General features: G+C 42.1%; 1 protein-coding gene across 1 annotated transcript; it reads right to left on the bottom strand.

Annotated features, from left to right (window-relative positions):
* Positions 1 to 59,181: 59,181 nt before the first annotated feature.
* LOC117368958 (E3 SUMO-protein ligase KIAA1586-like) lies at positions 59,182 to 61,772 on the bottom strand. Its single transcript, XM_033962774.1, has 2 exons — positions 61,764 to 61,772; positions 59,182 to 61,601 (listed from the first exon to the last, which is right to left on the bottom strand). The coding sequence occupies exon 2, from the start codon at positions 61,566 to 61,568 to the stop codon at positions 59,544 to 59,546; it is 2,025 nt and encodes a 674-aa protein (XP_033818665.1). The 5' UTR covers positions 61,569 to 61,601; positions 61,764 to 61,772; the 3' UTR covers positions 59,182 to 59,543.
* Positions 61,773 to 72,089: the final 10,317 nt, after the last annotated feature.

The raw sequence follows: 72,089 nt of genomic DNA, 5'->3' as shown, positions 1-72,089 counted from the left end.
TGGCTCACTCACTTGTTGTCCTTGGGTAAGATGGAGAGGGCTGTGGCTTAGCGCCGTGCACCTTGTGGGTCTCAGGATTTTACTTGGAAAAAACTGGAGGATATATTAGATGATATTTCAATGTTATAAGTTGTTCTCCGGTTGGGCTCCTTAACCAAGGCGGGGATTGGTGTGGGGGGGGGGGTTGCTGGGACTTATGGGACTTGACTCTGCTGTCTTGGGGGGAGGGGGTATTGGGGAGGTGTTTATCAGATTATTGTTATCATGCTTGTTTTTCTGACAACTGCTGTTGGCTGATCTGTGTATTATTGTTGTTTTGTGTCAGTAGCTGTGTTGATGTCTGTTTATAATTGAAAATTAATAAAAATTTTGAAACTAAAAAAAAATAAAAAAAAATAGCCGACATCAATGCTACAATAAAACCATGAAATATTAGACAAACAACACATAAACATAAAATCAACTTCATTTTGGGACTGTACTACTAATTACGAATTAAACTGAATAGTATTGCTCAAACAATGCTGTTGTTTTTTGCAATTCTTTATTTATAACATAGAACAATACACATATACATCATTGCAACGGTAAAGTAATACAAGCCATAATAACCCCCAATTTCAATGATGAACCAAGACATTTCACAACACTCAGCAAGTTATCCTCCTCTAGTAACAACCAGCCCAAAGCTGTCGTAATCAATTTCCTGAAGCTTAATAAGATTGGAGCTCAGTGTACTTCAAATGCAAGGTCATGCATTTGGGCTGCAAAAACTTAGGGAACAGTACAGTTTAGAGGATGAAGAACTTTTGTGCATGAATGAGGAGCGAGACTTGGGTGTGACAGTAGGTGATGATTTCAAAGTGGCCAAACAGGTTGAAAAAGTGACGGCGAAAACTAGAAGGATGCTTGAGTGCATAGGGAGAGGAATGGCCAGTAGGAAAAAGGACTGTATAAGACTTTGGTGAGACCTCATTTAGAATATTGTGTACAATTATGGAGACTGCACTTTCAAAGTGATATAAACTGGATGGAGTTGGTCCAGAATTCAGACAATCTCTGTCTCCACCACCTCTTTTCGGAGACTGTTCCACGCATCTACCACCCTTTCTGTAAAAAAGATTACTCCGGAGCCTATCACCTCTTAACTTCATCCTATTATGCCCTCTCATTCCAGAGTTTCCTTTCAAATGAAAGAGACTCAACTCATGTGCATTTACATTGCATAGGTATTTAAACGTCTCTATCATATCTCCCCTCTCTCACCTTTCCTCCAAAGTATACAGATTGAGATCTTTAAGTTTGTCCCCCTAGGCCTTATGACAAATTTAGCAGCCTTCCTCTGGACCGACTCCATCCTTTTTCTATCTTTTTGAAGGTGCGACCTCCAGAATTGTATACAATATTCTAAATTAGGTCTCACCAAAATCTTATACAGGGGCATCAATACCTCCTTTTTCCTACTAGCCATACCTATCCCTATGCAACTTAGCATCCTTCTAGCTTTCGCCGTCACCTTTTCAACCTGTTTGGCCGCCTTAAGATCATCACATACAATCATATCCAAGTCCCGCTCTTCCATCGTGCACAAAAGTTCTTCACCCCCTAAATTGTACCGTTCCCTCGGGTTTTTGCAGCCCAAACACATGACCTCGCATTTCATAGCATTAAATTTTAGTGGCCAAATTTCAGACCATTCTTCAAGCTTCGCCAGGTCTTCATGTTATTCACACCATCCAGGGTGTCTTCAAGTTCTTTAGCTTTTACATTTGGGTGGAATAATTGTTTGAGTTATAACGTTGGATGGGTCCACTGGTTTCCTGCATTGCATCTAACGCACCTGACCACGCCTCCTTTTTGAGTTGCACGCTATGAAATTTAGATGCCCATGTTATAGAATAAATGTCCATAGAATCAGTATTCGACTGAATGGTCTGGATTCAATAATATTAATGGTGATTGTATGATATTGAAAAGGACGCCTCAGCCCCACCACTCCACCGCAAAAAAATCGCTCAAATCGCGGGAAGCATAGTGTGGTGCTTCATCATTGGCTGTCACTTCACACTTGTTATTAACTCAATACTTTTTATTTGTTTTTCTATAGTTTTACTACTTGTCATAAATATATTATAGTTATAATGCATATGTTGCTGATAAACCAACTTAACATGGTACTTATCTCAGCCAACCCTGGGGAGTCAGACCCGACATGTTTCGCACAAGAATTGTGCTTTTTCAAGGGTCTCCCTAGAAAAATATGTAAAAAAACGGAGTCATAAACGTACAATTGCGTATAGTCTCCATCCTATCACAGATTATAACATTAAAACCTAAATTGATCAAAGAATACCTCACCGAGGTCGCCGCCGTCATCCGACTCCAAAACTTCAAAGAGCATAAGATGGCGCCGGCGTCCTCGGAACTAAATTTAAATACTTCCCTCTCCCTTCAAAGTTCACGCCCCCCTGCAGCTTATTGGCCGAACTATTAAGGAGTTCATGACACCGAACTCCATTCGATCATGTTGTTTAACCCTTTGGGTTCCACTGTGTCTACCTTAAAAATATACCTCTGCTCCTCTTCATTTAACTGTCTCACATCCCCCTCACCCCCAATCCCACTACTCTTATAAATAATCCGCCATTTCAAGTCCTCCACGGAATGGTTTTGTTTTGCCCAGTGCTCAACTAAAGGAGCCTGGGCTATTCTGTTTATAATACGGGACTTGTGCTCATTAAGACGTAACTTGATCTTACGATTAGTACAGCCGATGTACACCAGATCGCAGGGGCAAATTATTGCATAGACCACCCCCTGAGAATTACAATCTGTATCCGTTCTAGATCTCAAAATCAGATCTCTCCCCGGGACCTGCCAACTGTCACCCTGAATGGTGAGAGGGCACCACTGGCACCTACCAAAACTGCCGTGGCGACCCCCCATCATTAACTGTCTCTTCCCATATCTTTGAAAACTACAGCGTTAACCCAATGATCTCCCCCGAGAATAGGCGACTAAGGGGAAATTTTCCAAAGATTTATGGCCCTGGAGTATATACCAATATTTCTTTAAAATGCCTACCAGGGTTGAGGTTACCCTGGAAAAAGGCAAAACACAGGTAAGTTGGTTATACTCTCCCTGGGGAGTGTCTCTCGGTTGTAACAAAAGAAGATCCCTCTGTGCGTACCTCGCTCTTATGTATGCCTGTCTAATTGAACTGTCAGGGTAACCCCTCACCCGTAGCCTGTCCCCTAATTTTCTAGCTTCAAGTTTGTACTGAATGATCGAAGAGCAAATCCTGCGAATCCGCAAGAAATGCCCAATAGGCAAGTTGTATTTTAATTTATACGGGTGGAAGCTACTATAGTGTAATATAGTGTTCTTTGTCACCGGCTTTCTATAGAGTGATGTGGAAATCGAACCCTCATAGACCTGTACAGAAATGTCCAAAAAATCAATACTGGTTTGATGACATACCATGGTGAATTGGATGTTGGTGTCAACGGAATTCAAATATTGATAAAAAACTTCCAATTCCTGTCTCGTATTATCCCAAATGAAAAAAATATCATCTAGAAATCGGCCCCAAAATAGTATCTTGGGGTACCATATAGAGGTGTATACCCAATTCTCCTCAAATTTTGCCATAAATAGGGCAGCAACCGAGGCCATTAAGTATTTAATGTTATGACAAGTATTTAATATTTATGACAAGTAGTAAAACTATAGAAAAACAAATAAAAAGTATTGAGTTAATAACAAGTGTGAAGTGACAGCCAATGATGAAGCACCACACTATGCTTCCCGCGATTTGAGTGATTTTTTTGCGGTGGAGTGGTGGGGCTGAGGCGTCCTTTTCAATATCATACAATCACCATTAATATTATTAAATCCAGACCATTCAGTCGAATACTGATTCTATGGACATTTATAGTAGCTGGATTATCATTATATGACAAGTGGCCAATTTATGAGTAGCATGTTATAGAATAAGGCATAGGAAAGATGCATGTGCAACATTTATTTATTTATTTAATTCATTTTCTATCCCTTTCTCCCCAATGAGCTCAAAAAGGGTTACAGGTTAACATACATAATATACAGTTAACTGGTTACAATTTGCCATAGCCACATTACAAGTTTTTCCAATAAAGGTTTTTATCCTAACTCGACACATAATAGGGATCTAATACCAATATACATAATATACAGTATACAGGTTACCATTTGCCCTAGTTACAGTGCAAGATTTTTAAGACATAATTGAACAGACACACCTTAACATTAAAATATTACACATGCCACATTGCCACACTTAAACTTTCTCAAAGTAAACAATCTTACAGCCCAACAAAGGACCTAATTACTCATCAAATTCTTCAAAACATATGAATAAATAATTAATATAACAAATAATGGCAGAAACCCAAAGAAAGATACCGCAGAAATGATGTACTTGATGACAATTCTTTGTTTGAATCAATCAACGTTGTGTAAATGTGGTCCACCGATATGGAACAGGGAACCAACACAGTCTGTGTTTCGACTAACACATCTTCCTCAGGGGTCCAATAAGAATCTGAGCGGGCCACAAACACGTTCAAAAAAGAGAACTTGTGGTGAAACTTGAGTACCTAGAATAGCTGCCTCACAGCCTATTAGCCATCCGCTGTTTCTGCAGTATCTTTCTTTGGCTTTCTGTGATTCGGCGTTTACTGCAGTCTTGTTGGATTGTTTTTGTGCTGCAATAATGGCAGAATTTGAAAAGCCTTCTGAAAGAAGCAAGCCTTGCCAGAAAAGTCAAAAAAGAAGGAATTTGACAGTTTTCTGGAAGAGCGTTCCATAGCTAGGGACCCACCACAGCAAAAACCCTGGAACCAGTGGCGTAGTAAGGGGGAAATGCAGGAGGTGTGGCTAACTCCAGGCGCCATGAAAATGAGGGCACTGGCACCTCTCTGCCCCATCCCACCATACCACGCCACGCTCACGCCTTTCCTCCCCCCATTCTGTACCTCTGTAGATCTTCGCTAGCGCAAGCAACTTCTACCCGTTGCTCGTGCCGGCCTGATTCCCCTCTGAATCACTTCCGGGTGACGGAGCCAGGAAGTGACATCAGAGGGAAATCCAGCGCTGGTACGAAGAGCATGCTGCAGAAGCCACTCGCGCTGACAAAGATTTAGAGGTATGGGATGGGGGAGGGAGAGTGCGAGTGTGGAGTGGGGGTAGCAGGAAGGAGTGGGGCATGGAAAGGAGGGCTCTGGGGAGGCGCCACTGCCCCAGGCACTTCCTACCTTTACTAGGCTACTGCCTGGAACGAATAGTTGCCTTAACCATGGACTGTATAGATGGCACAATCATCAATTGCCCGAGATTATGAATGCAAAGATTGTAATGACATATAAAAAGCGAGCAAAGTAGCCACTACTATTGCCAACTAAACCCCCCCCCCAAAAAAATAAAATAAAATAAAATTGATGGCTGTCGCTTAATTAACTAATTAGTTTTCGCGGGCATCTGTGATCTGCACCCAAATTTAGACACCCAACTTTGGGGGACCCTTTATAGAATGTCTATATTCTAATTAGAAATACTGTAACTCACCATGTTTAAAAGGCAATTCTTGATAAAGATCTGTTAGAAGAGGATGTACATTGTAAAATACTCCTCCTCACTTTTAAAACAAAAAACTCTAACTAACCGGCGTTCATAGATAAACTTTTGATCTCTTATTCATCATCCAGGACCCTCCGATCAAATAATCAAAATTTACTCTCCATACCATCAATACGGGAACTATTTTACGATACTACTCGTAAATCCATCTTTTCAGTTACCGCCCCCTCTCTGTGGAATGCCCTCCCATTAGACGTTCGATTAGAGAACTCGCTTGAAAAATTCAAAGCCAAACTTAAAACCTTCCTCTTTAAAGATACCTTTGTTCTTTAGTATTAGCTTCAGCCTCTTGATTCCTTGATTCATGTGAAGCTTTGAAACGTCTAATACTTCTTTTGAAATGATGCCGCTCTCCATTTACCGTCCTTTTTTATTAATTTTACTTTGATGTATTTTAAACAACCTTTCCCTCCCCTACTTTCCTTCCATTTCATGTACATTAAACTGAATTCATCTAGTATTTTTAATATTTGATAAAATATTGCTTTTATTTACCTATTTTAACTGCCCCTTACAATCTTTTTTACATTGTACACCGTCTAGACACTTGTTTTGATAGACGGTATATCAGAAATAAAGAAAGTTGAACTTGAAACTTGAAATGTTCAGAACATTATTTCCAGCTTTCATTTGTTTTATGCTCCCCAAACGACATGGGTTTATTCCATCAGGACATTGCCCATCTTAAATTAATCTATAACATTTGGTTTCAATACTATGGATTATGTACTGTTTCAGGAACTGTACGGGACATGAACCCGGGAAACATGTTGAGGCAATTTCCAAGCAGTGCCTTGTGCAACTCAGCAGAAGTAGTTGGCTCCTTTCTTTGAGATGTGCCAAACATCGTGTCATTGCAGCATACTAGTGGTTAATAGCATCAGACAAAATGCCTATAAAATACTGAGTGTGAATGGAAAGGGTAGATGTGAATCTCTTATTCACTATTTTCCAAAAATGCTAGGACTAGGGGGGCATGCGATGAAGCTACCGAGAAGTAGATTTTAAACAAACCAGAGAAAATATTGCTTCACACAACGTGTAATTAAACTCTGGAATTCGTTGCTGGAGAATGTGGCGAAATCAGTTAGCTCAGTGGGGTTTAAAAAAAGGTTTGGATAATTTCCTAAAAGAGAAGTCCATAGGCCATTATTGAGATGGCTTGGGGAAATCCACTGCCTATGCCTAGGATAAGCAGCATAAAATCTGTTTTACTACTTGGGATCTAGCTAGGTGCAAGGGACCTGTTGGCCACTGTTGGAAACAGGAATCTGGACTTGGAAATTTGATTGGTCCCTGTACGGCAACGCTTATGTTCTTATGTGAGCCAATTATAGGATAATGAAGCCATTGTGACATCACTGATGAGTTTGGCTCTTAGGCATTGGTGGAATGAAGCATTATAACATCACAATCTCAGCTCTTGAATGTTGCTACTCTGGGTTTCTGCCAGGTACTTGGGACCTGGGTTGGCCACTGTTGGAAACAGGATATTAGGCTTGATGGAACTTTGGTCTGTCCCAGTATGACAATTCTTATATACAGCAACTGGTAGCCACAAATAAAGCAGCATTGTAGCTTTAATCTTTTGGCTTTCTGCAATGGTAATTGCCTATTGTGATAGGTAAGAAACTTGGGGGACCTCTTCATTGGCTAATGAGATCTTTTTTTCAGAATTTTCCTCCTGCTTCTTACTGTTAGCCTTCATTCATAATTACTAGGGTCCATCTCACATCTTGCCCAGCCATTGCAGTGATGGTCTTTGGCTGTGTTCCACAGACTGCATCTCTCCATGGAATCCTTTATACATGCTGGCCACTAGGTGCCACTGTTGCATGATGGGTAACATTTCCTCCCTCCAGGCGCAATGGTATCCCCGACTCTGGCTAACCTGGGAATAGATCCCAGGGCTCCCATTTGTGCACTGTCATTGAGCCACCAGGCTTCCAAACAGGCTTCTAGTGAATGGTGTACACAATGCTACCAGTAGCATGGTTTCAGTTCTTTATTGAGGGAAGCCTTGGAAAGGATTATTTCTGTATTTTCTAGAAACAGAAAGTCTTTTATAGCTGACTAAGGGAAAGGCAGGTTAATGTGATTTAGTGCATTTAAGGAGTCTTATTACAAACTTGTAGAATGTGGCCTTAGCATCCCTTGCAGAGTTCTAAGGCCATTATAATGGCAGCTAGAAAAAGGCTAATTTTCACATTTCCAAATTAATGGCCCTGTGCTAATGTTTGAGAATTTTCCCGTTTTTGTGGTGATTCACGTGCTAATGTTGCCATTAGCATATGGCCATTATTAAAAATTAGCATGAGAGCCCCTACAGCACCAACCCCCCCCAATTCTATAAAATCTGCCTAAAGTTAGGCACCTACGTTGGCGCATCCAGCTGTTGTAGGCACCTAACTTAATTGATTAATAGGCTTGATCGGTGCCGATAATTGGCATTTAACGTCTCATAATTGCCATTAATTGGACTTAATTGAAAAAAACATGATTCTATAAAAAGTAGGCTAGGCCTAGTCCAAGGTAAAAGTGGACGTGGTTAGGGGCAGATTATAGGTTTTTTGAGTTAGGCATCTGTGTTTGACTTAGCTGCCATTCTGTGAACCAACAAAACTCCTTCAGATACAAATGCCCCAGTGACAGGTGCTATTTCAATTGCTATTTTGAGAGCATTTGAACGGTTTTCCTTTTATATGCTCTTGCTTGATATAGATCAGTGGTTCCCAAACCTGTCCTAGGGGATCCCCAGCCAGTCAGGTTTTCAAGATATCCCTAATGAACATGCATGAGAGAGATTTGCATACCTGTCACTTCCATTATATGCAAATCTCTCTCATGCATATTCATTAGGGATATCTTGAAAAACTGACTGGCTGGGGTCCCCCAGGACAGGTTTGGGAACCATTGATGTAGATCTTTATGCTGTTGTGTTTTGTTGTTGGTGAATTCACTCATCATCAGTAACACATGTCATCAGTAACGTGGCAGAGTGAGTTCATGGGCGGACAAGGCCGAAGCAGCCTGTTTAGAGTGCTGCCAGCCCGATGCTGCTTAGGGAGGTATGTAGAGCTCGCTCACGGTCAGCGGGGTTTTGATGGGAGGGAGGGAAGGATGGAGGTTCAGCTGCGCTGCAGGTGCTCGGGGGGGGGGGGAAGGCGGTGCTTGCTCAAGGGTTCTGCTGCACAAGGGATGGGAGGCAGGGAAGGGAAACTGCCGGCAAATCCCGGGACTAGGGCTTATGTGTGGGGTAGGGCTTATATTAAGACCTACCCCGAAAATCCTGCTAGGGCTTATTTTCAGGGAAACACCGGTAGTATTTTCACAAGTAACATCTGCGCCCTCATTCCTGGAGACACTTATCTCTAAGAATTTTCTGTTCTGAAATCGATGACCAGCAGTCATCATTGCACTGATGGTTACAAAATGTGCACTGAGTAAAGAAGAGGCAATTCCTGTTCTGTTTCGGGCATGCTGAGCAGATCAGCGTTGTGCAACTCATTCACACAAACCTAGATTCAGCATGATATGAGTCAACTCACCATGTGACGAAGAGGGTATAAAGTTCAGAGGACAGACAGCTAGCTGGCAATCAAATGACTCTTTCTCTGCTCTATGCAAGCCATAGAATCTGGCTGTGTAGGAGGGCCCCAAAATCTTGCCTTTCTGCAGTGATAGTTCCTAACTAATTTTCCAGCAAATTAGGTGGGCCTATATTTAAAATGATTTAAATGACCATGCCGTTTAAATCACCTCTCCAGGGCTAACCAGATATATTCAGCAGCCCCTTAACTGGATAATGCAGCTATCAAAGCCATCACTAACTAGTTCTACGAAATATACTACTATAGTAGATGACGGCAGATAAAGACCCGAATGGTCCATCTAGTCTGCCCAACCTGATTCAATCTAAAAATTTGTTGGGTTTTTTGGGGTTTTTTTTTCTTCTTAACTATTTCTGGGCAAGAATCTAAAGCTCTGCCTGGTACTGTTCTTAGGTTCCAACTTCTGAGGTCTCTGTCAAAGCTCAAAAACTACCCTCTTCTCTTGGAGCAGTATCAACCCTACTCCTTAGCTGAGACTGGAACCCTCAGCCTCCTGTTTCAAACCCAGCACACAATCCTTGAGCCAGCCAGGCTTTCACTCCGCTGTTAAAGAAAGACTATTGGCTTCCAATCTCGCACAGAATAACATATAAAATTGCCCTGCTAATTTTCAAAACTCATAAAACCAAAGAACTAGCCTTCATCGACAAACTACTCGTTCCACCATGATCCGCCCAGAGTCCTGTATCCGCAACTCAACATTTATTCTGCATACTTTCAATAAAGATTATTAGTACTCACTGTAAGACAACGTTCTTAGTAACCGCCCCCACGATCTGGAATTCCTTGCCATTACACATTAGAGAAGAAAAAAAATCTAGATAGATTTTAAAGGGGCATTGAAATGTTTATCTTCAAAGATGCTTGTGAACACTGATTTTCCCCCCTTTTTTCTAACCTTTTTTCTTCTTTTCTTTTTCCTGCCTAAGGTACACAGCGGTAATGAAACTAAACCCCTCCATTCCTATCGTTCTCCCCTGTATTGTTCTCTTTCCTGGACTTCATTGTAGTTCTTCCATCTTCCCTCTCGTTTAATTGAATGTTATGTCTACATATTTTGTCTGTACACTTCTCCCTCCATTTTCGCTGTGATAGGGGATTAACAGACCCGCGAATACAGAAAAACTGCAAATAACTTTTTCATATGTTATTCGCTGTTTTCTATTAAAAACCATCGTGAATATGGTGAAACTGCGAATAACATGGTGGGAGACCTGGCCTCTTCCTGAAGGAGAGGCAAAACACGGTGAAGAAAGTGCCGGGAATCGGCGATTTTCTCTGTAAACACTTGGAATCAGCGATTTCTTTATGCAAGCTGATGTAATTTGGGGGAGGAGCCAGCAAGCTAAAAATTGTGAATAATCGAAACCGCGATTGCTAAAACCGCAAATACGGAGGGAGACGTTATGTCTTTGTTTTAATTTTTGTACTCCCTCTTTTTTATTATTGGTGGACGACAGAATATCCTGACATAAAACATTTGCTGCTTCACGATGTCCTTTCTCAACCGTTAAAATTTTTTTTATGTGGTCCACACATTGTAACATGTTCAGATTTTTTTTTATAGTAAATTATTTGCGTTGCCTTTCCCAGACCGCCATCTGGGACATACTAGCTGTATTGCTTATCTGTATTATTGTTTCTATAGTGTTATTCCCTTTTGGCTTGGTTGCTGATTGTATCTCTTGTGATTTGTTCCTACAATAAAAATATATTAAAAAAAAAAAAAAATTATTTGCCATGAGTTCTAGCAGAGCCGAATACTTTGCAATTAACTCCATGTGTACTATTAGGAAATATTTTGATTTTATATCATTTAAAATCCTGGTCCAATCTTCAGTCCTTTCAATATTGGATTATTGTAATGTTATTTATCTGGGATCGTACAAAATAACTACTAGTCAATTAAAAATCATACAAAATACAGTTATTCGTTTTGATTTTTAAGTTGAAAAAACACGATCATATCAGTGTATATTATCAAAAGCTTCACTGGCTTCCGTTTGAGGCTAGAGTGTTATTTAAATTTGGATGCATTTGTTTTAAAGTTTTATTCGGCTTAGCACCGGCTTACCTTGTTTCTCATTTTAGTTTTTTTATTTTTAAGAAAAATATCTGTAGATCTGTTTGGTTTTATTTTCCTTCAACAAATGCATGTCGTTACAAAAATTTTTTAGATACGACCTTAGCATTCCAAGCAGGATTAACGAATTCATGTTTGAATCTTCTTGTTTCTCCATTTCTTACTTACTATCAATTTCGAAAAGATCTTAAAACCCATTTATTTAAATAATATAATATACATTATTGATTTTCATATTATCATGTAGTTATAATGTACTTTTTATCATTTTATCTGTACTTATTTTAGTCGATATTATGTTATCCTTATTCATTAATTTTAATGCTTGTATTAGTTACTCTGATTTTATTATGTATGATGTTATTATTATGTTGTATGCTGAGTACCTAATTGTGTAAACCACTATGAACTGCTTGTTAGGCGTATATAAAAATAAATTATTATTATTACTTGTGTCTAAATTTTCTTTTCAATTGGATAGCATCTTCTGAAAAAATTGTAATTTACATCAGGTGCCCAACATTTTAATATTTCCATATTTAAACCTGTGGTTATTAGTGACGAATGCCCTACCCATCTTCCCAAATCAAGGTCACAGCATTACTACATGATGACATCAATGGATGCGTGGATTGATCTAGAGTGTTAGAAGAAGCACCTGTCTTCATATCTTCTTCACTCTCGCCTTCACCACTGCTTTTTCTATTTTCTTCCTCTTCATAGTAACAAAGTAAGTTTCTATCAGTTGACTGGACTCAAATGGATAATTAATTTTCCCCGCTTTTACAAAACCATAGAGTGGATTGTAGTGCCGGCCATGGCGGTAACAGCTTCAATGCTTATAGGAATTCTATGAGTGTCGGAGCTGTTACCACCACGGCCAGCACTAGAAACCGCGCTACAGTTTTCTAAAAGGGGGGAAAATTAATTATCCATTTGAGTCCAGTCAACTGATAGAAACTTACTTTGCTTGTTTCAATTAGGCCTAAACAAAATCTAATATGTTTCAAAGCTGTCTAAAAATGATGCTACTGACAGTCACGAGATTTAAAAACTTGTTGTTAGGTGCCATCAACTCGTGCTTGAATCCTAGCGACTTGATGAATTGTGGATCTAAACAGAAATCTGTTTTATGCTAGTCCGGAAAGGTCCTCCAGCGGTCCGCATGGTTGTGTCCAGTCATCTGCTTGCAGGCCACCCTCTTCACCAGGTTCCTTCAATCTTCCCAACATAAGAATTACCGCTGCTGGGTCAGACCAGTGGTCCATCATGCCCAGCAGTCCACTCACACGGTGGCCCTTAGGTCAAAGACCAGTGTCCTAACTGAAACGAGCCTTACCTGTGAACGTTCTGGTTCACCAGGAACTTGTCTAACTTTGTCTTGAATCCCTGGATGGTGTTTTCCCCTATAACAGCCTCCGGAAGAGCGTTCCAGTTTCTACCACTCTCTGGGTGAAGATGTCCTTCTCCAGTGCCAAAATAAGACAGTCGTAACTTCATCATTTGGGTTTCAAGTGACAAAGCCAGTTTGATCTCTTCCAAAATTGATTTGTTAGTTCTTCTGGCGGTCCACAGCACACCAAAAATCCTTCTCCAGCACCAAAGCTCAATGAGTCAATCTTCTTTCTGTCTTGTTTTCACAGTGTCCTGCTTTCACATCCATAACTGACCACTGAGAAAATTAGTGCTTGGACAAGTCTGATCTCCATAAAATTTCCTTATATCTATCGTTTCATTTACAATTCCCAAAACCAAATAATTATCTATGTCACTTCACAAAGTTGGTTTTAGACTGACTGACTGAAAACTGAAATTGAAGGACAGAAGCAGAGAGCACTAATTTTATATAAGTTTTCAGAGTGTAAAAGTATCCATGTCCCATCACCCAACCCCACCACCTCTTTTGATCACATCTCTTCCTCCCTTCCCACCTTCCTTTCTGATTTGGGTCATTTTCTTCTTCCCCCATTTATGGGTCCATCACCCTGTGGGTTCATCATCCATATCCCATCCTCTTCTTCCCCCCCTCCCTCCAATTGTGGTCCACCATCTGTCCCCTCCCTTCCTCCTTCTGCAGGTCTGCCCTCTCTCACTCTCCAACCATCCCCCCCTTCACCATAGCATCTTCTTGCCCTCCTGCTCCCGACCTGAGAAAGCCCTGCCTCCCCCATGCAGGTCTGGCCTCCAATCAACTTCCCTCCCCATGTGAAGCTAGCATTTGTAACCCGCAGGCCCTCCCAAAGCAGCAGTAGCCAGCCAATAGAGGCTGCTTGCGGCCAGTTCCGCAAGGACCTTTCCTCTGGTGCATTGGAAAGGCCCTGGTGGGGCTGGCTGCAAACATTTAGCATTGCATTCATTTTTGGTTGGTTAGGGGAGGGGGGTTCAGTTGCCACTGGCTATGCCCTTGTGTTCATGTGTAATCAATCTATACTAATACACCAGACCCATTAACCGTGTGTCACCATTTATTACATGGCTAGGGTTAGCTAGATCTCTTAAAGGTATCTTAGCATTTAGACATTTGTAAAAACAGAAAACTGTGTTCTGTGTGAAATGTACTGAAGAGTTATGAAAGCTGGGGTTTCCTTTTTGCAACAGAGTTTACTGAAAAGCAGTTCTCCTTGGAGCATGGGAAGTGCAGTAACAACATCCTTACTGGCAGTTTGCTAAAAAAAAAAAAAAAAACCCAAAAAACCCTCTAAAAGCACACTTCGACTTCAGCACCTGATTCACTAAACTTTGTTCTCAAATTCTAAGAAATTTACAACATACATATGAGATACATAAAATACACCTTAAAACATAACACAATAAACATCGGCCTTTTCTGGAGAACTGATCAGAATGTTCACAAAAACAGCTCAAGTTTCTCTCATTGTAAATTAACTGATGCTACCATTATCCTGTAACCTTATGGCAAAACAATCTGGAATTTAAATAGTCACCCGATAAGCAATAATTTGATTTATTTTATATATATACTTTGGACTAGATTTCTTCTTAAAGTACGATCATGCTTCCCCTCTTCATTATAGGATTCAGTTTAAAATCTTGTTGCTGGTATATCAGGCTTTTCATTATGGCATTCCTCCAGTGGCGTGTGGTCAGGGATTTCAGGGGATTCTCTCCACCCCCTGAAGGCCCTGAGGGCACTGCTCTGAATTTGAATGGTCGAGCAGGCTGCCTACTCAACAAATCAAAGTGTATCAAGCAAAAAGTACACAAAAAAATAAAATAAAAAAGCAGGGCTGTAGAGCTTGGGATTCACTGAATCCCCTGAAAGCCCTCACGCACACCGCCGCATTCCTCTATACCAGGGGAAGGCAATTCCGGTCCTCGAGAGCCGGAGCCAGGTCAGGTTTTCAGGATCTCCACAATAAATATGCATGAGATAGATCTGCATTTCAAGGAGGCAGTGCATGCAAATCCATATCATACATATTCATAGTGGATATCCTGAAAACCTGACCTGGCTCCGGCTCTCAAGGATCGGAATTGCCTACCCCTGCTCTATACCTTTCTTCGTCCAAAGTCCCCTATACCCCCCCCCCCCCTGTGTGCTACGTTCCCTCAATCCAAACAGAATGGTGATACCTGGTCCGAGACAAGCACATCAGGAATCCATGAAAACTGCTGCATTGTACTGCACATCCTGGCACCCCTCGCCCTGGAACTCTCTCCCCAAGCCAACAATGCTTTTTCCGTTTCAAGACACTTCTGAAAACATACTTCAAGTTTCAAGTTTATTAACTTTTAATATACCGACCATCAACAAGTATCTGGCCGGTTTACAATAAAAATTTTAAAAAAGATAAATATATAAAATATATAAAAAAATAATGAAAGTGCACACCAAAGACATTTCAACCAGGATAGCTTCCACTGATTGGTGAGCTGCTGGGAGCGTGGCAGGCAGGCGGCATGATGTACGTATGTTTTTGGTCAGTTAGGTAGCGCCTGGTTTGCTTTCCTGTCCAATTGTTGGCATTCCTTTCTTGGACTTGCATGTATAGAGTTACTCGATTTTCTGTTTGGAAAATCAGGACCTCCTAGACTCAGACCCAGGCCCGCCCACTTCCACCCATCCCTGCCCCATCATGCCCCTGTCCTGCCCACAGCCCTGCCCCCTGCTTCCTGCTCTCGTCAGGCAGGACATCCTCACATACGCGGAAGCCCTCCTGCCCAACACGATGTGGAGGAAAGCTTTTCAATACCCGGACAAAGTGCTGGGTTTTGAAAAGCCATCCGGAGGCTGTTTTAGGGGAAAACACAAGACTCAGACAAGTTCCTGTTGAACCAGAACGTACACAGGTAAGACTAAACTCAGGGCACAGGTCTTTGACCTAAGGGCCGCCGCTTGAGCGGACTGCTTGGCACGATGGACCACCGGTCTGACCCAGCAGTGGCAATTCTTATGTTCTTATGGCATGTCTGGGGAAATCCGGACGGCTGGTAACCCTACACATGTAAAATTTAGGCCCTGGATCATACATATACATTTACACTAGCACTTTTTATAGAATTTGGGGGTTTATAACACATACAGACATCAGCTGATTTTTAGGACTATAATGCCTTGTCATTAGGACAGTTTTCAAATAAAAAGTTCATATGTTAAAAAATAAAAGCAATAGAAGACAATTCATTTCCTATAAGTCCACAACATATGGGGAGAATCCATAAGCAAGAAGGTTGATGTTCATCAGATATAACTGAAAAGAAAAAGAAACACAATATACTGGCTCACAAGGAGATAGGTGGTGTCTGGTTGGATGGATGAATGAATGGTAAAAAGAGATGGTGGGCTGAGGCCAGTTGCAATCTACATAAGAGAGTCCCTTGACTAAACGGGGATTACAAGTGGCCTTACTTGGATCTTATACCACAAGCTAAGGCCATTTTCACTACAGCCAGAAAATGACCAATTTTCCATGAGCAAAAATTTTTGTATGAGCCCTTAATGCTACCTATTTGTGGGCAGTAAAGGGGAAATTTTGTAAATGGCATTTATAAAGATAGGTGTTTAAAATATAGGCACCTGTCTCTTGTCAATCACACTTATACGCCTATTACAGAATCGTGCCTAACTTAAACTTAGGTGCCTTTAATGTAGGCCAGGGTTTTAAAGATCTACATTATGAGCACCTAAGTCTTTTAGAGAGTCACACATAAACATAGAAACATGACAGCAGATAAAGGCCAAATGACCCATCTAGTCTGCCTATCTGCAACATCCACTATCTCCTCCTCTCCCTATTGGCTAAGGCTCTTAACATTTGCATCTCCTCTTCCTATAGGCTAAGATTCTTTACAGCTGCATTGTGATGTCATACAACTTTATGGTTATAGAAACATTGTAACATGATGGCAGATAAAGGTCAAATGGTCCATCTAGTCTGCCCATCTGCAGCATCCACTATCTCCTCCTCTCCCTATTAGCTAAGGCTCTTCCTATAGGCTAAGGCTCTTTACACATGCATTGTGATGTCATAGAACTTTAGTAATATAGTAACAAGTAACAGAGAAACATGATGGCCGATAAGGGCCAAATGGCTCATTCAATCTGCCCATCCGCAGTAACCATTATCTCTTTCTCCAAGAGATCCCACGTGCCTATCCCAGGCCCTCTTGAATTCAGACACAGTCTCTGTTTCCACCACCTCTTCCGGGAGAATGTGCACGCATCCATCACCCTTTCTGTAAAAAAGCATTTCCTCAGATTAAGCCGGAGCCTATCACCTCTTAACTTCATCCTATGCCCTCGCTTTGCAGAGTTTCCTTTCAAATGAAAGAGACTTGACTCATGTACATTTATATTATGTAGGTAGCAGTGCTTATGTACTTCGCTGCCTCTAAACATGCCTACTTTGGAGTTAGGCGCCATGCCTATCTTTTCTAGACTGGTGCCCAAGAAGATAGGCGCCCATTCGGAACATAAGAACAGCCTTACTGGATCAGACCAATGGTCCATCTAGTCCAGTATCCCATCTTCATGGTGGCCAATCCAGGTCACAAGTACCTGGCAAAAATCCAAACAATAGCAACATTCTAGAATCCCAAAGAGTAACAAAAGATTCTAGAACCTCAAAGAGTATCAAGATTCCATGCAGAATCTCAAAGACTAGCAAGATTCCAGAACCCCAGATAGTAGCAACATTCTATGGTACAGATCCAGGGTAAGCAGTGGTTTCCCCTATGTCTGTCTCAATAGCAGACTATGGACTTTTCCTCCAGAAACTTGTCCAAACTTTTTTTTTTTTAACCACCTATGTCAGCCGCTTTTACCACACCCTCTGGTAATGCGTTCCAGAACTTAACAATCCTCCGAGTAAAAAAGAGAAAATGTCCTTCTATTGGTTTTAAAAGGATCGCCCTGTAACTTCATTGAGTGTCCCGTAGCCTTTGTCATTTTTGATGGAGAAAAAAATCAATCCATTCTACACCACTCAGGGAAGGAAAGGGGTGAATTCTAAGGAAGATTATAGCAAAAGCTTTATGACTTGAGAAATTGTCTGAAGATGTGAAAAAGGAGACATGTTAGGAGACATGGACTAGAGCCCACTTAGTGTATGGACTCATTTTTATTGGATATCGGAGAGTTTAAAGCAACTGCTGAGGGTACTATCCTTTCTTTTCAATAACTTTCCTCACCACCAAAGTCAGAATAACCAGCCTGTAATTTCCAACCTCCTCTGTACGAGTCCTTTTATAAACAGGGATGTCTGTCTTTCTCTAGTCCTGAGGAATCACTCCCAAAGATCTATTGAACACATCCAAATGTCTCCAAAGATGTATTGGACAAGGGATTTACCTACGACAATAATGCTGCTGTTGAAAAGCAACCGTATGTTCCTGTAAGCCTTGAACAATTAATTACTGGCACTGTTCCTGACAAATATTGCAAAATATCATAGTGAAACCAAACTCAGACTTGTATTCCTGTTCATATTACAAGAAAAAGAAACCTGAGCCACATTTAACTTACTGAATTCACTAAATACAGAACCTCTCTGTTCTTTCATCCTTCAGGCAAATGTGTGTCTTGTAAGATTTGTTTATAGTGTAGCACAGTGTATCTTAAACTGTGTGCTGTGAGATTTCAGGTGTGCCGCGACACACAGGGGAGGAGGAGAGGCGCCGGCGAGAGGCAGGTCCTATAGGCAATCAGCCGGCGCCTCTCCATGCCTCTTCCCTGCTGGCACCCCCCCACTGGCGACTCAGAGTCCGTCGGGAGGGCCTTTGCACATGCGCGGTTGTCGACATGATGATGTCATGCATGCATGTGATGCCATCGCAGTGACGTCTCAACTTACGGATGCCTCGAGCCGCAGCCACTATGTTTGTTTATTTATTTTAAAATGTTCTATACCGTTTACAACTAAACGGTTCACAGGATATACATAATCTTAAAACATAGTAAAATAAACATACAAAAAAAAGCCTTAAAATTCATAGCTAAAAAATACTAACATAGCTTTTACATAAAAACAGAGCTTATAAAAACATAGATACACTTTTCCCTTCATGTTCGCTGTGATAACAGAACCGCAAATGCAGAAAAACCACAAATAACTTTTTCATGTTATTCGCTGTTTTCTATTAAAAACCATCGTGAATATGGTGAAACCGCGAATAACATGGTGGGAGACCTGGCCTGTTCCTGAAGGAGAGGCACAACACGGTGAAGAAAGTGCTGGGAATCAGCTATTTTCTCTGTAAACGCTTGGAATCAGCAATTCTCTATGCAAGCCGATGTAATTTTGGGGGAGGAACCAGCAAGCTAAAAAACGTGAATAATCGAAACCGCGAATGCTAAAACCGCGAATACAGAGGGAGAAGTGTATATGTTTGTTCTGGTGCTCTTCAATTGTTCCTGCTAATAACGATGAAGTGAACACACTTCTCCCTCTGTATTCACTGTGATAGGGGATTAATTGACCCGCAAATACAGAAAAACTGCAAATAATTTTTTCATATGTTATTCGTGGTTTTCTATTAAAAACCATCGTGAATATGGTGAAACCGTAAATAACATGGTGGGAGACCCGGCCTGTGTCTGAAGGAGAGGCAAAACACGGTGAAGAAAGTGCCGGGAATCGGCGATTTTCTCTGTAAACGCTTAGAATCAGCGATTTCTCTATGCAAGCTGATGTAATTTGGGGGGAGGAGCCAGCAAGCTAAAAACCATGAACAATCGAAACCGTGAGTGCTGAAACTGCGAATACGGAGGGAGAAGTATAAAAGCTAATAGCATATCATAGGCACAGATTAATAGCGTAACTGTGGATCATAAACAATTTAGTGTGCCTCGGCTTGGCAAAATTTGCGGGATTGGACTTTATTTTTCTTTGTTTTTGTGTGCCTCCAGAAACTTATGGCCTCCGTGCACTTACTATGCCTCTTTTCAGGCAGCATTCTGGGACAAGGACTTGAAGTCTTTGTTACTGAGTTCAGAGTCCTACCACCATTTTTGAAAACAATTGAAGGTATATTTGTTTCCTAAATAGTGATCATTCTTAATGATTATATGGGGGTTTTTTGTTGTTTTTTTTTTTTTTTTATAACTTTGTTAACTGCATAGTACTTACAAGGTTATGCGGTATAGAAGTTATCTGTTTTGTTATGCCTTAGCTGCAAAAAAAAACTAGTGCACAGTAAGCTCAAGGGCTGTGTGGTAAATGCGGAAGGCATGTCCAGTATCTGCCCTGCAATTATTACTACTGCTTATCATTGCTACAGTGCTAATATGCTTTTACTATGCTATACCACATAGAGCAGACATTTAGGCCCAGATTCTTTATAGGACTCCTGGGAAGGGCATTCTATACAGAATCGGGCCTAGCCCCACCCAAAATAAATGCGATTCTGTAACCGACGTCCATGTTACAGATGCCGGTTACAGAACCGGGTTACAGTAGATGTGGCCACTATACTTAATCACGGTAAGGGATCTCCCTGCCACGATTAGTATAGCGGCCACGGCTGCGGAGGCCAGTCTCCATCCTCCTCTGGGTTGAAACTCTGTCCCTTGCCCAAAAACCCCACCTCCGGCACTCCAGCATAGGACCCCACCCCCAAAGCCTACCCCTCTCTCCAAAACCACCACTCCTGGACCTATTGAGGTTCAATGGTCCTTCTCCTCTTCCGCTGGGGGCCTCCACTGGAATCCAAAATGTCTGCCATGATGCCTGTCAAGAATCTACTGCTAGGGGTTATCCTTCCGTATAAAAACCTGTTTAGCCTCGGTGTAAGTAAAAGTATAAGCAATATTTTGAACAATATTTTTATTTAATTTATATAAAAATAATTCCACCCAATAGTACCACAAGGCTGATGCTAGAGATCTTGGCAGTCATTTTGTACAGGCTGCCCTGCTGGGGTGAATGGACATTATTCCTTCTCATTTGCCCCGCTATACTACAAGGGACCATCCAGGTAGGCCCAGTGGGTTTAGAGGGTGAAGGAATGAGGTTCAGCCCACCAGCTTCTTTATTTGGGGAGGTGGGGGATCAAGATGTGAAGGAATGGTGCTGTGGTTCCTTAAGCTGTAGCCTTGGATATTAATTGCCAGTTTCCGCATATGGCCTGGGACTGAATATCCAGGGCTAATTTAGCCAAGCATCGGTCAGTATTTAAAAACCAGTTGGCTGAATACAAGGTAGATCATGTTTCAAAAATGCCATCAAATCATGTGCCCAAGAAGAGAATGACGTGGATATGGTTCAATCAATGAAGAACCCAAGTTGAGAGGAGTTAGGAGTTGAAATCAGTCTTGATAAGGCAACACCAGGAGACTGGAGGAGAGACAGAAAATGTCCAGTCCTTTGCAAGGTTTTGCCATTCCCCCCACTCCCCCAAGATATTCTGGATTCATTGAATAAGGGACTACTAATTATGGCATAAAAGGAATCCATCTGAAGACTGAGCCAGAGAATTACAGTCAATGGTGCAAATTTCACCCATGCAGCAAGGGACTTCTCAGGGGAAAATGGTCTCACCTGAAGCCACTCCCAGATCTTCTGAGGTAGATTCCCTTCTCTGGGAAACTTTCTGACAGTATCACCTGGGAACCTTTAATTTGACCTTTCACCATTGATCAAAATTGTTGATAATTTGACCCATTTCATTTTTTATCCTTTACGCAAATACATGTGTTTAAAATGTTCATCAGATTGTCCTGTTCCCAAAGTTGGTGGTTTTCAAACCAATATCCAGCCAATCAGGTGGCCAGTTTGCTAAGAGTGCTGGTTGCTTGTACATCCCAATGGCTTGTTTTTGTGCACTTTTTGTTGGAATGTTTATGCATTCAAAAATGGCCAAAAAAGATAGACACATTAAGGGTCAAAGTGTCTAGATAGGTCTTTCTGAAAAAAAAAAAAAATAGACATCTTGCAGTTTCGAAAATGGACATTTTCTCTACTAAATTTCTGGATATTATTCACAAACTCAGATTTAGATATCCTGTCAAAAATGCCCCTCCATATCAGTTAGAGCACCTTAGTAAAAGAACCCCATAGTTTGGCATTTTAGAAAGGGCATTCAAATCAGCATTTAGACGTCCAAGTCAAAACATCTGAAACTCAGTACTCCAGTCATTTATGCATATATTTGCCACACAAGTGTTAGCATTTTTTTTAAATAAAATTATCCCCTAGGAGGGTCATTTTATAAATCACTGTAACTGGTAAAACTTGGATTTATATACATAAAGGTACGCACATGAGATGGCGGTTTATGATTTATTAAAATTTTATATACCAAGATGGTTTACATTATATCAAACTTAAAAACTCAACTGGAAAGGAACTCCAAAATCAAAAGGAAAGTGAAGAATCTTGGTCTTTATATCTGCCCCAGATAATGACCTAGGTGGAGGTGACTGAGCACAATAATAATATTTTTAAAACAATTTTTCTTTAAATGTTTTAGAGAAAATTGTACAATTAATGGGTTGGGGTTGTTGAAAATAACATTATATTTATAATAATATTCTATTTCATAGAAACATGATGGTATATAAAGGCCAAATGACCCATCCAGTCTGCCCATCCGTAGTAACCATTATCTCTTCCTCTCTCTAAGAGATCCCATGTGCTTATCCCACGCTTTCTTGAATTCAGACAGAGTCTCTGTCTCCACCACCTCTTCCGGGAGACAAAACAATAGGAATATGTACTGGTGTCGCTGACCATCCTAGGGATTTGAGCCCACCACTTTAGAAAGATGGAGAACTGCCTTTAACCACGGAGCCACATCAGCTCTAATTATTTTGTTATGTTTTAATGTAAGCCACCTGAATCCACGCCAGCCTGGCGGTACTGTAGATCAAATTTTAATAACTGTGAACTGCAAAATCTCCCTGAACAGAGTCTAGGAATCCTAGGTTTTCTGGCATCCTCTCAGCTTCATATAAGACTTTCACAAGTAACTCACTCCCCCTTTTATCAAGCCGCGCTGTAGGTTTTTAGCGTGGGCCGGCGAGGTAAGTGCTCTTACGAATTCTATGAGCGTCGGAACATTTACTGCACCAGCTCACGCTACAAACCTCTCGCGCAGCTTGATAAAAGGGGCCCTCAGTATTTTAAAATACTACATATTGCTTTTGTAAACTGATTTGATTTCCTCTCTAGAAACGAGGTTAAATCAAATAAAAAAATTAAATTAAACATCAAAGTGCAAACAAGCAAATATGATATATCTAACAGGATGGAAATTAACCAAATTCAGCCCTTAGTTCCTGCTTAGGTGCTATGCCACAATGATCGATGCCACAAAACGTCTTAAAATGAATCAACAGTACAGCTGAATGTCTAAGTAGCTTCACCATATTGTGCAAAAGTTTTTGCTGAGAAATTTTCCTATTAGATGTACCCCACGGCTTCTTTTTTTTCTCTCTATTTTGCCTTCTAAGAATTCTCTTTCCTGCTTGCTTCATTCTGCTCGACTTCTCACACCCACACAACCCCAAGCTAGAAGAACAAAGAGGCAAAGCAGCTAAACTCAGAAACCTGTCGCTACGCACCATTCATCAAATGCAACGGGACTGAGGACAATTTGCCAATATTTTTACAAATGCAGCCATGTCAAGAAAACAGAACCGAACAGCAAAGGGAAAGAAACTTGCCTGATAAAGCAAGAAAAACAGCAAAAAAAAAAAAAAAAGGCAAGCATGATGTCCAAGCTTTATTACAGATTATGTCAATCTTATAGTTCCAAAAAGGATCCAGGTTTCGGCAGTAAAAACCGCCTTCTTCAGGGGACAAACCAACTGATGATGAAATACAAAAAGTTGTAATATACTGTAGGAATCAAAAGAGTCCGATTGCATCCAGCAAAAGAACAATCGTAAAATACCACGTTCAATTGCCTCTTTAAAGCCAAAGCAAATGAAACAGAAAAAGCCCTCATTTGCTTGGTTTGTTCTGTGGGTTTACAAATAGCTCTCAATGCAACAGAGGGACAGTGGAGCATCTTTATTAAAATTTGTGACTCGGAGGGACTAACGTCTGATATCGGTCCCACATTCTTCTTCAACTCATGTGTAACACAACGCTTCAATCTACCCCTCCCGTCAGCTCTAAAAATAAGGCAGAAGATGTTTGAGGCTACCTTTGAACACCAAGCTCCAGTGGTATAGCGAGGGGGAGACACCCCTCCCCTTCCCTTTCCCCATACCTCTAACGTTCGCAGCACAAGAAGCAACCCCAACTTGTTACTCGCGCCCTCGTCGGCTCTTCCTCTGACGTGACTTCTAGGCACGGGTCCAGGAAGTGACATCAGAGGAAGAGTTGACGCTGGCATGAGCAGCAGGTTGGGGTCGCTGCTCATGCCACAAACGTTAAAGAGTTATGGGGGAAGGGAAGGGGCGTGAACATGCAGAAGTGGGGAGGAGGGGAAGGAGCAGGGGGGGCAGAGAGAAGGATGGTGCCGACGCTCCCACCAAGATGAGACGGGGGGGGGGGAGTGGACCCCCCACTCTTATTACACCACTGCCAAGCTCCCCAGTCTGGAACAAACTACCCATACAACGAAGACAATCCACCACATATAGCTCTTAGACCGATTTACTTGCTGAAAAAATATGACCACATTACCACTGCCTTCCGAGATTCACACTGGCTCCCAGTACATGCACACATACAATACAAATTCTACTGCACCCTATTCAAAGCCCTAAATGGAAACGGACCAAGCTATCTGAGCAACCGCCTAAACAGGAAAAACACATCCAGACCAAGGAGAACTCAAGCACACTTTACCTACTCCCAATCAAAGGTTTACAAAGCAAAAAATATACGACGGACTATTAGCCACCAGAGCAGCGAAACTAGACTGCCACCTCTCCAATCTGCTGACTATAACACCCAACTACAAAACATTCAGGAAAAAACTTAAAACCTTTCTATTCAAGAAATTTATCAAATGATCTAACTAAACCTGATCGACCCTCCACAGATCTATTAACCATGCATTCTCCCTGGAAATGCCCTGGCAAAACTCATGTTGTGAACCGCCTAGAACTGAAAGGTATTGGTGGGATAGAAGACACCAACGGAATGGCATGACTTCAGGAAAAAAAAACTAAAGACAACCTCTTCTCCCTATAACCTATTTCTTTTTTTCACCCCTTCCTCCCAACAACCACAACATCGGGTACTTCAGCACTTTTCAGCGGGCCGTAGTAACAAAAAAAAAGAAGAGAAATAACTCTACATATATGAGTTTTATTGAAAGCAGAAAATTTTATAAACTAATTATAGAGTATATGAGCTTAAATTATCGTATATTAATGATGACAAACGCTACCTGCAAATTTTCATATTTTCACTGCACCATGGCAAGTATTTTTATGCACAATTAACCATAACGACTAGTCACAAACTTCCAGATTCAATTTAAAGATTAGTCACCGCGCCAGAGCTACTTACAACGTTGCGAACTGACACTATTAATCAAGGCCGAAAAAGTACGAAGAAATACCACGGAGTATACAATTACGATTCAGTATTACATAAAGTGGTGAATAATATTAATATTAACATAATATGGAACATCAATATATTTTGAACACAATTTTAATTAATGCATTTGAAATCTATCAACACCCCATGATTTGATCTAATTCTTATTGTAAACCGCATAGATTCCTTGCAAAGAATTGCGGTATATAAGATACTATTGTATTGTATTGGTGTATTGTTAGCAGAAGAGGAAAGAAAAGTCTTGCCTCTTTTATTTCCTGTTGATTTTCTCAAAATATTGTGGACTAAATATCTAAATAATTTGTTTTTCCTGTTTTTAGGTGTTTCTATTATGTTTAATTGATCTATTCAAGTGGTAATCATTCTGCTTGATTGTAATAAGAAAGTTGCTATAAATAAATTTTTTTTTTTTTAAAGAAAAGTCTTGCCTCAATATGTAACAAACAAACCAGAAAAGGAGGCAAGCGAGATGTCAAAATCCGCCAAACAGTTACTTTATTGTAATAGAAAGTCACAGTTTTGGCCTCCATGGATGCCTTCCTCAGGGGACTAATAACACCTGAAATCACACCTATCCTTTTGTAAAATCGCATCAGACGACACTCATAAGTAACAGTTTGTGTCTTGTGTCGCCACTGTTTCAATGGAGTAGGCTCCTTAATTTTTTAATTAGCTTAATTGGCGCCATTAATGAGCAATAATGAACTCAAAATTGGCAAAAATTAAAATTAATTGGTTGGTAGAAGCCCATTCTTAATTGTATGGTTTGAATGATGTCATATTACTGTGTTTTAGCTCAAACATTTTTAATGTGCAAAAATCACTGATGCTACAATCAGTAATATCAACATATCTTAAGATAATTAAATGTTGTTTAATAGTAATATCTAAGTATCATGAGTAAACAAGTACATAAAATTTCTCATTGGAATTCAAAACTGTTACTGAGTAAACTGCAAAAAAAAACAAACCCAGTAGGGGGATTACTTTTTTTTTTGCCTCATTCTGTACACTGGACCTGATTCAAAAGCATAGAATGAGAATAAACCCTTAATATATCAGGCCTTTAACTTCACAACGGAGTAAAACCCCATTATTTCCGGTCACCCACAGGAACACTCTCAGTGTCAGAAAGAATATTTTAAAGCCCGATAGCAGCACCCACTATCTCGACCGTTACTGCACTGTCTGTACAGAAAATTTCAAAATAATGGTAGCATTCAGTCCTATATCTGAATGTGGATAACATTAGGCCAAAAAGAGCAGTCCTAAATTATCCAAATAGTTATCCAGATAGTAAACTAAATACAGTGGAGTCTCGCTTAACCAGGTCTACGTTAACCGGGACTCTCACACAACCGGCAAAAAAATTGCCGATGGAAAAAAAAAGCCCCCCCGAAGTACCAGCGGCAGCGTCCTGAGCCACAAATCCTCCCTCCCTCCCTCAAGCCCCCAAGCAGCTATGAGAGCCGCATAGCCCTCTTCCCTCAAATTCTGAAGTGGAAGAAGCAGGCGAACACCTAAGCCGCGAACACTTTCGTTCCTTCCCTCTCTCTTCCTTACTGAAGCACAGCAGTCCACAAGAGGCAGCCTCAAAACAGGCTGCTCACGGTGTTTAAAGTTTTTATTAATAATAATAATAATTTTTTTACGTCTATTAACAATTGATATGATACGGGACGTACAACATGTAATTGAATTAGTTAACTGATCTCATTGTGGCACATTATAGGCTTTATAAATGTATTCAAGTAAACAGAATAACAAAATTAGTAAGAGCCAACAATTATTGATCGAACAATATTTTTTATTGTTTTAAATATATTCATATGAAAATTGGTTCCAAACATTTCATTTAAGCATGTAATACTGCCGTCTCAAGATGATTTACAGATCTGACTGCCAGGGGAAATCTACGACGTTGTAATGTATAATTGACAAATAAATTACTGAGGTTCTACATCCATTAAAAAAAAAAAAAAAAAAATTAAGGTCCTTTACTAAACATATACTGATTTTTGAGGGTCACTTTTTATACTCTCTTTCATTCACTCAAAGAATTCTGAGCATTTTTACATTGAGAATTGACAAGCCATGGCGAGAAGGCCATCCGATTGGATAATTTAACTCATACATGACAGTTCATAATTGGCCTGCCTCAGAAGCCGCCTTTCTGCAGTGACTTCCTGTTCCCGTATAGGCAGGAGTTGCACAGAGGCAACTTCCGGGGCAGGCCAGCAGCAGCAGGCTCACCTCACTGCTGATACCATCTGCCCAAAGATTCAAAATTGCAGCAGCCGGGAAGGAGGTTAGTGAAGGAATTGGTAGCTGGATAGAGAGGTCATGAGGGGAAGCAGCATCTGAGGTCGAAGGAGGGAGGGCTGAAGAATCAGCATCGGGATGGGAGAGGAGAGGAGGGAGCTGGAGAAACAGCATGGATGGAGGGCGGGAAGACTGGAGAAGCATTATGGAAAGGAGAGAGTGCTGGAGAAAAGAGAATTGAGTTGGGTGGTGCCAGTGGCATAGTGAGGGAAGTTGGTACCCAGGGCAGTGGTGCTGGCATCACCACATCGTGCGCCCTCCCCCCCCCCCACACACACACAGACACACTCTTCTCCATTGCTTGAGCACTCCCCGGTTCCCCACTTACCTCTTGAAATGTTCATCTTCCATCCGCTGATTGCGCTCGCATCGGCTCCCTTCTGACTTCACATCCTGATCTCACAACCAGGAAGTGACATTAGAAGTGAGCCAAAGCTGGCAGGAGTAAAGATGCTACTCGAGCAGAGAGCAGCAAAAGCACCGGCATCCCTGCCCCCCATGAAGACTGCGTCTGGAGTGGTCAACCCCCTGCACTCCCTTATTATGCCACTGGGTAATGCTGGATGGCAGGGGAGAGACAGAAATAGCTGGAGAGGAGGTTGGAAGGAAAGAGAGAGAAGGAAGGAAGGACCCGCAGGAGAGGGGGGTTGGAAGGAGAGAGAGAGAGAGAGAAACATTAAAAGTGTATATAGGATGGGAATGGGGTCCAAAGAAATGGGTGAAAGGTGGGGGGCATCAGGTGGGATGTGGGTGGGTCTGTGAGTGGAGTGTGGGCGAGGTCATATGCCCACTTTTTTGTCTTCACAAATATGGCAACCCTAGACTCAGGCCAGTTATACCTGACTTCCCAAATAGGGAAATTCAAACTATGCTGATTCACCTCACTGTGTTTTATAACTCCCCTCGCAATACCTCAAACCCCTGCTCGATATTATCTTTCCTGCTGAAGGATTTAAACTGCTTGCTGGGCAACTCAGATGACTTTGTTTACTTCCTTGTTGTCTATGCTTGAAGCCGCCTACACACTTCCTGCCTACAGCCAGCAGGTGTATTCAGTGGGTGGAACCAGAAAGTTCTGCCAGTAGCCTGTGTTTCTGCAGACTTCTAAGTAAAAAATGCACTGCAAACCAGGCTCTCAGAGTGGAAATTGAGGCAAAAGCTGCAGTGTAAACCAGAGGTTTAGTGTTGAGAAACAGATGCCCAGTCTGATGTACTGTACTCTCTGTCATGCCACTAATGTTGGAGAAAGAAAAGTTTTGTTTTTACTAAGCAGGCAATGTTTCTATCCCATTGCAGTAAACTGTATCTGTGGTTCTCTTTGGGTTTTTGCCAGGTACTGGTGACCTGGACTGGCCACCGTGAGGATGGGCTTCTAGGCTTGATGGACCATTGGTCTGACCCAGTAAGGCTATTCTTATAGAAACATAGAAACATAGAAACATGACGGCAGAAAAGGGCTATAGCCCATCAAGTCTGCCCACTCTACTGACCCACCCCATTAAGTCTGAATACTAATGACCTAGTTCCTTAACTCGACCCTCGTAAGGATCCTACTAGGGCATCCCATTTATTCTTAAAGTCAATAACGCTGGTGGCCTTGATCACCTGCTCTGGAAGCTTGTTCCAGTGATCTACAACCCTTTCTGTGAAGAAATACTTCCTTATGTCACTATTGAATTTCCCTCCTCTGAGTTTGAACGGATGCCCCCTTGTGACCGAGGGTCCCTTGAGAAAGAAGATGTCTTCTTCCACTTCGACACGTCCCATGATGTATTTAAATGTCTCAATCATGTCCCCCCTCTCCCTGCGCTCCTCTAGAGTGTAGAGCTGCAATTTGTTTAGTCTTTCTTCGTACGAGAGACCCTTGAGCCCCGAGATCATCCTAGTGGCCATTCGCTGAACCGACTCAACTCTAAGCACGTCTTTACGGTAATGTGGCCTCCAGAATTATGTTCTTATGTGAGCCAAGTATAGGACAATTAAGCCATTGTGACATCACTGATGAGGTTGGCTCTGAGGCACTGTGGAATGAGGCATTATGACATCACAATCTCAGCTCTGGAATGTTGTTCTCATTGGGGGGTTCCGGAATCTTGCTATTCTTTGAGGTGCTGGAATGTTGCTACTCTTTGGGTGTTGGCCAGGTACTAGTGACCTGGATTGGCCACTGTGAAAACAGGCTACTGGGCTTGATGGACCATTGGTCTGACCCAGTATGGCTATTCTTATGTTCTTATCATACTCAGAGGCATAGGACTCATTTGTTCATTTTATCAATCAGTTGGGAAGCTTAGACCCTTGCTCTGCATCTTTACCACTCTTACTACATAATACATATTATTCTCCTATCTGTAATTAGCAAATTTAGTTTGATCAAATTTACAAATGGACGAGGGAAAAAAAAACCCTTAGAAAAACATAATTCAATGTGATACATAGACTGAAATAATATTAAGTGGGATCATAACTTTAGAAGCACCTTTGGAGTGGACACCAAGATATATATTTAGGCCCCTTTGTGATAAGCGACTGGGTTCAGTTGCCACTTCATCTCCTTGTGACTTTGGGCAAATCACAGAACCCTCCATTGCCCCAGGCACAAAATAAATAACTGTACATAATATGTAAACAGCTTTGATTGTAACCAAAGAAAGGTGGAATATCAAATCTTACCTCCTTTCCCATAGTCAGAAAATGGGAGAACCCCTTTACTTCAACTAACTTAACCCTCAATTCCACAAACTTCCTGAGTCACATTAATGACACACCAACAAAGTTTAGTCTGTAGTATGAAGTTTTTTTGCCCGCTCTTTTCGGCAGATAACTATTCTTCAGCAGGGTTTTCTCTACATAACCCCACATCCATAGCATGGAGTCCATATTGATTTGCGATTAAGCCTGGACTAATATCTGCCTTTCTTAGGTTTGAGTTAAAGACCAGAGAAAACCAAAAAAACTCTGTGGAGTGACGATGTTCCTAAATGGACTTTATTTGAAAGTGTCAAAGTTCCAAAGGTACACTGAAATCATCCACATAAAAGCCTTAAAGGACCTAGTCCGCTAGGGATACAGGACCCAACTCGGTCCCACTTCTGGCTCACCACCCAATTGTTTCCCACGTATTCACCTTTAGAGGACCCCCAGGGACCCCTGAAGAAGACTTTTTGTCAAAGCGCGGACCGTGTTGCATCCTGTATCCCTAGCGGACTAGGTCCTTTAAAGCTTTTATGTAGATAACCTATTTTTATGTGGATAAAATTATTTTATGTGGATGATTTTGGTGTAACTTTGGAACTTTGACACTTTCAAATAAAGTCCATTTAGGAACATCGTCACTCCACAGAGTTTTTTGGTTTTCTCTGGATTTTCTTCTTTGTGGATATTTTGGGGTCAATTCCTTTTGTTTTTTGAGTTAAAGACCAACATTCTCCACCCATGTGTATGCCCCCCCTTGCAGTTAGGTCCTATAAATGGCATCTAACTTCTAGGTGCCGCTGAGTGCAATTGTCAATCGCACCTATCAGTGTCTAAGCACCAGTAGGCATTGAAACCTTAAGCCCACTCCCATTTATGGCCTAATTGAGTGCACCTAAGATAGGCATTTACCGATGTCTAAGTCAAACCATGCCCAAAATCCACTCGATTGCACTCAGTAGCACCTAGACGTTAGGTGCCATTTATAGCATCAGAACCTCAGTGCTATAGGGCCTAACTGCAAGGAGGGGGGAGGGGTGTACAAATGGTAGAGCATAGTGGTCTTTAACTCAAGCCTAGTTCATAATAATGAGAAAGGCAAATATTAGTCCAGGCTTAATCACAAATCAATATGGACTCCATGCTATGGATTTGGAGTTATGTAGAAAAAACCCTTCTGAAGAATAGTTATCTGCCGGAAAGAGCTGGCAACAGACTTCATACTACAGACTGAATTTTGTCGGTTAGGTGCCTACCAGTTAATTATTTTAATTGTTTTTTAATGATGCTTTCAATTAACAGCACCGATTAAGCTAAATTGAATTAGGTTAGGCACCTAGATCAGCTAGGCACCTAACTCCATGCACTATTTAGACTAGAGAGTGTCTAGTGCACATAGGCGCATAACTGCTGATTAATGGTGCCTTTGACGCAGCTAAGTGGCGTACCCAGGGCAGGATTAACCAACAGGCCAAGTAGGCACGTGCCTAGGGCCCGATATGGTCAGGGGGACCCGATGAAGGAGGGCATCAACACTGTTTTTTCCAAACGGCAACGTGGGCCCCCCCCCCAATCGGCAATGCGGACCCCCCGATCAGCAACACGGGCCCCCCCCCCCATCAACAGAAAGTAAGACAAGCAAGCAACGCGGGTAAGAAAGGCAACGGGAACTGTAATTGTGCAAGAGGTGCTGCTTGCCCAAAGCTTCCCTCTGACGCAGCTTCCTGTTTCCGCCTGGGCGCATGGTGGGGTGGGGCAGGGCAGGGGGCCCAGTGTACTTGGGTGCCTAGGTTGCCTTCGACAAATTAATCCTGCCCTGGGCGTACCGCTAGGCACTAGTTTATAGGATTAGCTTACAAGAGATCATAAGCTAAGAAATAAAAAGCCATAGCATCCCTTCCCCCAACCCCTAATTACTCATCTTTAAATATTTTAAACAAATAAAAAAGAAAATAAACATTACCGAACAAAACCTTTCCCTTAATTGACCCTTGGACAAAGACCATCTTCCATCTGCTTATTTTGTTTGGAAAACCGTTATTAAAGCTGGTGGGAAAGCAAGCAAGCTATGTTTTCTTCAAACCTGTGCTCTTAATTATAGATTTTTACCAGTTGTGCTTTCCCAAAAAAAAAAAAAAAAGAAAAAGGTATAATTGGTTGAACAATATAATCAAATCAGGGCATTCCACAAACCACAGTCTGGTTCTGAGACAAGATAGTCTTGAGGATCAGGAGACTATAACGATGGAAATTGCAGAAAAAAAAATTCAACAAAAACCAGGCTCTAACTAAGAGAATAAACACTGATCCCAACCAAATAGCTGCCTCGGCCAGAGTTATTTGAATGGAAATTGCAGAACAAGATCCTAATGCCACTTAGGGCTCCTTTTACTAAGGCATGCTAGCGTTTTTAGCGCATGCAGTATATTACCGCGTGCTACGTCACGCACTGCGCGGCTAGAACTAACGCCGGCTCAATGCTGGTGTTAAGGTCTAGCGCGCGCGGCAATTCAGCGCGCACTATTCCACGCGTTAATGCCCTAACGCACCTTAGTAAAAGGAGCCCTTATTGTCATTCTACTCAGCAAATGCAAAATGAAATTTTTGGTCTACAGATCATAACCCAAGGATTTCCCAGCTTTAGATCTTGGATTTTTGAATGTACACTTCTCCCTCCGTATTCACGGTTTCAGCAATTGCGGTTTCAATTATTCACGGTTTTTAGCTTGCTGGCTCCTCCCCCCACCCCCAAAAAAAAATAAAATTACATCAGCTCGCATAGAGAAATTGCTGATTCCAAGCGTTTACAGAGAAAATCGCCGATTCCCGGCGCTTTCTTCACCGTGTTTTGCCTCTCTTTCAGGAACAGGCCAGGTCTCCCACCATGTTATTAATGGTTCCACCATATTCATGATGGTTTTTAATAGAAAACAGCGAATAACATATGAAAAAGTTATTTGCGGTTTTTCTGTATTCGCGGGTCTGTTAATTCCCTATCACAACGAATACAGAGGGAGAAGTGTATGTTTAATTGATCTCAACCAATGGTTCACAGATCATGCATCAGAGAGTGCCTATTTAGTATGCAGTGACTTGGTCCATTTGTAGGTGTATAACTATCCCTAAAAATAATGTCATAAGAACATAAGAATAGCCTTACTGGGTCAGACCAATGATCCATCAAGCCCAGTAGCCCATTCTCATGGTGGACAATCCAAGTCACTAGTACCTGGCCAAAACCCAAAGAGTAGCAACATTCTATTATCTCAGAGTAAGCAAGATTCCGGAATCCCAAAGAGTAACAAGATTGTAGAATCGCAAAGAGAAACAACATTCCATGCCACCGATCCAGGGCAAGCAGAGACATCCCCCATGTCTTAATAACAGACTATGGACTTTTCCTCCAGGAATTTGTCCAAACCTTTCTTAAAAACCAGCTACGCTATCCGCTTTTTACCACAACCTCTGGCAACGCATTCCAGAGTTTAACTATTCTCTGAGTGAAAAAAAAATATTTCCTCCTATTGGTTTTAAATGTATTTCCTTGCAGTTTCATTAAGTGTCCCATAGTTTTTGTGTGTTTCCTGGAAATGCAATAGCATTTTTTTTTTTTAAAGTTTGCTTGAGACACATATTGTCATGGAACAATGAAACCGTTTGAGAAAAGTTTGCAACAAACCATCTTGTATAGTGAAAGAAAAGATAGGGCATTTGCTCCTCCACTGATTTGGCCACGTTTGCAGAATGGATGCTTCTCACCTATCAAGACTGTTATTCCAATGATGCAAAGCACCTGGCTAAAAGGTTGCAAAAAGTGCTCCAAGAAAGACCTTGGCCAGACAAACCGAGGCTAAAGCATGGATAACGCTCAGGATCAACTGCATTGGAAGAGACTCACATGAGCACCCTTGGCATAACTGCTACAGCACATGTGAGATTTTTTTTTTTTTACTAACTAAGGAAACACCCTGCTGGTGTCTGAATGTTGACTTGAATTTCTCAGTAACAAGCTGGGAATTCTGAAGAAAGGCTAAGCCGCTTTCCTCATTGCATGAATGATGTGGATTCTCTGAGGTCTGTGGCACCTTTTATTGGACCAACAAACAGAATCATTCAATTCAATTTGATTTGATTTTAATACTTAATATACCGCTAAAACCTGAAATGCTATAGCAGTTTAAAATTCTAAAAATAGCTCATTATAACAAGTTACAAACTTAAAAACAGCTCATAGAAACATAGAAATAGACGGCAGATAAGGGCCATGGCCCATCTAGTCTCCAAAAGTTGGGGAACCCCCCCCCACACACACACACTTTACTTGCGGCGGCGTTTTGGGGGGTTGTAACCGCCCTCATTATACTGGAAACTTAACTGTTTCCCTGTTTTTTAGGGAAAAAGTGAAGTTTTCAGTAAAATGTGGGGGGTTACAACCCCCCAAACCCCCCACAACGCGGCGCGATCTGTATAAAGTAAAGTGCGGGGGGTTCCCCCCCCACACCCCCCGTCGGAGCCCTTTAAAACAGTCATTTTCTTCGGCGCGCGGCTCCACATTACACTCAGTTGTCTGCGCGCGTCTTTGTCCCAGCGTGCTTTTGACCTGAAACCTACTTTAACCAATGATGATAATTGAAGCAAGTTCTTCTGAGATGAATGCAAAATACGTATTGGAGCATATTTACTCAATTTATCTGACAAGTACTCTAGGACAGTGGTTCCCAACCCCTGTCCTGGAGGACCACCAGGCCAATCGGGTTTTCAGGATCGCCCTAATGAATACGCATGGAGCAGATTTGCATATCTGTCACTTCCATTATATGCAAATCTCTCTCATGCATATTCATTAGGGCTAGCCTGAAAACTCGATTGGCCTGGTGGTCCTCCAGGACAGGGGTTGGGAACCACTGCTCTAGGACATTCCACTTCAAAGCTTTAAACACCCAATCATAAAAATTTTAAAGCAATTCATCCTGTAATAGGCAACCAATGCAAATTAACTAATATGGATGTAACATGGTCTGTGTGTGAGCTTTGAAGACCTCAGAGGCCTTTTTCTTGCAATGTTCTTTGTGAACTCCAAAGCTCAGAAACAGCATGATTAGATAGTCCTTATCTTGATCCAATAAAACTTATAATCCTTTATAACAGGGGTCTCCAAACTTTTCGCCACGAGGGCCTCATTGGGTACTTCAGCACTTTTCAGAGGGGCCACAGTAAAAAAAAATAAAAAAAAAAAGATAAATAACTCTGCATATATGAGTTTTATTGAAAGCAGAAAATTTTATAAACTAATTACAGAGTATGTGAGATTAAATTATCATATATTAATGACGACGAACAAGCAAATATGTAAACAAGTGAATATGCACCTTTAATTATAAATTTATGCAATTACAAATTGAGTATTCCACTGCACCACTGCAAGTATTCTTATGTACAATTAACCGTAATGACTAATAACCAACTTCCAGATTCAATTTAAAGATTAGTCACAGTGCCAGAGCTACCTACAACAGCTGCAAATTGACACTGTCGATCGAGGCCGAACAAGTACGAAGAAATACTGCGAAGTATACAATTACGATTCAGTATTAAATAAAGTGGTGAATAATATTAATATTAACATAATATGGAATAGCAATATAGTTTGAACACAATTTTAATTAATGCATTTGAAATCTATTAACACCCGGTGGTTTGGGGGTTTGTTTGTTTTTTGTGGATTCTCATTGGGAAATTAGCTCAATTGGCGCATTTCCGCACAATTCTTCCGCGGTCCATCCTTTGGAGACCCCTACTCTATAACAAATTAATTTTTCTCCGAGAACAAGACAGTTCCAAGAACGCTGCACTTCATAGATGATAGGACAATACAGGAGGTAAGCACTCAAGGGGGTGCGTAGATGTTCATGGGTGGGAGTAGGATGAGATCAGCATCAACATAAGTCAGTTACTCAAGCCTTGGAACAGGTGTAATTATATGCAGCAACTTCCCAGTGTTGTCGTTATAAAGTCTGATCACAACGAGTATCTACAAAACTCCAAAAAGGTATGATTATATATAGAAAACAAAACAAAAAAAGCCAGTACCTTAATCAGCTCAAATAAATGAGCGGTGGACTATTATATTAGCGGCAACAGCTAGTAGGATTGTATCAATTGCTTTATATGCTTCTCATACAGTTGATCGACATCCACATAATCCTCGGCCCATTCTCAAAACAATTTGGGAAAAAAATCAATACATGCATTTCTCAGATATCCTGAATCTTCCAAATTCTAAAGACCTTTTTTTCTCAAAACTTTTTTTTTAATCTTCCTACAAATATATTGCAAGTGGCTACAACAGAAGGGGCTGCTGGTGTTTTAACTCCCCTCTTTCTGATAGAGGTGGATGGGACAAAACAGTACTTTTTAATCTTTGGGCCAGCCCAGGAGGAGGTAGGGGGTGTCAACAGCAAGTTCAGCAGCCAGAAGGGAAGGGGGGAAATGCTGGATGTGGAGTGAGGTAGAGAAGGGGAGAATATGGCCAACCTGGGAAGGGATAAAGGGGAAGGGGAGATGCTGGGAATGGGGGGAAGAGGTAGGGGTTGTCAGTGGCAAGCTAAATAGTCAGAAGGGAAAGGGGAAAATGGAAGGTGCAGGGGGAAGGGAATGGAAGATGAGAAGCTAGCCAACTGGGGGCGGGAGTAGAAGGGAATGGGAGATGCTAGCCATGGGTTGAGATATAAAGAGGAAAGGGAGATGTAGGCCAGTGGGGAAGCCAGAGGGGAAGGGGAGATGCTCGACTATGGGGTGAGAGAACTGCTAAAGGTTCACCTAGGATGTCCAATATCCTTGGGGCAACCTGTCAAGATCTTGGCTTTCCTGGTTCTCATCCTCTACTCTAGGTTGCTCCTCCTCACCACTTGACCTGGGGTGAAATTTTTTTTAAAAAAGCCTTGTTCCTGCAGCTCTACAAATGTATTAGTCTCTCAGTCTTAGAAGATTCTTTATGGGAGTGCTGGGAACTAGAAAGAAGTCCGATTTTTGTATTGCTCTAAAGAAAAGATCTGCTTTACAGGATATAATGCTAAACGTGCCGGTTTATTCCAAGTCAGCAGAATATTTTTGAACTTGCCACAAAAAAAATGCCCTGTATCTGTTTGCTATCTTCCACCCACTTCCCAAGACCAACTTCCTTCTTTGGGTTGTGTTGAAATAAAGGGTGTGGCGCCAGTTGCTAGGGAGGACTTGCCCGTGGAAATTTACAATCAGCATGGGTGTTTTACTTCCTGGTACATATCAGCAGAATCAGATTCAGTATCGCAGAGCTTGTCCATCCTCTTATGTTTCAGCATTATTAGGATCCAATGTACTAAGCTTTTTTTTTCTCTTCATGAACACCAAACGAGAGCGAAACCTTAGCAAATCAAGCCCATAGGAGTCAATTTTGCAACTGGGCACTGATGCCACACAGTAAAAGCCTAATCTATTCTAGTATATCTCAGCATTGGTGCATCTTACACCAACTGAATTTAGAAAATAAAAACCCCACTGGTATTAAACCATGAAACTGTAAGGCTACACTTTTTTTTATCTACCGTATTTATCAAGGTAAAAAAGTCTCAGAATATATTATAATAAAAAGAATCTCTACAGGATTTTTGCCTATGACGTAAGAGCAAGTGAATTATTTCATGTTAAGACCCAAATTGGATATACACAGGGCAGGATTAATTCGTCGAGGGCCCCTAGGCACACAAGTACACTGGGCCCCCTGCCCTGCCCCACCCCACCATGCGCCCAGGCGGAAACAGGAAGCTGCGTCAGAGGGAAGCTTTGGGCAAGCAGCACCGCTTGCACAATTACAGTTCCCATTGCCTTTCTTACCCGTGTTGCTTGCTTGTCTTACTTTCCGTCGATTTTGGGGGGAAGAGGGGGCGCGTTGCTGATCGATGCTGGAGGGGCCCATCGCTATTTGGAAAAAACAATGTTGATGCCCTCCTTCATCGGGCCCCCCTGACCATTTTGGGTCCTAGGCACGTGCCTACTTGGCCTATTGGTTAATCCTGCCCTGGATATACAGCTCTATAGTCTGAGACTTATTTACCCTGATAAATTGATTTAAAAAAGTGTGGCCTTACAGCTTCATGGCTTAATATCAAGGGGGGGGGGGGTTCTAAATTCAGTTGATGACACTTGTGGACCACATAACTTTTTGATTTGGGTCTTACACAAGCCATAGATCTGGCATAAATGCATAAGTGTGTGCGTAACTTACAGAATTCCTTAAGTTAGATGTGTGAGTGAGCCCTCCCAAGCTCTGCCCATGCCCCTTCCGTACTCTGCCCATGTGCATGTCCCCTTGCAATTACATGGTATGCCACTTACATACACCATCACAGAACAGCATTAGGCACCCTACTGGTACTTACCTGGGTAAGTGTAGTATCCTGGAATTTACCTGGCATCAATTCCTATTGCAGCATTTACTCATTTCATGCCAAAATAATGAAATGTGAATCTTGGTCAATGCTTCCACAATGATCTGCCGGTTGCAACTTCTAGCTCAGCTTTCTTGCACTCATCAAACCCATGAGATCTCACACTCTCTGGGCCTGATTCTATAAACGGCGCCTAAGCACACCTTCATTGTAGACGCCGCTCTGCACGATAGTCAATCAACCACTAGGCACCGCTTATAAAACCACACGTAGTGGCTCCTAAGCGGACTTAAGATCATAAGAATTGCCGCTGTTGGGTCAGACCAGTGGTCCATCATACCCAGCAGTCCATTCACACAGTGGCCTTTGGGTCAAAGACCAGTGCCCTAACTGAGACTAGCCTTACCTGCGTACGTTCTGGTTCAGCAGGAACTTGCCTAACTTTGTCTTGAAACCCTGGAGGCTGTTTTCCCCTATAACAGCCTCCGGAAGAGCGTTCCAGTTTTCTACCACTCACTGAGTGAAGAAGAACTTCCTTATGTTTGTACGGAATCTATCCCCTTTTAACTTAGGCGTCACTAGGCATCCTTGAGGTAAGCACTGGTATGTTAGACCAGGTTTTACCTGGCCTAATTTACCAGACCTATCTTCAACCCCCTAGCAAAACCTAAGTAAACCATACCTATTCTCCACCCCTAACCACACCTACTTTTCAGGTAGGTGTCAGGTAGGTAGGTAAGTGCCTCAACTTAGGCCTCACTAGGCATCCTAAGGTTACCTAACATCCGGGTTTACCTGGACATGTCCTCTTTTTATAGGGCATGACCAGGTGTCCGGATGGCTTTTAAAAACCCAGCACTTTGTCTGGGTTTTGAAAAGCAGATTGCATCGGGAGGGGCATCCGCACATGCGCGGATGCCATGCAGTGACGTCAGGCACTCGTGATGTTATTACATCGCATCTACGCATGCACGGATGCCTTTCCAGATGAGCAAGCTGAGGGGACGGGGCTAGAGGCGAGGCTGGGGCGTGGTGTGAGCATAACGGGGCGGGGATGGACAGAACTGTGCGGGCCTGGGGGGCAGGTCTATGGGTTCAGATTTTACATACATAAAATCTGGTAACCCTATGTAGATCTAAATTCATGATTCTGAGGGCACTGGCTGTAGTTGATATAAGGACATTCTTTTCCTGTTGCTGAAGGTTCCACATTGATTTTTTTTTCCTCTCCTAACCCAATGCATTCTGGTATGGGTAGTTCTACTTACTGACTTTGCCCTTTGGGAAGTATCAGTTAATAACCTACCAAAAACTGATTAGCAAAGGGTTATCAGGGTTGTGTTATTATTTGTTAAGCCCATAGTAATAGTCTGATTCTTAATTATGTCCTGTTACTTCTTATCAGTGTCTGAACAGTATCACTGCAGGATGCCTCTTGTTTTAATTCTCACAATGGCATGCTTTGGTTTTGCAAATCTGAGGCACGTTCATTACATAACTTTCCAAGTGTTCCTGCAAAGATTTAATCAAAGAAAAACCAGGCCACAAGGTTGTATTTATTTAGTTGTTTTGGGTTTTTTTTATTTTGGTTTCCTCAGATTAGCCGAATGATGCTTTCCTTTTCAGATTGCGTACAAGGTATCTGAGATACGAAAAAGGCAGTGCCGGCGTGGCCCCATACCCCTGTGCTCTAAACCACCACTCCGCCTGTTGCATGACAAGTGAGCTTTTCATTAGGCTCAGAGCTGTCTAATACTTCCTTCCTCTGTTCTAATTTCAGAGCAGAGCACAGCAGTCCTAGAAAACCACCTGATACCCTCGATCCTTTTGCTGATGTCAGTCGGGCCAAGGACATGCGCTGTACTTCTGGCTTTTAACGGAAACTGATTTGTGAAACGTCGACTTCCGTGTTGGCAGGAAGTTCCGATTGCGAATGTTCTCTGTGGTTTTCTGTTTTATTTCACTATCTATTCAAGACGCACTCTTCTGTCTGTTTGTTTCTTGAGCTCATAATTTCTTTTACTTAGAAGTTACTTTGATACACCCGAAGTCGCCGCAAACAAGCCAGCAGTGAATTGGTGCAAAAAGCCCCTTCTGCTCCACTGAAAGCTGCCAATACACGTTGCCTCTGTTTATGTATCACTGTGTATTGAAAAGAGCGTGTGCGGTTTTCATTTCATGCTTTCATTACTTGCAAGGTTTCGGTTGTTGTTGGTGGTGGTATTTTAAAAGAAGGTCACTGATAGACCAATTAGAACTGTGCTCCAGCTTTCTACTGCTTCTGGCTGAGCTGCATTTCTATTTCTGCATGCCCATTCCCAGGCAGGACCTGGGAAGCAAGCACGGAATTCTGTTTTGGCAATTTATCACAGGTTCTGTCTATACCAAAAACTGCAGGGCTGTCTGCCCATATCATCAGTGCAAACTCCTGGTTCACGTGTACAGCTCATGATTTTATAAACCGGGCATTCGTCCGTCTAGAGTAAATAAAAGGAGGAGCAGTCATAAATATGAAATGATCATTTTTGGATGTTCTATCTAATGGAATTATGAACAGAGGGCACTGCCTAAGAACCTTGTTACAGTGGCTTACCAAGGGGGGGCAGGAGGGGAGGTCCGCCCCGGGTGCAGCCTTAGGGGGGGTGCACAGCCGGCCCGGTCCCTATCGCACTCCCACCTTCCTAGCGAGAGCAGCAAACCTCCCTCCCAGCGAGAGCAACAAACCTCCCTCCAGTAGGGTCGGCTGCTTCGCGGCTTTCTCCTCCCTCTGCCGCATCACTGATGATGTCATCAGTGACACTTCATCGACAGGAGAAAGCCGCAAAGCAGCCGACGCTACTGGAGGGAGGTTTGCTGCTCTGGCTGGAAGGGTCGGAAAGGTTCACTTGGGGGGGGAGACCTAGGAGGGTCAGCGGGGGTTCGACTGGGAGGGGGGAGAAGCGGTCTGCCTTGGTGCTCCAAGGCCTGGTGCCATTACCTTCTTCGGGCAGCAGCAGCTTTTACAATTCGCTGCTGTTGCCGGCTTCAGGCCTTCCTCTCTGCTGGGTCCTGCCTACTTCCTGTTTTCATGAAGACAAGACCCGACAGAGAGGAAGGCCTGAAGCCGGCAACAGCAGTGAATTGTGAATGCTGCTGCTGCCCGATAAAGTTCAGGACACCAGGCCTTGGAGGAAGGAGGAAAGGGAGCAGAGGGGGAGAGAATTGGGGAGAGTGTTGCTGTACCCAACTGGAGGGAATGAAAGGAGATGCCAGGGCTTGGAGGGAAGAGGCACCAGGCATGGAGGGAAGGAGGAAGGAAGGGGAAGGAAGGGGGAAAGGAAGGAGGAGATGTCAGAGCATGGAGGGGGAGGGAGAGATGGAAGAAAAGGAAAGGAGAGAGATGCCGGGAATCAGGGAAGGGATGATGCCAGACCGTGAGGTGGGAAGGAAAGAAAGGAGAAGAGAGAGATGCCAGAGCATAGGGGAGGGGGTGGTGACAGAGAGAGAAAAACAGAGAGGTGACAGAGTTGAAATCAATCATGTACAAAGGAGAGAAGGGGCACAGGATAGATAGTTTATGGAAGGAGCATAGAAAGAGGGAAGATGCCATATGGAAGAGAGAGAGAGGGTGCACACTGGATAGAAAGAGCACAGAGGGCAGTGAATGGAAGGGGTGAGATAGAGGGTAAACAGTGGATGGAAGGGGTATAGAGAGGGAAACAGACACTGAATGGAAGTGTGGGGGAGAGGAAGGACAGCTGCTGAATGGAAGTGTGAGGGAAAGGGGGAGCAGATGCTGGAAGGAAGTGAGGAGGGGAAAGAAAAAAGGGCACATGCAGGATTGAGGGAAGAGGATAGAGTTAGTTACTGGAAGGGGTGAGGGAAAGAGGTGGCAAGCTATAGGTAGACACAGTGAAAGAGGGAAATTGAGGACTGAATAGTAAAAAAGAATTTAGACAGGCAGAAAATAAATTGAGAAGGAAGGCCAGGGAAGAACAGGAGAAAGGGAGCAGAGAGAGAGATGCCAGAGCAGGGGGGGAAGAAGAGGAGACAGATACCAGACCAATGGGGGTGAAAGGAGAGATGGAAGGGGGAGGCATTCAGTTTCTGGAAGGGGCATAGAAGGAGAGAAGATGCCATATAAGGGCAGAGAGATGGCAGACAGTGGATGGAAGGAAGAGACTAACAAGAAGATGAGGAAAGCAGAAACCAGAGAAGACAAAGGTAGAACAAAAATTTTCTATTTATTTATTGCTTTAGGAGACATGTGACACTGTTTCTGTGGTATTGCATTGTATGCAGAGTCCAGCTTCTTGCTGGTTCAATTTAACCTTTGTCTATGTATTTCTATTTTATCCCCCTTTTACAAAACTGTGGAGCGTTTTTTAGCGCCAGCCGTGGTGGTAGCAGCTCTGATGCTCAGAATTCTATGAGCGTCAGAGCTGTTACCACCGTGGCTAAAATCCACACTAGGGTTTTGTAAAAGAGGGAGGGGTTAGTTTGTGATTACATATTCCATACTAGGCAAAGGTGTTTTCTGTGTTCTATGTGTTCGAAAGACACGGTTTTCTGTTAGGATTGACTGCAGGATTGATCTGTACTAGTCTGGCTTGTTTAGTTTTACAATGGGTGTATTGCTGTTGTACTTCTCACTGCAGTATGTAAGATGCTGCCTTTTCCTAGGTACTCATGTGTGACGTGTGGCTTGTTACTAAAAATCATGTTTTTCGTATAGATGGGGGGGTTCCAAAAAATGATGGGCCCCGGGTGTCACACATGCTAGGTACGCCACACACTTGTTATTCCAGTAAAAACTCAGGGCAAGATTCTCAAAAGTTTAATGCCGGCGCTAAACTGTTTTCCGGCGGTTTAGCCTGTACGCAGTTTAGCGACGGATTATCAAAACGGATTGGCTCTGTCTTTAGCAAGGTTTCTAGCAGTCTCCGACACTGACATGCAAATGGGCTCTTCAACATTGAAATGAGCCCTCCGGTGGATTCTTTAAAAATGCTGAGCCATTTTCAAAAAGCGGCGTCGGCATTTGGTGACAAAACAAAAAAGCGACTGGTCCAGGGGTGCCAGTCAGTATCAGAGACTGCTAGAAAGCCCTGTGCTGTGATGCAGCGATGGGCACATGTGAATGTAGGAAATCTTCAGTGCTGTCTGCCAATCTTATTTGCATGCATGATTTTATAAAGGATGTCTCGGGTTATTAGATTCGGTATCAAAATGGCTGCCTTAGCACACTGCAGTTTTTAACGTGGGTTTTTGAAAATCTTGGCCTCAATCGACTAATCGTATGATGCAGCTTGGATTTTGTGGAGGGAGACAGCAGCATGGGACCTGACAATTTCCTCCTTCTGCAGGTTACCAGCTGTACTGGAACAAGTTAGAACTGGGCTACAGTCAGCACCATTGAACTTCATTCACCACTGCCTGGGGCTTTTTCACATTTTTAACCTGCTCCCCTTAGTCTTCCTGTCTAACCCTAACCACTGGGTTATGACAAATTCCCTTCAAGGGCCTATGAACATCACCTTTGCGTAAGGATTCAGGCCTCAAAATCCAAAATAGATTTCCCCACACAGCAGCGTCGATGTCCAGGATGACTAATAAACCAGCAAACCAGCCCCAGCCCAGAGTTCTTGTAGTGTGTATAGCCCCTCTGATGTGAAGATCTGTGCCAGTCAATACAGGGAGAACTGGAAGCATACGGTGGTGATTTTTGCCCCTTTTAGAACTTGTTTATTTTTCATCATTGGAGTTTGAATGGAAGGAGGAATTCCCACCAGGCCACAAGCCCCCAGCCCCCAACTGGTACCCTTGCCTTTTTTTTTTTTTTTACAAATAATTGCAACTGTCCCTAAAAACATTTTCACTTATATCCTACACGCACAGTCTTGTACAAGAGTGGAGGCGTGGCCTAGTGGTTAAGGCTGCAGCTTCAGCACCCAGAGGTAGCAGGTTCCAAGTCCAACACTGCCCCTTGTGGCCCTAGGCTAGGGTTACCAGACATCCAGATTTACCCGGACATGCCCTCTTTTTAAAGGATTGTCCAGGCGTATGGATGGCTTTTCTTTTTCTTTTTATCTTTATTGATTTTATAAAGCTTATAAAAAGTGCAACATTTAAACATTCAAAATTCCAATAAACAGCACTTATATTCTTGCATTAAACATGAATCAAATAACCATACTCTCCCTCCCTCCCTCCCCATCCTGGATGTGCGTGCATAGAAATAAAAATAATTAAATCTGGCAGGTAAATTATTAATCTTTAAGGTGTCTAACAAATGTATCCAATGGACTCCAAATTTCTTTAAAGTTTTTGATCATTCCTGATTGCTCTGCTAACATTCTTTCATATCGATAATATAAACAGAGCGTTTCCCACCAAAAAGTAAAATTTAGACGATCCCAGTTTTTCCAATTTCTAGTAAATAATTGTATGGCCACACCTATCATGATAAGAAGTCTGTCTTTATTGCTATCCATTGGACTTTTAGGCATCAACAATGTCTCAAATAAAATTTGTCCATGTTTTGAAAAGCTGTGAGTTCGGGGGCCGCGTCTGGAGAGCATCTGCGCATGTGCGGATGCAACGCGGTGATGCCACCTGCCCCCAGCCCCACCCACCCCTTAACCTGTCCGTGCATCGGCAAGTGTGGCTGCAATGCAATGACGTCGCGCATTGCATCCATACGATCGCGGATGCCGTCCTGATGTCGGAAGCTTTTAAAAACCCGGACAAAATGCTGGGTTTTGAAAAGCCGTCCAGGGGAAATCCAGACGTCTGGTAACCCTACCTGGTACATTAGTCAGAATGTGAACCCGCCGGGACAGATATAGAGAAATAGTCGAGTACCTGAATGTAAATCGCTTAGGCTCGAAGCAGTGTATAAATACTAAAAATAAATAAATAAAGGTAGCATTACTGCTTCGTGACAACACAGGAAGGGGCTTTCCCTGAAATTAAAGGCCTCTTCTATCAAACTGCGCTGAATGGCCTGCGCTGCTCCTGACCCTCATAGAGTTCCTATGAGCGTCGGGAGCAGCGTGGCTCTCCGCGCTAAAAAACTGCTAGCGCAGTTTGATAGAAGAGGCCCAAAGTTCAAAACTTGCTCTCTGGTCCATAAAGCTTTGCATTAGAGTTGTCCTCTGTACCTACCGTCCCTCTTCTTTCCACGATCTGCCCCTCATTTCCCGCCTTTATCATGTGGTTTTCGACTAGTTCTCTCATCAGTTTCAGCTACCCACCTGGAATCCAGGACAAACCAGAAGGGGAAGGAAGAAATTTGCCTCAGAAATATAGCAAAGCAAACCAACAAAGGGAGGCAAATGAGATGTCCAAAAATTCAACCAAACTGGAACTGGAGAGGAAAATGGAGGAGGCACAAAAAGATCTGGGATCGAGGAATAAAATGGAAAAGATGGAGAACTATACTCGCAGGTTAAACCTCCATCAAAGAACTTCGCCCCCCCTTGAATTGTTCAAGAAATATCTGCTGGAGATTCTAGGGGTTCCCAAAGAAGCTGTGCCTCCGCTCTCCCATATCTAGTTTCTTCCTGGGAAAAAACGCCAGGCTGTTGTTCAGGAAGAACTTTCTATAGACAAGTTTAAATGTTACACAACTATTAGATGGTACAGCCCAGGAGAGTCAAATCCACAATTACAAAACGCAAACGCAAAGGAGTTGAAAAGTCCAAAGAAGACTGGTGAACTCAATGTATTTCACGAACACCCTTTATTTCTTCAATAAAACATTCAACGACTCGACATGTACATGTTTCGGCCCAAAGGAGCCTGCCTCAGGAGTCTCGCAAATCTTGTATTGGAATGAAAAAGTTCACATAAAATAGTTCATTCAATCTTGCACTGAGAGTTGAAAGCGCCGTGTAGAAAAATAAAACGCCATCATTAACAAATGCATCCAATGAAAGACTTTTCCACTCCTTTGCGTTTACGCAACTATTAGAAACATCTTTAGAAGAGGAGTGTGTAAGACCCACACGCCTAGTGTCCTTTGTTTTTGAGTCTGATAAAGAATGGGTAATGAGGATGTATTTTCATAACGCTGATCTAATCTAATCTAATCTAAACCTTAAGTTTATATACCGCATCATCTCCATGAGAATGGAGCTCGACACGGTTTACAAGAACTTAAAATAGTGGGTAGAGAAGAAGAAAAAGGATTACATGAACTTATGTGTAGAATAAGTTGTTTGTGGGTGGGAAAGTATGGGTTTTTCCCTGACGTTTCTATAGATCAGGGTCCTCGAGATCTACTGGCAGGCCAGGTTTTCAGGATATCCACGATGAACATGCATGAGAGAGATTTGCACACCAAGAAGGCAGTGCAGGCAAATCTCTCTCATGCATATTCATTGTAGATATCCTGAAAACCTGGCCTGCCAGTAGATCTCGAGGACCAGACTTGGGCAGTCCTGGTGTAGAAACACAGGAAAAAAGGAAGCAATTTTTGCTTCTATGCCCCCAGGCATTGGCCCTGGGGGCGCGTTTCTTTTTGCGTTTTCTTTGCAGATGTTTAATTCTCTTTGAATCAAATAGATATCTTTCCTAGGAGCCCAAACAACTAAAGGCTTTTCTTGAAAATAAGCGTAAGGTCCAGATTAAGGATACGAAGAAAGAAAATGGAACATAGGTTCTAATGTGAAGTATGGAAATAAGGACAAGTAGTCTGAGACGCCTTTTTTGGAAAATTTTTATTGTATATTTTTCTTGTGTTTGATCTCTTGGGAGATGCCTCTTTACCTGAAATCTCTCTCCTCATTATAGTGGGCTTATAGGGGAATTATAGCCATTTAATTGAAGTTCAAGACGTCTTTATTTAACTTTTGATAAGTAACTTGTGATATAGGTAATTGATTTATGTTACCTAATGCATGTAAGTGTTATATTTCAATTTAAAATTTGGATGCGTAATATTGTTTGATTATGGAGTTTTTCTTTTTCTGTTATAATTCACTGTAGATGCACAGTCAATTTTATTGCTTGTTACGTGTATCGAACTGCGAGGTTTTGCGGGATATAAATAGAATTCTATGTTATGCCCTTATCAAATGTTTTATGGTAGCGTACAAAAACAACAGGACCCAACAATGAGGGAAAGAGATCACTCCGCCCCTGAAAACATCAGCAGAATTACCATCCTCTGATCACAACCACAGCCACATCCTTCTAAGTCACAAAAATAACGAGTTCTTGTTGGAGGATCATAAGGTGAAAGCAAGGCCAACTCTACGCTATTGGAAAAACTAAAAATGAATCTTCCCTGCTTCATGGTGACAGTTGTGATAAAGTACCCCTCTTTCGTTAGTGACAGTGGCTCAAGCACAACATTCCCTTCCCTTCTCTCCCCCCCCCAATTTCTCTCTACTCACTACTATTACTACTATTTATTATTTCTAAAGCGCTGAAAGGCATACGCAGCGCTGTACATTTTAACATACAATAGACGGTCCCTGCTCAGAAGAGCTTACAATCTAATTTAGACAGGACATTTCTCTTAGGTTTTAACAAAGTCCCAAATAACACTATGGGCTCCTTTTTACTAAGCTGCGCTAACGGTTTTAGCGTGCGCGCTAGATGCTAATGCCACCATTGAGCTGGCATTAGTTTTTGGCGCAGGGTTAGCGCGCGCTAAAAACGTTAGCGCACCTTAGTAAAAGGAGCCCTATGTCGTAGGACAATGGAATCGAAGCTTCCAATATCATGTTGATTTTACCCCATATAGACTTCCAAAAATTGAGTATCAAGGGACAATAAAACAATAAGTGATCCAGTGTCCCTACATGCAGATGACATCTATTAGACTTTGAACTATCTAACTTTTGCAAACAGGGGTCCAAAAAATCCTATACAACAGAAAAAGCCAAATTTGTCTCGTAGATGCTGACGCTGTATATCTCATCCTCCAAGTCCAAATCCGTGGCCAGTGAATAGCAGAAATCTGTTGCTTTATCTCAATACTCCAAATGTCTTTTAGGCTCATTTTAGGTTTTTTATTCAAATATTCCAATATATACAGTATAAATTAGCCTATAGGGAAGTCATATTACATTACATTAGTGACGTCTATTCCGCCTGTACCTTGCAGTTCTAGGCGGATTACAACAGAAGATAACTGGACATTTCCAGGAATATTACAATTTAGGGAGCTGTTTACATGATTGAGACTTTGAGGAGAAATTACAAGAGAGGTAGAGACTTTGAAGGGGGATCTTTACAAGGGAGTGGATGGACAAGGGGGAGAGTTAAGATATCTGTATATAGAGGTGCAATTCACATGAAAGGTAGGCGCCTGGAAAACCCTGACCTACATTTCCGATGCCTACCTTCGCCGGAGGCGCGATTCTATACCCGGTGGCGTCGCCTGATTGACACGAGATCGGCGGCCGCTTTTAAGGCGGCTGCCGACATCTGCGCCCGGTTACAGAATCCGGGTCTGAGAGCCGAGAGGCGCGTCGCCCCAAAAAATGTGACAGAAAGCCCTTGCTTTTCTTAACCAACACGTTTGCCTGTGGGCTGGGGAGAGCAGAGCAGGGAGTCAGGTGCCCGAAAGCCACGTAACTGGTCTCTTTTGCTTCACCGTTACCCACAATGCTCACTGCTGCCACCAGCCCCGACGGGAAATGTTGCAAGTCTGCTCTTCCCCACCCAGCAGTCACCACCTTTCTTTGCATCATTTTCAGCAATAATGAATGATATACTGTATAAGGGATTATTTTTTTCTTCAGCCATGTGTCACGGATGTAAACATTGCCTGTCAGGTGTGTCACAGCGGAAGAAAGGATGAGAACCACTGGCTTAAAGGGAACAGTGCTTGGGGCTACGGAGGATTAAGTGAAATATAAAAGTGAACACCCAGTTATAGAAAGGCCCTTTGAATGTTACCTTTTTTTTTTTTTTTTACTAATTCAGACATTGCATATTTTTTAAGACGTAGCTTGGTGCAACTGTTTACAGTAGGTATGTGAAGAAGGAATAAAAATAAAATGTTGCATAAGAGGAAAAGAACTGCTTTGAAACAAGGAAATCAGGCTGAAGCAACAACGAAAAAGCAGACATGCAGACACTAATCTGGGCTTCTCTCTTTCTAGATTTACCCTGACAGTGACTCAGGAGGGAAAACGAAGGGCCTGGTCTTCAACCCATGGTGGTCAGTGATTTTTAAGCCACGGGCTGACTTAAGCTTGGTTATTCAATGCTGGCCCATGCCTGGGCTCTGGCATTGAATATTTGGGTCAGTGCAGTCACCCGGAGTTAACTAGGCTCTGACCAGCTTCAGACCGGCGCCTGGTTAGCTCAGCGGGCCTAGTGGTAGAGCAGTGGCCTCCGCATCCAGAGATTGTGGAGGTCAAATCCCTGCTCCTTGTGACCCTGGGCAACTCACTCAATCGGCAGCTAACCAGGTTAAGAGAGGCTCCTACGTGGTTATCGCTTGCTAACCAAGCTGTAATGGATATTTAGTGGCCCTCGCGCAGATGAAACTGTTGAACAACTAAGCAGACTGCTGTGGCATAATCCAGTTAGTGCTGGGGTGGTTTGGGGGCAGAGCCAGGATTTACAAAGTGGGCAGCAATTTTCAGCCCACTAATTACCTACATCCCTAAATAGAGTTAGGGCTTTAACAAGGTTATACCAGTTTGAATATCAGATAGCACCTGAATAATTTTCAGTGGCCACTGACGATCCGAATATTCAGTTTTATGTTGCCACTCAGCACTGAATATTCTCCAAATTATCCAAGATGTATATCTGTTAACTCATCATATTTCCAAATGCTTTACATAACTGATTTTGTAATCAATGTTTCTTTTAATAGGCCCCATGCACCCTGTGACGTCCCAGGACCGTGTTACAAACAAGGGTTTAGTCCTAATATGCTTTTTCCCGTCAGCAAATGTAAATAAGTAACTAAAGGCGATCAATAAACCTCAGGTATTTAGTTAAGCAGGTGAATACTTTGTTCCATATGGTTCAACAACATGAATCAGAAACACACTCATCTGTTACATAACATTCTTTAGTTTCAGGTATTCTGAAACCACTTTTTTGCAAGTGTGTGTTCAGATTTATTTTTTTTTTCAGTTTGTGTCTGTCTAACGATTGGATCCCATGTTTTAAAAAGAAGCTGGTCCAGAGTACCTTAGGCATCTGAATTAGCCCTTTTGATTAGGGCTGGTCCTACCAAAGGAGCTTATTTTTACTGGCAACTAAATTTACCGTATATACTCAAATATAAACCGAGATTTTTGGGGGACGCTGGAAGGAAGTGGGGAGTAGTGGCTGGAAGGAAGTGGGGAGGACAGAGAGAGGGGAGCAGACACTGGGAGAGAAGGGGAGCAGATGCTGGACGGGGAGAGAGGGGGAGCAGATGCTGGATGGCAGTGGGGAGGAGAGAGAGGGGAGTAGACACTGGAAGGAAGTGGAGAGGATAGAGAGAGCACATACTGAATGGAAGGAGGGGATAAAGATAAAAGGGCACATGCTGGATTGGGGAAGAGGCTAGAGTTAGTGAGATACTGAAAGGGGTGAGGGAAAGAGGTAGCAAGCTGTAGGTAGACATAATGAAAAGAGGGAAATTGAGGACTGGATAGTAAGAAAGAATTTAATCTAGACAGAGGCAGAAAATAAATTGAGAAGGAAGACCAGGGAAGGAAAGGGAAGGGAGAGATGCTAGACCATGGGGGGAGGGGAAGGAGACAGATACCAGATCTGAGGGGAGGAAAGGAGGAGAGAGATGCTAAAAAAAAACCATCTGGGGAGGGAGGGAGAGTTGGAAGGGAAGAAGACAGATATGCCAGACCATGGGGGTAGCAGAGGAAAGAAGATGGAGGGAGGGAAGGAAGAGGCAGACAGTTTCTGGAAGAGGCATTCAAAGAGGCATAGAAAGAAAGCTGATGCCATATGGAAGAACCCAATGAGGATAATAAATATTATGGAGCCCAATATTCAGCTGGCGGCACTCAGAGTTTGATGGATGCCACTGGCATTATGCCCAGAAATTCAAGTTTTAAATTTATTCTGGGCTTCTAACCTACACAATGGACAAGTCCTTCTTAATAGCGTACAATTCCTGTCAAGGAAAAAAAGGAGCAGGGATAGTGCTGGACCATGTCTAGACTTTGGCACTGAATTTCTGGGTTTCGGAGCCGGTGAAACCATAACCAGTTAATTCTGATATTCAGCCCTTAACTGGCTATGAGGTACCTCATAAACTCCCCTTTAACTAAGCTGCCAAGTTTCTGAAAAATATTTCCTTCTCTAACAAGTTGCATTGGAGAGGAAATCGGCAGAGGAAAGATCCAGGAGCGGGCCTCTAAAGATTATTCTCTGTAGCGTGGCTGAGGGTCCTGGGGGCTGTGGAGGAAGGTTAGAGATGCCGACTCGGATGTCCTTTCTAAAATTTGGTCTATATAAGCAAAACTAAAAATAGCAAAACCATTCAGTTTTCACCTTTGGAAAAATTCCAATACAACATATCTGTTCACCAAACACCCCCGCCCAGGATTGATAGATTACCAAAAAATGTATACTGATACAAGATCCTCAGTATGTATCGAGTTAGGATAAAAACTTGTCCTGCACCTTTGGCAAATTGCAACCTGTAAACTGTATATTATGCATGTCAGCCTTTGACCCGTTCTGAGCTTTTTGGGGTGGACCTGATAGAAAAAGAAATAAAGAAAGAAACTGTTTGCCAGATTCTAAACATTTCCCATTGTTTTATTTGTAGAATCCAAAATTAATTAGGATAAATGAAGTTCAAAATGTTAAATGTAATACAACATTCAAAAAGTTTACAAATGCAAACATTCAGCTCGTTGTTTATTTAACCATTTTTAACCCGGGTGCTAATACTTGTCTTCCAGTTTTTTGCCTTTTTCTCAAAGGAGCTGCTACACGTGTCATCTGTAAAGTCAAGGAACTGTACGAGCATTATGAAATCTAGGTCTGTAAACGATTTAAAAAGGTGTCAACATTACTTCACTTTATGGCTATTTTAAAACTAGGCCATAGGGCTATTCTCTTTCTGATTGCATGACTAATAAGATGCCGTCTTCTCCTAGATATTGGATGGCATTGACCAATTCATGGAACCAGAGCAGTGCCTCATTAAGCATGACAAGTCGGAATGATGTCATTGTGAATGACATAATACTTCATGACTGCAAAGGCCTTGGCTGTGAGAACATTCCCAAAGTGTGTTGGTCCAGATTTACCTTTTCTCGCTCCAAAAAGAAAACCAATAGTTTGAGAAAGTAGCAATGATTTGTGGAACGGGGTAGTTTAAGCCTATTTCAGGAATCTCAATGGTGTGACAAGAAACGTGAAGGTCCTGATTCTCCTAGGTGCCATTGAATGCGGCTGTCGGTCATCCACTAGGTTTATAGAATCACATTTAGTGGCACGTAAGCATTCTTAGGCGCCGGTAGGCATTAAAACCTTAGGCGCACTGCCATGTAGGCCAGGGTTTTCTGGGCCTAAATGACTGCGCCTAAGAAGGCACCTAAATTAAACCATGCCCAAAATCCATCCCAAATCTGCTCCTATCCATGCCTTCTTGCCAGTAGGTGTCTCAGTGTAGACGCCTATCTTAACGTGATAGGTGCCTACAGGCTAATTAATTTTTGAAAATGTTTTTTTGTCACTGGTTATTAATGGCGCTTTTAATTATCAGCCCTGATTAAGCCAATTTACAAAATTTAAGTAGTTAGATCAGCTAGGTGCACTGATCTAAGCACCTAACTTCAGGCGCCAGTTATAGAATCTGGGCCAAAATGTCTCTGAAGAAGTCATGTTGAGCTAGTGGGCCACCAACCAAGTGCAATTCTGGAGACCGCACCTTCAAAAAGATATAAAAAGGATGGAGTCGGTCCAGAGAAAGGCTAAAATGGTGCGTGGTCTTCGTCATAAGGCGTATGGGGACAGACTTAAAGATCTAAATATATATTCTTTGGAGGGAAGGCGGGAGAGGGGAGATATGATAGAGACGTTTAAGTACCTATGTGGCATAAATGTGCATGAGTTGAGTCTCTTTCATTTGAAAGGAAGCTGTGGAATGAGAGGGCATAGGATGAAGTTAGGAGGTGATAAGCTCAGGAGTAATCTAAGGAAATACTTTTTTACAGAAAGGGTGGTAAAACAGTCTCCCGGTAGAGGTGGTGGAGACAGAGACTGTGTCTGAATTCAAGAAAGCCTGGGATAGGCATGTAGGATCTCTTAGAGAGTGAAAGAAATAATGGTTACTGCGGATGGGCAGACTGCCATCATGTTTATCTACCATCATGTTTCTCTGTTTCTATGAATACTGATGTAATCCTACAACCTGCAACCACTCGATATTTCACATCCTCTGTAATGCTAGCAGTACATTTTCAAAATTTGCCATCTGCATAGATTAGAATGTGGTGCTAACGCTGCCAGGAAAGTTGTGTGCAAGATGGAGGTGTCCAGAGGCATATATGCTGGGGTTAGCTCACCCTTGGCTTATATCTTTGATTTTTTTTCTTTCTTCTCCTGGGTGACTGAGTGGCACAAAGATCTCTTTCCTAGATAAAAGCTTAAGCAGATGGCTTTCACAAGAACGACCAAGAAACCAGTGGGGATAATTCCTACAACAAGAGAACTTGGAGGACTACGGAATGCAGGAGCTGTTGGTGGTTGAGTGAAGGCTAGGGATCTGCACAGGCCAAATATTTTCAGTTCACCTTTGGTTCATTTGGCTTTTATTCCCTAATTTTCAGACATTAGTCAGTTCATTTTAAACATTTGTATTAATGTACATGCATTAATTTGCATACACTAAAATTTTTAATAAACCACATATGCATTAAAAAATGCACATCAGTAGAGACATTTTTTTTGTCTAAGGGAAGGATTTATCAACATGGACTACTGTTAATATGTGTTATTTTACTGTTAACCCCACTTATTAGTAACTCACCCCCTGTTTTACTAAACTGCGCTAAGCATTTTTAGCACGCGCTAATTCTACGCACACGCTAAACACTAACGCATCCATAGACTAACATGCACCTGTTAGCGTTTAGCGCATGGTTAGCGTGTGCTAATAAGTAGTGCACGCTAAAACGTTTAGCGCACCTTTGTAAGAGGAGCCTTCAGTCTCATTGCATAAAATGGGACCTGTGGTAAAATGGCATGTCTTAATGCAGGCTTGTCCAACCTAGAAAGACGGTTTTGAAAATCGGCACATGGACGTTTTGGTGAGAAAAACATTTAAGTGCCAATTTATGCCTTTATGGGACTTCTTCGTGTTTTGAAAATAGCCCTAATAGGCTTAAAAAAAAAAGAAAAAGAAATCCAATTTATTAACTCCAGCAATCAACAACATCTACGATGAGACCCAACACAGCTGTGTTTCAGCAAACAATTGTCTCCAACAGGAGTCACAGTGCAACTTATTGGTTAATAGTAATTCGTATGGAATTCACTAGAAAGTGGACAAACTATTTTATTAACCTTTACATAGAACAAACAGCTATAAATGTGCAACTCTATAGCACATTTCTAGCATGTTTTACGTAAAGCTTATAGAAGGATCCCTGCTACCCTGTCCAGACTCTGTCCTCTGTAAGCTTGAGCCACACGGTGTCAGAAATTCAGGCTAGTTCACCAACCCGAGCTTCCAGCACCATGCTGCTCAAGCTTGCGTTGTTTCTTCTGCATCTGAAGCCATGTAAGGGGAAAGAGACTGAGTGAAGACTGGAAGGGGGGGAAGGAGAGAGAGGGAGAGAGACTGGGTGAAGACTGGGGAGGGGGCTGCATCATTGTACTGTATTTATACAATGGTGTATGTTTTGGCCTTCCAAACAGGGCAGGATTAACCAATAGGCCAAGTAGGCATGTGCCTAGAGCCTGAAATGGTCAGGAGGGCCCGATGAAGGAGGGCATCAACATTGGTTTTTCCAGACGGCGATGGACCCCTCCAGCATCGATCGGCAACGCGGCCCCCCCCCCCCCTAATTGGCAACACTGGCCCCACCCCGATTGGCAACGCAGCCCCCCCATCGACAGAAAGTAAGACAAGTAAGCAACGCGGGTAAGAAAGGCAACGGGAACTGTAATTGTGCAAGCGGTGCTGCTTGCCCAAATCTTCCCTTTGATTCAGCTTCCTGTTTCCGTCTGGGCGCATGGTGGGGTGGGGCAGGGCAGGAGGCCCAGTGTACTTGTGTGCCTAGGGGCCCTCAACAAATTAATCCTGCCCTGTTTCCGAATGTTACAAAATATAAAAAGTGTCTCTCAGCAGGAAAAGGTTGGACAAGCCTGTCATAACGGTAGCCTATGTCGATAACTTCCTCCCTATGCCATTAATATTTCAATCCTCTAATAAACATTTGAGGCTGCACATGCCAATCTTTATGAGTTGTTGGATAAGACGCAGTTGTTTACTCTTCCGGTTTAGGCAACAATACCTTCTTTTTACTCTGCTTGTTTATTGCTGTGTGTTTCAATAATGGATTAAGATACCCCAGCTTTCTTCACTCCCCAAACCTCCCTCCAAGTTTCCAAGTGCCAACATGTGTGAAGATATTAAAATTAGCTGCTGTCTTCTCTGTGAAGATTTACAGCCCCTAATGGCATTTGAAGTTATTGTATATCCTTCATGACCTGTCCACATGATTGCTTAATTTCAGTCTGAGCTTAAACTTCCTCTAGTTCTGACTCAAGATGAAACTATCTTCTCAGTTACCAGGAGCAACTCAACCACCATAATTGTTGTGTTTATGAACCAGATGGCTTTCGGAAAAGAATATAACAGAAAGATGATCGTTGCGTGAATCACTCTTTCAGCTAATCCTCCCAATAGTACTTCTCTGCTTTCCCAGGTTGTTGGGAGGTAAAGAATTATTGCTGAAGGGTGTGGCCCCAATCTTATCTCTCCAAGCAAATCATGAAACACTTACGCCCAACAAAGAAACATAGTTCATTTCTACAAGTAAGCGAAACCTGTTTTTTCTGCCCGTTTCCTTCAGTTTCCTTTGTCAGCTGGAAAGTAGACGTGAGTTCAGAATAAAGTAAGGCTTAAACACATACCTGAAACCAGTGCTTAAAATTATGTAATCTTCAAATGAAAAGCATTTGCCGTACTGTTGCTTAAACGCTAAGTCAAAGCAGTTTAACTCTGCTATAAAAATAGAACGCTATACCATCAAGAATGACATGGGAATGAACATCAAGCAATTGAAAGAAGCTGTGGAAAACAGGGAAGCAAGGCAAGAACTGGCCTACAGAGTATCCAAGGGTCAGACATGACTGAATGGTGACCCATCAAAAGCACGCCAGACTTTGGCACGCCGACAATTGCGCCCAGGATGTATGCGCACCATGCTCCCTCCGCTTTCAAGCCTTACCGTTAGCACTGTGAGGGTGTGTGTGTGTGGGGGGGGGGGGGAACTCACCACTATATGTACAAGTCCTCGCACTCCCATTGGAGGAAAATTCCCGACCACTGAAAAACTCCTGACCACCAAAAACTGAAAGGAAAATGGGAGTTTTCAGTGTACTTGGGGGGTTCTCCCCCCAAGCCCCCCTCCCCCCAATGGGAGCGCAAGTACTTATACATGTACTGGGGGGTTCCCCCCATACCCCGCTTCACAGCGCTACTGGTAAGGCTTTAAAGTGGCTGGAGCGGTGGCGCGCATGCATCCTACGCGCGTAACTGTCAACTCACCTTTGTTGGAGCACTTTTGTCCGGCATTCAATTGTTACGGAACCAACTGAATAAACAGTAGTAGTAGTATACAAAAATACTAACCCCCTTTTTTACTAAGGTGCGCTAGTCAATTAGCGTACGCTAATCAATCTAGCGCACGCTAAACGCTAACGCATGCATGTTAGTCTATGGACACTTTAGCATTTAGCACGCGCTAATTTGATTAGCGCACCTTAGTAAAAGTGGGCCTAAGTAAAGACATGTGTTCTATTAGTAATCTTTCTTGTCATCACTTGTGTATTTGATGAATTATAGAGCTGATGTTGTATGGTGAGACTATACGTGTCATGGGTTCAGTATGTACCTGATGTCATATGGAAGCCTCTCGTAACTTGGCACAGAATCCAGTTTTGAGACTCTGCTCTCCAGTTCCACTAGCCAAGAAAATTGTAGAATATGGAGCATCAGAACATTGTGTTCTACTGTGAAATTTATACACGTGGTGGTCAAGCCACTTCACTAGCTTCCCATTCACTTCCGCATACAGTTCAAACTCCTCTTATTGAACTACTAGTGGATTCACGCTTTAGCGCCTCAATCTCCTCCTCTCTTGTCTCTCCCTACACTCCTCCCCGGGAACTCCATTCATTAGGAAAATTTCTCTTATCGGTACCCTTCTCTTCTGCTGCCAACGCCAGACTGCGCCCTTTCTCTCTTACTGCACCTTATGTATGGAACAGACTGTCTTTAAATCTCAAGACACTAAAGAACCAGCCTTTATTCATAAACTTCTTATTCCTCATGAACCTACTTCTCAGTACCTACTTCATACACCGTCATTAAAAATTATTGTCTCACGTTGTGCTACTTCCTTCGCAGTTACAGCCCCCATGATATGGAATTCCTAACCTCTGTATATCAGGGCAGAAAAAAACTTAGCCAAATTTAAGGGAAACCTAAAGTCTTACCTTTTCCATGATGCATACGACCCTTAAATAGATTTCAATCTTAGCCAGAGCTGCTTGATAATCCTGATTGTCTCTCCTCCCTATTGTGGTCTACCTTTTATGTATACTTTACTTTAAAATTGTAGTTCTCCCAACTTTCCTAATGTTCTTGTTAGTCTAGTTTTGTTAAGTGGATATTTGTCTATTATGTCTCCCTTTGTTTAAAATATAATTTGTAAAAGGCTTAGAAACCATGATTTACGTTTAATCAAATATTTTAATAAACTTGAAACTTGAAAACTTGATACATCAAGCTCTGTCCCTGGAACTATACAAATTCAGAGTACAATCCCACCTCTTCGAGAATGCATTTAACTCGTAACCAGTGTTCCCTCTAAGCGGGCGGGTGTTGTGAGCAAACTTTTTTCACTGTGAGCTAAAAATATCGGGCGCCAGCAAGTTATGAGCCAAATAAATATGTTGTCAAAGTTGCTGATACATGAGGACGAGGTATTCAAAGGAATTTTAGGCCTACACGCTAAATTAAATAACGTTAAATAATATTTTTAAGAACACAAAACAACGCATTAATTCTTGAAAGTACAAAATTCTTTATTTTTTTTATTTATTTATTTTTTTTTTACCAGAAAAACTCAAATTTATTTTAAAACAGTCTACAGAAATTGTAGGGATGAAATGATATCTTAATAAATGTTTTACAACAAATGTAGTTATGTCTGTTACATCCATATGTGTAAACTGTAAATTAAAAACAGTCCAGAAGACAATACGTTTGATGCTTTCAATTTCTAGACAATCTATCAATTCCAGCTTCTACACAAAAGTATAAATACATTAAAACAAAATATTGAAAACCATTTTATTGGGCACAAAGTTTGCCTTCAGTGAGAAGAGTTCACTCAATATGTTGTAGAATAATTGTTGTGAAACTGGAATGGAATCAATTCTTCACTCAAGTTAGATATCATCAATATCTTCATCATCATCCCCAATATCATCAAACTGGATTTCATCGTCATCACCGGGGCCAAATGTGTCCGTTTCATTGATTTTAGCATGTTCTGGAAGTTCTCCATAGGCTTTTAGGCTCCAAAATTCTTTATTAAGATTGTTCTCTTCTGCCTTTTTCTGATTTCCAAAAATTGTAAACACTGTCTATGTTTACATTATTTCCTGTGGCTAAATAAAGTTTGATTCTAATTAGGCATTCCAAATGTTCTACTCTTAACTTATTACGAGTCTTTGTCTTTATAGCATTCATCAAGCTAAATCCTCTCTCACAATCGGCACTTGAAGCCTGAAAGGTGCCACACACGTCTAATAGAGCATTTAGTCCACTGAACTGTTTATGCTGCTGAGCAAAATTGTACATTTCCTGAAGCGTTTGTATAGCTCCTGCTTTTACTTTTTCAGCAATAATATATTTGAACTCCGAATATTCTGAAATAAGCTGCCTTTTGAAACAATGTTCATCATCTTTGTTCATTAACAGAAAATAACGGTTAGATAATCGTGAAAATTGTTCGTTTCCAAATGTAAATTCCTCTAAGTTGGACGGATTTGAGATACAGTCTTTGTCGAAAACACGCCAGTCCTCTAATTCATTGTCAGGAAATCTTTTGTCCATATGATCACAAGTTTGTGTAATAAATGTAAGAATATGATCTGTTTTAATTACAGAATTACAAGATGAAATGAGAGTTTCAACATTTTCATTGAAATGTGGTTTTTCTCCCAGATATTGAGATCTGAGTTTCCTTAATTTGGCTTTAGTGAACTGGAATGCATCCAAAGGTGCCAAACAACTCTTCTGAAGAAGCTTACACAGTGATCCAAGCTCCTCAAGAACATCGCAGAGAATAAATAGCGCAACTTTAAATTCCAGATTACTCAATTTAGTCAGGCAGTATTTGTGCACGGGATCATTGTCTTCTTCCACCTGTTCTTGACAATATTCTAACAGGATGTCATAATTTCTAACCACTGCACTTACAGCAAAGTGCCGAGACAGCCACCTAACATCATGTATAGCTTTAAATGAAATGACATCTGAGTCTGCAGCATTAGCAATATCCTCCAGTTTGGCTTTTCGTACGCTCGATCTACTGAAAATCGTATACACGGTGCGTATTAGAGTTTCGATCTCTTTCATGAATGGGATCGTTTTCCATGCATCGTCTATGCCTAGATCTTCACGGTGAGCTACACAGTGTTGCTCTAGAAGATGAGGAACTGATTGACGTAACTTTGCAGCTACACCATTATGCTTCCCAAGCATGACTGATGCTCCATCGGACGTGAACATGACCATACGACTGAAATCTAAATCGTTCTCACTATAAAACTGCTTTATAGCATCAACTATAGCTGTGCTGTCACAAGCAGTTAGATGTTTGATGCCAGCAAAAACTGTCTCATGAATGTTGCTGCCACTTCTTCTAAATTTAATGTATATTATGAGCATTTTCGAAACAGAAATATCAGTACTTTCATCAATTATTAGGGTATGAAAAGGAGACCTCCGGATTTCTGTAAATGTTTCCCGTTTAACAATGGCATTTATGCAGTCAAGGAACTCGAAAGCATAGTTTTTGCTTCTCCAGCTATCAGGTATTTTTACGTATTTAGCCATGTGATTGTGAAATTCCTGGACGGATAGCATGGACAAATTCAACTTTACCGCTAGCAATATATTATCAATTAAAATGTTAACTTCCTCTGGACTTGATTTATATCTCTGTGCGTATTCGATTCTGTTGTTCCGACTATCGGGAGTTTCTTTCAAGAAATTCATTAGAAAACCTCGGCTTTGATTGTGAAGCTTTTGAACCGCTTCTAAATGAGAATTATGATTCAGATGACGCTTTAAATAATCAATTTTCCACTCAGACCAAGTCTTCCCTGTGCTCCATTCTCCGTTAACACCTGCTTTTCGGCATAGGGAGCAAATTAATGCGTTGTCCGTGTCGCTATATTCGAATATTTCTTTCATCGCCACTGTTTTCCGTCCACTCGCGTGCGGCAACGTGGTGTCAACCAAAAACTCGGTCAGCCATTCCTTCTTAAATTGGCTGCGCTTTTTCTTTGTGCTGCTACCAAACTCTTCATTCTCTTTACGCTTCGACATTTTCGAATGGATGTAAAAATTATTTGACTGAATCTATGGAAGATCACAAAAGAAAGTTTATGCACACGCTTCAAACGATCGAAACTTGAAAAGAACTTGCTTCATGCATGTATAGATAAACAATGGCGCTCGTGCGGCCTCAGTTTTGTAGCACCCCCACCCCGACGTCCGATTCCTCCCCCAGCCTCCCCTTACCTTTGCGACGCGTGTAATATAAAGCTGTTTGAGGATGCGGTTAAAATGAACAATTTCTCTTACACAAGGAGGTTTCCAGATCTCACCCAATGACTATATCCCCAAACTCTCAACATGCTTCATTTCTTGCAGCTGGCTCCTTTGTTTTAACACTAACAAGTCCCGCCCTCCCATGTTTGGTCCTTCTCTCTCTCTGTTTTCATCTGATTTTTACGAAGTCAATATTTAAACACTGCAGTTGGCGTTTGTTGTACACATCAGCCGTGACATTTCATTTAATCACAGATTAAATAGTGCTGCAATTTGGGAAGCAAACAGCACTGAATATTCATGCAGAGTGGACTGTACTATTTCTATCTGGAAATGTTACTGGCTAACGGTAGGGCAGATTTTGTTTTTGCAGTCCTAAGTTTATCTGGGATATTTATCCAGATAGTGGGACCAACTATTGCATCTTGAGTGAGTCCACCCCAAGAACTGGCTTCTGTTACCTCGCGGCCCACCTCCAAACCCTTACCTCCAGCGGACACCGGCACCGGTTGAGATGAGCAGGAGGCTGGCGGCAGAGAGCAGTAGCAGCCGGAACAGGAAGTACTCCTTCAGGGTCGGGTCGCGAATGTTTAAGGACCGTAGGGTGGAGCTGGGGGGGGGGGGGCGGGGGAGTAAAGGGCACCTCCATGCTATTGGCCTCAGTTGGCAGAAGGGCCGTGGGGCTGCTCTCCGAGTCCTTCAGCTGCAGCATGCCGGCTGCGATTCCGAGCTCCCCTCCCACCACACTGCAACTGTTTACAACCACCTCTTCCGGCCTCTCTCCCATTGGCCCACGTCACGGACATTGCTCGGTGTGTCGGGCTGGCTTCTCCGCACAACGCGTTAGCCGGACGTTGGAGAGAAGCACAGGAGCTTCCCCCGCTGCCAAATTGGAACGCTTCTCCTGACGTCGCCCCGGTAATTTTGCGCGCTAGGTTTGAATGTTGGCAGCGTGGTGGTGTGTGCGCTGTGACGAGAAACTTGTGCGCTGCGATGTAATATTTTGTGCGCCAGCGCACGCCAGCGCAGCTTAGCGGGAACACTGCTCGTAACCCCCTCACCATAAGCACCCTGAGAAACTCCCTAAGCCCCTGCTTGTCCTGTTGTCTGTTAATTTAGATTGTAAGCTCTACTGAGCAAGGATCGTCTATTAAATATGCTGTTGCACGGCGCTGCATATGCCTATCAGCACTATAGAAATGTGAAATAGTAGTAATGGTAGTTTTATTCAAAGTAAATATATCCCAACTGAATGCTTAAATATCAAAAATCCAAAATACAGTATAGTGTTCCCCCGCGAATTCGCGATTTGCAGTCCCGGTCATTCACGGTATTCTCCGACCGGGACTTCCTATGCTAGTCAGGCTTCACCAACCAGGAGCTGTGTGTCAAAGCAGCTCTTGATTGGTGAAGCCCGACTTTAGTGCAGGAAGAGGCAGTCGGAGCATTCCGTGAGAGATTTCCTTCACTCGCCGGCACTCCAGCTGCCCTCTCCTGCCTCCCCAGGCGAAAAACTGTATTTGCGGTTTTTCGATATTCTCGGGGGTTCCTGGAACAGAACCCCCCCCCCCAGAATATCGGGGGAGTACTGTACATTCAAACATACACTTGTGAGAGGGACTCTAATAAGTCAGATAACAGTGGAGAAAAAGACCTCAGTGTCACACTGAATAAGACAAACAATCTAACTTCTTATAAAAATTTGAAGAAGAAGACACATCCCTGGTCATAAAAAAAACTCCACTCCAACTGACAATTTACTATTTTCAAAATGTCATATATTAAGGGCTCCGTTTACAAAGGCGCACTAGCGGTTTAACGCACGTAATAGCGCACGCTAAACCGCTGGACACGCTAGCCGCTACCGCCTCCTCATGAGCAAGCAGTAGTTTTTGGCCAGCGCGGGGGTTAGTGCCTGATGAAAAGTCGCGCGTGTTAACCCCGCTAGTGCGGCTTTGTAAAAGGAGCCTTAAGTCTTTCTAAGAGTCTATAAATATAGTAAAGTGGAAATAACACACAGTAGGAAAAAAAGGAGGTACTCGATCTTCGTATCTTATTGTAAATTAATCCACTTCTAAATAACTGTGTAGCGATCTCCCAACAGGGTCCCTGTTTCGCAAAATGCTTCATCAGCAGAACCGCTATACAAAAAACAAGAAAAAATTGAAATAGCTGCTAATAATAAACAAAAAAACTACATTCAAAACTCACAACTAAAAATGTACCTTGTAATTGAGCTTACCACTTCAAATCTTCCTAAACCAAAATAGCTCCTTGGCATTCCAGATATTGAGCCCTCCATGATCACAAGTGTATGTTTGAATGTATTGTATTTAGTTTTATTCAAATTGCCAGAATGCAAGCAGCTAATCAACATAATTGCAAATACAGGCCCTGATTCTATGAAGTGCGCCTAAGTCTTGCCTAAAACTAAGCGGGATTTAAGCGTCCAAACTAAGTGGTTAATGAGCGATTTAAGGGTCTTAACAAACGTTAATTGGCAGATAGGCATCCTACAAATGTAGGCGCGAGTTTTCAGACGCTCCTACATTTGTGTGGATGCCCTTCTGGAACAACTGCGCCTAACTATTTAGATGTGGGCATAACATGGGCGTGGAGTGGGAGAGGCTTCAATGTGGACGTCTCTTCACTCACTAACATATATTTGAGCTCCATAATGCATCCATGTAATGCCAAAATTGTAAGCGAATGAAAACCAGGTCTACTTTTCAATGTAGTTTGTGCTTTAGATAGATGTGATTTCTGTGGCTGGAATTAGGCATGCTTTGGGCAATGTTGAAGCAATCTTGTAAATAGGGTTTAGGGATTTATTTTTGCTTTATTAAGCTCAAAATACATTTAATAAGGCACCACATAAACAGAGCACATCAATACAAACATATTGCATGCCAAACCTACTAGTTTTCTGGCCAAACAGCAATGTTATTTGCTAATTACAGCACATGAAAAAACACAGTTTTAGAATTTTTGCTTAAAAAACAACCCTTTTTTCTCCAATCAGCTGATTCTTGAAACAGGTACATTCAGCAAGCAAACCACTTGAAAAGAATTTATATATTGCATAGATAACTTCATTTACAAAAGAGAAAAAAGAAATACAGACCCTAGCAAGACTTCTAGTTCATTGCTAATGGAGGTGTGCAGCTGCACAATGTTTACCTCATTGTGAGATCATCAAGGTGCACCTACAAGGTTACCCAGCACTATAGACATTCATGCATAAAAAATGGAGAAAAGACCTCAGTGTCTAATAAGGGTGCAAGCCGCTCTCAAAATACCAACTTTGAGGCAGGCAGACACATCCTTGGTCAAAAACTCCAAGATAAGTGGAAAATATTACTAAACATCAGTTACTTCTGTAATGTATCACAATAACATCACACTTATCTTTGCAAACATAGTGTTCATAGTAGTCTTCCTCATAATACTGGGGTGTAGAAGCAGGAAAAAACCCACACAATGGAGCCTGAGCCACAGGCACAACGGCTAAAAACTCCTCACTGCTTGCAGTATATCTCCACAATCTCCAACAGGGCTCTCTGTTTTGCAACCAAGCTTCATCAGGGAATTGAGTGTAAGTTAAACAGCTTCACCCCAAAATTGAGCAAATAATTTTGGGAAACCTATACAGATCTGCCCCCCCCCCTCCCTCCAGCATCCAAATGATTATTACCTAAGTTTTTGGTGACTTTTCTTGAATTTTCCTTTAGGGGATGCTAAAACAAATAGGAGTAGAGTTCCAAGATCTTCCCTTGATTGAGTATACTTCACCATGGACTGTAGATTTAGATGTCCCAGTTTTAGCAGACATTTCAGATTTTAATTCAGTGACCATTTTACATTTTTTCTCAGATGAGAACCAGAGACAGAAAGTGAAATGAAAGATGAGCTGCATAATTCTAAATTGATTTCAGGTGGCAGTAAGACAAACAGTGAATTAGAAAAATCTAAATGCTTCATGGATTGACAATTTACAGACCTAAAGAAATAAAAAAGAAATGCCCTGTAGTTAAAGCCTACAGGCAGGAGCATCCTGCGCCAGGAATGTGCCCTGTGCAGCGCGGCTCCTAACACTCCCACCCCATCCACTGCATCGAGGCCAAGCAGGGGAGGCAGGGGAAGGATGCAATTTGGGTGCCCTACCTCCCTCACTGGCTGTATATACATTACTACAGCCCTGCCTTCAGCTTGGAAAAGAGTCGACTGAGGGGAGATATGACTGAAGTCTACAAAATCCTGAGAGGAATAGAACGGGTACAAGTGGATCGATTTTTCACTCCGTCAATAATGACAAAGACTAGGGGGACACTCGATAAAGTTGCAGGGAAATACTTTTAAAACCAATTGGAGGAAATATTTTTTCACTCAGAGAATAGTTAAGCTCTGGAACGCATTGCCAGAGGTTATGGTAAGAGTGGATAGCGTAGCTGGTTTTAAGAAGGGATTGGACAATTTCCTGGAGGAAAAGTTCATAGTCTGTTATTGAGAAAGACATGGGGAAAGCCACTGCTTGCCCTAGATCGGTAGCATAGAATGTTGCTACTCCTTGGGTTTTGGCCAGGTACTAGTGACCTGGATTGGCCACCGTGAGAATGGGCTACTGGGCTTGATGGACCATTGGGCTGACTCAGTAAGGCTATTCATATGTTCATACAAGAGCTAAGTATAGGACAATTAAGCCATTGTAACTTCACTGATGAGGCTGGCTCTGAGGCACTGTGGAATGAGGCATTATGACATCATAATCTCAGCTCTGGAATTTTGCTACTCTTTGGCTTTTGGCTAAGTACTAGTGACCTGGATTGGCTACCATGAGAAAGGGCTACTGGCTTGATGGACCACTGGTCTGACCCAGTATGGCTCTTCTTATATTCTAAAATAAATATAAACAAGCTGAATATCTTAAATATATGCAACCACTCAAAAAATATTCATGTATAAATCAACATCAGAAATTATATGTGACATGTTTCCAACTTAAAACGGAGAAAAGACCTCAGTGTTTCCCAGGAGCACACCTGGGAAACTTCCTATGGCAAGTACTTTGTTGCCACAGAGAAACACATCCTCGGTCTAAGAAAAACTCTGTGGTATAAATAGTATAATTATCAAGACTGTTATCAAAACTAAATTTTCAAAAAATGGTAAATGGAAGCAGGCACTTATCTTAGATGAACTGTTTATCTTCTGATATTGAAAAAAATCACCGCAGTTCGCTGTTAAAGCCATGTGCTATATGTTTATCACGCTCGGAGGAATAATTCAAATTTCCTTTTTAGATTTCCCGACAGGCCCTGTTTCGCATTGTTACTGCATCAGGGGAATATCTAAAACATAAAATAATTCCAGTGACTTTCCAATAGAAACATTAATTCTCTGATTCTATCTTTACTTCCTATATACTCACTTTAAACAAGGAGCCACCGCTTCAAAGATTCTCATAAAAGAAATGGTGACTCGGCATCTGCCTGGGCTTATAAAGAAAATGTACTGATGTCATAGTAAACCAATCAAAATCAACTCAGGGGGAGATGGCCAATCAAGGTAGCTCCACATCCCCAAGTCGAAATTTCAAAAGAATGCGCGCCATTCTATCATGGCATTCAAGCCATCCGGGATACATGTTCGTAATCTAAATATCCATTTTTGTTCACGCTGCCTAAGAAAAGTTTTAAAGTCTCCACCTTTATCTAATGGGGACAGATGTTCTATAATCCAACAGCGCATTTCTGAAAATGTATGGTTCGCATCCAAACAATGTTGCACCATCGGTGCTTCAATTTTATTACATGTCAAACAGAACCTATGCTCAATAATCCTAGTTTTTAAAGATCTAGAAGTCTGCCCAATGTATAACAAATTACATGGGCAGCATATAGCATAGACTATTCCACTCGTCTCGCATGTAGTGTAAGTTTTAAGTATATATTCTTTGTTATCACATATTCTTACATGAGCCAAGTATAGGGCAATTAAGCCATTATAACATCACTGATGAGGTTTGCTCCGAGGCACGGTGGATGAGGCATTATGACATCACAATCTCAGCTCTGGAATGTTGTTCTCAATGGGTTTTGGCCAGGTACTAGTGACCTGGTTTGGCCAACGTGAGAACAGGCTACTGGGCTTGATGGATTGGTCTGACCTAATAAGGCTATTCTTATGTTCTTATGTCTTCCCCAGTGAAGTAGAAGAAAGGACAGAAGCCAGGCTGCCACTATGTAAGATAATTTCCAGATGAAGAAGCAGATCAATAGGAGATAAGGAAAATGTCTAATTAAATCAAACCAGGGCATAATACAAATCTGAATTCTATAGGGAATAGAGCAAAATTTAGTTTTAAATGATGACTTTATGTAACCCAACCTGAGATAGTACTATTCCGGGTACAAATTAGACTGTAAGATGCAAACAACTTGTGTACCCAATTGTAACTTTGCTTAATTCATAGGTGTCAAAGTCGGTCCTCGAAGGCCGCAATCCAGTCTGGTTTTCAAGATTTCCCCAATGAATATGCATGAGATCTATTAGCATACAATGAAAGCAGTGCATGCAAATAGATCTCATGCATATTCATTGGGGAAATCCTGAAAACCCGACTGGATTGCGGCCCTTGAGGAGGGACTTTGACACCCCTAGGAAAATGTAAGCGATTAAGTCTAAAATCCAAAATATTTTGGGTTCCTTTAATCAAGCTGCGCTAGAGGTTTTTAGCACGAGACGGTGTAGTAAATGCTCTGAGAATTCCCATGAGCATCGGAGCACTTACCTCGCCGGTTCGTACTAAAACCTCTAACGCAGCTTGATAAAAGGGGGAGTTTGCTTTTAAGACTTTTTTCTCCCCAAACTAAATAGAGACTCAGTTTCAAAAAAAGCTCTGTCAATAGCCATTCATATTTTTTGTCACATTAAAATCCTGTTTTAGTTGATCACTTTGTTACAGTTTTATGACGGTGAATTTGCACAGAACATACATTGACATCTTCGCTGTCTTGCTAGTCAAATTAACAGATGCTACAGCGTCATGATTTGGCCAGACAGTCTACTGCAGCAGTGAAGTTTCTCTCATATCGCATTACATGCTCAGCTCAGAAAGGTACATGCTGTAATTCAGCATATGCTATCACTGAAATATAACGCAGTAACGGGGCTGTTTCTATTTAGCGAATGAAATTTGAGGGATGCTTAGAGACAGTTGATATGTGAGGGGGTGCTAAAAAGTTCTCAGCCCAACTAAGAAGAGAATGACTTCAATCAATGGTTCAATCAATTATCTGAAACAATGTAAAAACGTAGAATTTTGTTTCTGCAAATTAGCACGTAATGAAGTAAGAAAACACACTTTTCATTTACAATGGGAAAATAATGCTCGGAATTTAGGAAATTGGTTGGTTGGACTGAGAACTTTTCCGCACCCCCTCGTAATCAGAAAAGGCCAAGTGAGCTAGACCCAACTCTGAACTTCAAGGCTACTGAATTTCAGGATTTGCTCTTGTGGCATTAAAAATCGGATTAAGCTGATAATCATCTGTGCTTAGTGGCTAATAGAAACACCTACTAGAGCAGGGCCCTCCTTGAGGGCCGCAATCCAGTCGGGTTTTCAGGATTTCCTCAATGAATATGCATGAGATCTATGTGCATGCACTGCTTTCAATGCATATTCATTGGGGAAATCCTAAAAACCCGACTGGATTGCGGCCCTCATGGAGGGACTTTGAGATCCCTGTACTAGAGTAACTTTAATTCCTCGTTACTGCTTCTGTATGCAAAGAAGTAGGTATGAATTAAGTAGTGTATTTATTATTTAGTAAATGTTACTCTAAAATTCTCAAGCCCCTCCCCACTTCCACCCCTTCATCAATCATAGGCAACTTTTGCTGGTCTGAAGCCCTGGGGTGAGCATGGAATGAATCCCAGTCATCTCCAGCGACAACAACAGGAGGTCAGAGATAAGGTCCACATTAACCAGGTTCCTGCCTGAGAACTCTTGCTGCAATAATTGAACACTCATGGTGCTTAGCTCCCAACTATTGTTGCTAATTGGCTCGTTAATCAATTTAGTTGTGAACACATCTCAGAATAGCACATAATTTTGCATACATAAATTAATATTCACAGAAGACATTGGGCTAGATGCACTAAAGTCAGCGAACGTCGCTAAACCTGTTCTCTGCTTTAGCAACGATCGCTTTTACCGACCCAATGTACAAAATGGCCCACCACGTGTTTTTCCCCTCAATCAGATAACGAGAAAAACGAAAGGAGGGGAAAATGAATAGAAAGGCCAAGCTGGCCAAGCTAGCATAAACAAAAGGCATCCTTAAAAGGACGATCAAACTTCAAAAGTGTCTTTAAAAAGAAATGTTTTAAAACTGGATTTAAATTTATCTAGGCATGTAATCTCTCTTAAGTAGCTAGGAGCCGAATTCCAGATGTCCAGGAAAACCCGGACATGTCCTCTTTTTAGAGGACTGTCCAAGGGTCCCTAATAGACGTTCTGAAACCCGGCAGTTTGTCCCGACGAGCTCCGGCCGCATCTGGAGGGCATCTGAGCATGCATGGATGACGTCACACTTATCCACACATGCTCCAGGCCCTCCAGAGCTCGTCGTGATCGGACAGGGATCTCAAAGTCCCTCCTTGAGGGCTGCAATCCAGTCGGGTTTTCTGGATTTCCCCAATGAATATGCATGAGATCTATGTGCATGCACTGCTTTCAATGCATATTCATTGGGGAAATCCTGAAAACCCGACTGGATTGTGGCCCTCAAGGAGAGACTTTGAGATCCCTGTGGTAGGAGGTTTGTGGGGGCGAGGCTGGAAGCTGAACTGGGCGGGGTCAGATAGAATGGGGCGGAATAGGGCGGGGCAATGTGTCCAGATTTATGCAGCCCGAAAAATGGTAATCCTAGGACAGACTGGACTGACCTAATTTATTTATTTTTTTGCAGCCTTCATTTTTCTGTTTCTATGCCCTCCAGAAATTCTTCCCTCCAGATGTGGAAGAATAATATTCAGATGACCAGTTATCATGCAAATGGCTCTGAAAATGTTTCCCCCATTAATGTTTCTCTCTTTCACACTGCGGTTTTTATTTTTACTTCCCTGAAGACTGGAACATCGCTGATTATCCAAAAGCATGCCAAATCACAACATCTAATTAGAACAAGTGGATCAACCCATTCCTGCCCTGGACAGACCCCCTCTGTTCTGACTCCTGTGAGCAGTAAACATATTCCCCCCCTCCCACCCCCACACCGGGCTCCCTCCACTCTCTCTGTTCTCTGTTTGTTATTATCCCAAACAATAACCTCATGTAGTAAATATCTCAGTGTACAAAACGTGCTCCTGGCAACGCTCCAGGAAGACAGAAAATGAAAACAAACTCAAAATATTTTAAAATGGAACAGCTCGTATTACAGGTATTCATTTTCTTCAGTAAAAAAAAAAAGAATTCCCCTAGGATAACCTTTGAGGGCATTTGTTTTGCAAAAAGAGCCGAGGCAAAGTCAAGACATGCAGGCAGCATCTGACATCAGAACACATCAACAAATATCAGAGCATATGAATCAGCACATTAATTCAAATCGGAGTAGAATTTGGATCTCAGTTCCTTAAACGAAGAATTAATGCTGTTGATCGACTTTAATACCCATAGGACTGCTGAATCGAAAAGCTGAGCCTGTCACTACCAAGGAAGAAAACAAACTAGTCCTGCCACTTTAAATCTTTCCACCCCCCACCCGTTCCACCACTGATGTATCTGCTTCCCCCTTTGAAATCCCAGCAGCCCCACCTTACGTCTGATAACTTCTCAGTAGTCACAACAGATGCCTGTTACATTTTTTGGACACAGAGTGTATACCCTGATCACATGACGTGGTTTGTCCCAGAAAGCTGTAGTATCAGATCACTTGATGGCACCTGCTCTGTGCCAGCTGTTAAGTTTCTCATGTTCTGGGAGGACTGTTTTGTTTTTCTGATTAGCACTTTAACTTTGAAAGCTCCCATATCCCAACTGAGCCTTTGTCAAACATTGTCAACCTGTGGATATGTCTTGCAGTGAAGAGGTTTAGATGCCACAAGCCAGAAACAGAAGCAGAGTGCACCTGGTCTTCAAAATGAATCACACTTTGTTAGCAACCAATAGTAACACACATATCTGGCACGACACAGGCCCTGTTTCGGCTGTCGAGCCTGCATCAGGAGTCCTGTAACTGAGGCATCAATATCCAGAAACAGAAGAAGATATCGATGCCCTGGTTACAGGACTCC

This window comes from Geotrypetes seraphini, chromosome 11 (genome assembly GCF_902459505.1).
Source record: "Geotrypetes seraphini chromosome 11, aGeoSer1.1, whole genome shotgun sequence".
Classification (NCBI taxonomy): domain Eukaryota; kingdom Metazoa; phylum Chordata; class Amphibia; order Gymnophiona; family Dermophiidae; genus Geotrypetes; species Geotrypetes seraphini.
The sequence above is the reverse complement of the archived record's forward strand: the minus strand, read 5'-3'. Positions and strand labels throughout refer to the sequence as shown.

Coding starts and splice junctions, on each gene's coding strand:
- LOC117368958 (XM_033962774.1), bottom strand. CDS start 61,568: ATGTCGAAGCGTAAAGAGAATGAAGAGTTTGGTAGCAGCACAAAGAAA.